Source organism: Electrophorus electricus, chromosome 2 (genome assembly GCF_041902795.1).
Source record: "Electrophorus electricus isolate QZ-2024a chromosome 2, ASM4190279v1, whole genome shotgun sequence".
Taxonomy (NCBI): Eukaryota; Metazoa; Chordata; class Actinopteri; order Gymnotiformes; family Gymnotidae; genus Electrophorus; species Electrophorus electricus.
The window spans coordinates 10,061,275-10,133,363 of record NC_137498.1 but is presented as its reverse complement, the minus strand read 5'-3'; the positions used below and the strand labels follow the sequence as shown (position 1 = coordinate 10,133,363).

The following is a 72,089-nucleotide window of genomic DNA, read 5'->3' as shown; positions in this document are numbered from 1 at the left end:
TAAAAAGCATAAATAGCAATAAATAAATGTATAAATATAAGAACTGAGAACAGCAATAGAGAGAGTGGGCTTCCTTGCCTAGTACCTCTATGCACATTTTGTGATGGTATTACATTAGTACTGACTGTGGCCTTAGGTGTGGTTTTAAAGATTTTATGCAATGTGAGGAGAAAAACTTCCAGTTTTCTTTATTGAAGGCCTTCTCTGCATAGCAGTTTCTAATATGTGGTGTGAGGTGTGACGTATTTGTCACGGCTGGCTGGACAGCCAGAGGGAGGGACACGCCCACTCCTGCTAGGGATCACACTAAACACCTGCCTCATTCCCAGTCTCCTGCCTACTAATCACCTTCACCTGTTCCTTGTTCGTTCTCTCTATTTAAACTCACAGGTCATGAGAGAGTGCAGCACATTAGTGGCCCGTCGGACTGCTCACTACCAACGTGTACATCGCTACAAGGACTACTGGAACAGAGTAGTGTCTGTCGTTAGTAGTGGTATCGTCAAACATTGACAATGGAAAATAAAGAGCACTTTGGTACAACCTTGCCTAGCGCTTCCTCTGAACTGCCACCGTCACAGTATTAGGTTAAGTAGTCTACCCTGTTAATGGCTGAGTGTCTCCTTTGATGAAACCAGTTTGATCAGGGTGTATCAGTGATGGAATAATATGTTCTAATCTAATGGCTAATGCTTTGCTAATTTTTTTTTTTCCATTTTTTATTTTAATGTTTCCAAGAGATGATATAGTTTTACTTAGAGATGGGGTTTGTACTTAGAGATGTAGATTTCATTAAAAGGACCAAATAATAACGGACTTTAGTAAAATGTTTTCAGAGTTGTAGACCAATACCACAGACCAAACATCTTTCATCTCCAAGGGAAGGTAGCTACTCACCTTCCCACCTCACCAAATACACCAAAAGTTATTTAGAGGGCGCATATCCTACATTTTTCCTTTATTTTATACTTTGCTTTGGTGTCCTCTTACAATGTTTTTGTGGCTTTATCTTCCAAAAACAGTCATCATTCACTTTGACACAACAATTTTCCATCCTCTCTTTATCCCTTGGAAATAAACAGGCGGTTTCTGTTGCTGTGCCTTTAAGATGTAAGATAAATGAGCTCTGTTCTGATTGGCTGCCCTGTATTGTGCTTCATTTAAAAAGCACTAAGAGCTGAAATATGTCTGAGAACTGCAATGTAGGTGTTAGGGGTTAAACTGCTGTAGGCCAAAGAGGCAGAGATAAGTAAATGAGCTGGTTCTCATGACATCAGAGAAACAGTGATTTCAAAACAGGCTATTTTTACAGATTATATTCCATATATAGACTGTAAGGAATGGGAGAGTAAACAGTGTGTTTTGAAAATGTAACAATATTTACATATTACTTAAAAATTATTTATTTCAATAAAGTGAGTGACATTCAGTTTTCCATGGTAGGGGCCCTTTAAGGACATGGGCCCAGATATGACTTTGGCAAAACCAATAAGCAGAGTCAGTCTGCACTGTTTGTATTTGGTACCTTTTGTGGTGCTGTGGTTGTTAAGGTGCAGTTCCATCTCTGAATCAGTGTCTCACCTACTTCCCCTTCAGTCTTGTTGCTACACTTGTATTCCACATTATATTTGAGTTACTGTTTCTTTTCAAGAACACAGAAGGTAAACACATGTGCTACAGTTTACAAACTTGATGCAAATTCCTGAACGCTATACAAATTCAGAAAACACTTTATTCAAAATGACATGTGTGCTATATTTTGGAAATGCGAGGCAACTTCAGAAAACAGTTCCATTGTGTTGTGACTGAGTTTGCAGCATTTCTGAAGTTGCACTGCATTTTGGAACTGTAGCACACGCGTTTCCATTCTAATGAATTTGCTTTTTTTAATTTTTGCATTTTCTGCACAGTGGGTCTTCACACCCACCGTAGAGCTGGACCTGGATACCTCACTTGTCTTGCCAAATGTATTTATCCAACACTAGTCCAACTTTTTATCCTGTAGGTAGTGAGTTCTGCCCCTCCTCAGGTCCCCATGGTAAGACAGAGTAGTATCGTCTTGGATATGATGAGTATGTCAGAATTCATGAGATCAGAACTCACTGTAGCCTCTCCCTGGAACCCACCCCCACGCCCCAGTTAGTGAAACACACAAAGGCACCAAACAAATACATCATACACCACATGTAAAGGACTGTACCACATATACAATCAATCACAATGAGGTGTGACCTCTGTCACAGACAGCTGGATACATAAGTGGGTAGTGAACATGAGCTGCATCATATACAGAATGAACAAGTGAGGAAAAAATACCACTAACAGAAACAGTGTGTGTGTGTGTGTGTGTATGTGTGTGTGTGTTTGTGTGTGTGTGTGTGTGTGTGTGTGTGTGTGTGTGTGTGTGTGTGTGTGTGTGTGTGTGTGTGTGTGTGTGTGTGTGTGTGTGTGTGTGTGTGTGTGTGCAGCAGCATGGGCTGTCCAAGCCTCCTGACCAATTGATGAACAAATGAGGAATAAATAACACAGAAATAAACAAGTGAGCATATTTCACACATAGCACCCAGTGCACCCAGATTAGCAATACATATGTGAGGAGGAAGCGGTGCATGCTGGGAATTCTCACATCTGTAAACTGGTAGCCATGACTATGGTGACATCAGAATAACTTAGGAATAAATAAGAAAACAGTCTGTAAACTGGAGTCATTGGAATTTATGCTGCCAGAGTCAGTTAATGATTGACTGATTAAACCATGAAGTTCAGAGCTGAATCTCTGTCACTGATGAGGATTTGGAGACTGTTTGACAGTCTTCATGGGTGAGTGAAAGAAGTAAACATGTCGTTCACACAACACTAAGAGGAACAGCACAGCAGAATTTTAAGCTCACGGACCCAAAAAGGAAGCAATCGCATATGCATGTCTGTGTGTGTGTGTGTGTGTTATTTATGTATTGCTAAACTGCACCAAGGAGGAAGAAGTGCATGCTAGGAAACTGTACTGTCTTTATGGTTTTTTTTTTTTCTTATTTGTTCATTTTTTATTTGTAAATTTTTCTAAGCCTCTATAAGATAAGAGGAACAACATAGGAGAACTTGAAGCCCAAACACCAAACAAGAAGAAGATAGAGAGAGAGAGTGTGTGTGTGTGTGTGTGTGTGTGTGTGTGTGTGTGTGTGTGTGTGTGTGTGTGTGTGTGTGTGTGTGTGTGTGTGTGTATGAGAGAGAGAGAGCAGGGTAGGGCGGGGAGGGGGGTGTTTTTGCATCTACAAGTATCACTTTGAATGTACATTTACTGTGTGTGTAAAATTGTCTTTCTCCAAGTCCTTCAGATGTGGGTCTGGCCATCCTGCAGCAGCTGTGCATGTTTTTGTATGTGTGTGAGCATGTGTGTGCATGTGTATGTGCGTGAGAGAGAGTGTTAGTTATTTAGTTATGTATTGGTAAATTGTTAAACAGTGCTACAAGTTTGCTAGGAGGAAGAGGTGCTTGCTGGGAAACTGTACTGTCATTGTGATATTACAGCTTTTTGCAAGACACAAAAACGGGGACATGTGACACAATAATTGAAACCACTAACTCATGTAGCCCATCTCCTGACCTGTTATACTAAACCAAAAGCACCTTCCCTGATTTACACTCATTTTGTATTTCTAAAACATTTTTTCAATACACTAAACACAATTCTCTATATTGGACACATCATTCAACAGAAATATGTGTGTTTCTTATAGAAAACCCTCAAATGCAAATGATACATCCATTGATCAATTAACCAAACCCAGTACTCATAGGTGAAGACAATTATGACTAATTTGTACATGGAGCACTATACTATTTGTAGAGCCTGAGCACTATAAAGAGGCCACAGGCTCGATGTCTTGGTTGGATATCAATGGAGGCCAATATTTGAAAGAGAAGATGAGAACGAGGAAGAGCAACCATCACAGATGAGCTTTGGGCCACTTTGGTTGACCATATGGTTAAGCATGTGCTGTGTTTCAGGAAAGCTGAGTTGGGGTCCAGCCTAATCTGAGTTACTACACTGTATGAAGTGTCAGGAAGTACTATAGTCAGTGTCCCTGAGCAACATGGGGGTAAACCATATAAATCCAGCTGTCTGGATGAAACCCTCTGGGAAGTCCTGATAGCTGAGACCTCCTGATTGAATTGGATTTATTCAGTACCAGTCCAGCTCTTGAACCCGCAGGTAGTGAGCTCTGCCCTTCCTCTGGTCTCCATGGTAATATAGAGTAGTACTGTCTTGTTTGACTGCTAGCTCAATAAGGGATATGATGGGCATGTCAAAATTCATGAGATCAGAATCCTCTGTAGTCTCTCCCCCAAACCCACCCACACTCAGGAAAACACACAGAAGCACCAAACACATACACCATACACCACATGTAAAGGACTGCACCACATATTCAATCAACTACAATGAGGTGTGACCTCTGTCACAGGCAGCTGGATACAGAAGTGGGTAGTGGACAAGAGCTGCATTGTACACAGAATGAACAAGTGAGGAAAAAATAACACAAAGAGAAATAAACAAGTGAGCACATTTCACATACCACACCATAATAAAAAAGTTATTTTTATAAATGTACAGATTTATAGAGCAAAATTATCCTTGTAAGGGTCACAACTCTCTAGTACTCTTCTTGTTTCTCAATTTTGTCAGTCCTACTAATGTCCCTACAATTCCTACCTTATGCTGGTCTTAAGTAACTAATTAGCAATTAGCAAGTAATTAGCACCGGTTCTTCTCTACCGGACCGAACCACAGCGCAGACTTCAGTGCCACTTAACGGGTCAGGTCGACGAAGAATCAAATTTACTTTATTTTCCCTTAACCCGGGTGGACAAGACATGTTTGGAGTCCATATTTCGCTCCTTTAGAACAAAAAGCTGCTAACATTGCTAACAAACACTGGAAGCCAACAGCAACGATAGCTAATAGGATTTGTAAATAAGTCAGATATCGAGCTACATGTCCTCAAACCTCATCCAGGTCACTTACCGGTGACGTGTTTCTTCACTTGTCTAGTTCACAGTGAGTTATACGACACACCGACTAGTCTGGGAGACATTTATTAACACTTGGATGCGGTTTGACCGACTTGAGAGATGTTTGTGGGCATGTATTTACGAAGGCTATATTTGAGCTGCTGTTGACCTCCAGTGTTTGCTAGCAACGTTAGCATTTAACAGCTTTTGTTCTAAACTAAAGAGGCAAAATTTGGACTTCAAACATTTTTTGGTAGATAGACAGAATCTGGGGTAAGTGGTGAGCTGCTGCTCTCTGCTGCTCCCAGATATAAATACCTTTGTGTAAATGAGTGTATGAGGATGACAACACCTGTAGAGAAAAGGTAACACTCACCATCAGCAGCGTGGAGCACAAGGAGCAGATAAACACACACCTGCATTCTTACTGAATTACACACACTGCACACAGCTACAGCAGGACTGCTGATACACACCGTACACACACTTCAATATAGTCTATTAAATGATTTCACAAGAACACTTATAGTGGAGAGGAAGTGTATTCAGATGAAACTCTGACAAACTAACCACAACACACACACACACCAAATATAGAGATGCGAGTAGGTTTTGTAACTTGTCATGTGGTACGTCCTCTTTCTTCCTTATCATTCAGTGATCTATCAGATATTCTCACATTGTCAGTGAGGACGGTCTCATTCTTAGTTAAGTGGCTCCATCCTTTGTCATAGAGACACGTTGTAGAAGCTCAGGGGGTGAGACCCCACATAACCTCCCTCACTGCTGTTTGGTCAGTTCATTTCACTATGACACCCAAAGTACTTCAGAGGCTTATTAATGAAAATAGTATAAGTAGATTGATGGTAGCCGTGTGATCTGGCTTGAAGTGGTCCAGGAGAGAATAAAAGTCTTTCAGATTGCCCACACCAGTGTGTGTCACTCCATGTTAACTCCACGCATTGCGGTTACCCCGTAGCACCTGTTCCTTGTTCTATAAATGTACAATTTAATGCAATTCAGCATTAAAAGAGAATTTCACACTCACCTTTAGTGAAGAGAAGACACAAACTCAGCAGCATTGTCACTATGGAAACCCCAGCACACACTGACAACTCTACACCCAGAACTTCACTACCACTGTGGACACACACTGACTCCAGAGATCAGTCCAGAACTCTCTCAGCAGTACTTCACTGAAGTCCACAAGGATGTCACTACAGTAATTTAGTGTCTTGTGAGTCCTGAGAACACCTGAGGTCTGTTTTTTCATTGTGTAGTTTCACAGAGCCCACAGGGCCCCTGGTGTCTGTTAACCAGACATGCATGTTGTGGTTTCAGTGTGGGGGTGTCTGTGGGGGAAGAAAGAGGAGGATTGAGAAACCACCTGAAGGCTGAAAAAGCCTCCTTGTTGACAACTTGCCGTTAAAGCAGCCATGTAACACAGCCAGTCTACTGGTGGACAAAATCTGCTTACACTTAATACTAAAAACTGCTGGTTAAAACTACAAGAACCAAAAAACCACAAGAACCAAAACCACAACTAATAACTCGCTCAGACCACGTGTTTTTCTTTTTAAAAATAGCTCAGCTAGGACAGAGGTTCTAAATCCAGTCATTGTGGCCCCCAGAAACATCATTATTTATCATGTTCCTGTGCCTCATACACCTTCACTTGGGCCCAATTACATTTCACCCCTTGACCCTACCACTTAGCCCTGGCCCTCCATATGCAGTGTTCATGAAGAGGGGTTGGGTGTCTGATAGAGGGCTAGGGTGAGGTTTTAGGGCTTAATGGCCTTACAGAGGGTTTTCAGAGTCACACTCCAAATTGAGTGTTAGGAGAAATTTCTCAGAATCCCTTCTGAATAATTGATAAAATGGATGCAGAAGCAAGGGGGAAGATTTCAACCACTAGCCTTTGTAACTCAATCCCAAGGGGCAAGATAACACCTTAAAACAAGGGGTAGGGGGGGGGGGGGGGGGGGGGGGAAATGAGAGGAGATTGGGCCTTGGTAAAAATCTAAGCACTAAATCTAAGAATAAAATGGTTTAAAACATATCACTTTTAATATGCATGGTTTTACCTAATCCTAGAGATATATAATAAAGTTAAGTGTAACGTGTGTCGGCCCGAGTGCCGCAGGGCGCAAGGCAGGATGCACAGATTTCCTCGACAGGGACAAACATTTAATAACATAAACGACAGTGGCACTCACGTATTACAAACGATAAACATGAACAAGAACCCACTGACGTTAAACGAACACAATACACAAGGATACATCTAACAAACACGTTACATTTAGACATTACATCTACAATGACCAACGACACTGCACACCCTGACGTGAGTTTAAATACACACAGACAAAACGAAGTACAGGTGTGTGCAGGCGTGGCCACAAATGAAAGTCCTCCTACTGCACGTCGCTACTTTCATCTACTATTCATCGAGCCCTCTGGCGGAGCTCACAAATATTTCACCTTGTACAACCGGCAATGTGTACAGCAACGTATACAGAGGTCACTGTGGCTTATAACATACATCTAAATAATTCTAGGCCTATTCACGCTGTTCAACCACACTAACCTGTAGGCCACCATCTCCACGTAAGTATATTTTTAAAAGCATGTTTATTAATCACATTTATACTAGAATAATTGGATCAGTTTTCTTTTCTAAGATGACTCGGATGACGGGGATCAGGAGTTGAGTCTCTTTGACTGGGAGGCTGATTTAAGAGCGCCTCCCTCATCATGTGAGTGGTCGGATAAAGAATTCTAACTAATTATTGAAAATATTCCATATTTTTCCTGCTCAATTCCTAAAGCTGTTATCAAATGTGTTTAGTCAGCAGTGACACGTCGTACCAGGATTAGACACTTCTACATATGAGATACACAAATGCAATGAGTAGATACTTTGGTTTAACCCTGACAACTTTCCAATTTTCCCATGTCATTCATCTTGTAGACTATACTTGATTCTAAAGTAATATTCCAGTGGGTTCTGCCATCATTAAAGAACACACGATCCCAAGACAAGTTTAGTCAATCATCTAGTTTGGGTCAAAGCAAATATATGGTTTAGTACAGTTTGGTGCAGGTGCAAAACTGCTGTCCTGCTATCTAAGTCATGCAGTATACTCTCATATTTATGAGTCCTAATACAACGTATAATGTGTGATAATGGACAAAAACCTTGTGTGATAAAACTTATAGAGTAAGCACATTGGTTAGAGATCAGAGAAAAAATAAATAAATGAAAACTTTGTGATGTTTTCTGAAAAGTTTGCTTATTGCTCTGTTTGAGTACATCTGGCAAATAAGATGTGAAGAGCTGTCGGGTAGAGGTGTCTGTGTGTGTGTGAGAGAGAGAGAGAGAGAGAGAGAGAGAGAGAGAGAGAGAGAGAGAGAGAGAGAGAGAGAGAGAGAGTGAGTGAGTGAGTGAGTGAGAGAGAGTTATTGACCTGGCAGCAGAGCAGAGCAGACATTAAAGAGTGGGTGGTACGTATTCATTTAAGATGATTAAAACGAGGGGGGGATGATTGACAGCTGTCAAATAAATCAATCAAATCTAGCAATAAATAATTTTGATGGGTAGTAAACACCATCTCTCTCTCCTGGATGTAAATGGATGTCTTGTCCCAAGTGTCTACTTCAATTTGAATCCTGAATGATCACTGGGCTATATATATACAATTTCAGATACCTAGTGTTAATTATCTGGAGTTTTCCTTTAGTCCACAAAAGGTTTAAAATAAAGGGATTTATTCCCTCTTTTTGAACATTGTTCATCGTGTAACATTGCCGTATGAATATGTAAATTCCTAAATTCTAGGAAAGTGGCATGATTGGCAAATGTTTCATTAAATAGAGGAGGCTTAGATGAAAACGTAGACCCCTCGGTTGCCTTATTTAGTCTTGCCTTTAATGTTTAAAGGTCTGCGTACTGTGTACTGTCAGAGCTTCAGTGTTGTTAGCAGATAGCATAGCACATGGGTTTGACGCTGTTTGGCGAAACGCGTACAACGATAAGAATGATTTGATCGCCAATACTTTTGAACATCATGGAAAGGAAGAGGCTTATTTTAGCCGTATGAATATGTAAATTCCTAAATTCTAGGAAAGCGGCATGATTGGCAGATGTTTCATCAAATAGAGGAGGCTGTAGAATCATAGCACGAATTTAAAATGTAACACATCCAGGTTCATTTAAGCACAACTATTACATTAGAAAATAGTCAATGCATGGATTTTCATAACAAAGAGAGGTGTATATGTCACATCTTGTATGGTTACTTCTTCTGGGTCTAGTCTTTAATTCAGTTTTTACATTTTTAAAGATGTAATAGATCACTGTTGAAGTGTTTGTCATTTAGTTCAAACAAAATCTGAGGAAAACAATTATTTTTATCTCCAGAATATCAGTCATATTACAGTGCATGTACTTACTATACCCATCCTGTCAGCAGTAGACTGTTGGGATTCAGTTCATTCATTTTATACCCTGTTTGGTGTAATCTGAGGTCAGTCCTTTAAACATTAACCACTGAGGGGCTGTTTCAAATAGAGCAGGAACATTGCAGGGCTTTTATCCTTTAATTAACATTGCTGATGCCAAAACACTGTACTGTGGCCTCGTTAGCTCTGGTATTGATTCCTGAGAGGTTATGTAAACTATGTGAGCTATGTAAACAATCTGAGTACATAAATGCTGTTCTATTGATCAGAGATATTCTATATAATATTTATGTCTTATTTTCATATTAGCTTTGAACTTGTACTTAGTACTTTCAGAGCTCTTTGTATTCTCAGTGCCACTGAACTCTCTGAGAACCTTCACATGGCTTGAACGATTCCTCGCCATTGCAGCATGTTTTGAAAGCTTTTTGAAAGCGCACATTTGGCCACACAGCACGTTTCAGTCTCAGGTGTATGCATTTTTATTTTAGTTATTTACCTCATATTTCAATTTAAGCCTGTATCATTAGCTCTCCTGTCATCATTTACCATCAGTATGAGCTGCAAACTCTGTTTCTGAGCCTTTATGTGGTTTAAATGCCCAGACCTACTGTAGTGTGAGCTGATGGTGTAACATTTATTTGCTTTTACAAAGAAAAAACGCATATAATTATATATTAAGACAAGATTTTCTGTTTTATTAACTCCAAGCATCTTTCACTGCTTAATGCTGGTTATTGTTTTTCTTCTTGAATAAAGTGCATAGATCTTGTTGCATTTCTAGAATCATGCAAGGCAGATGCATGACGCACCAAACCCTCCACTGAGTCACCAATGTAAAGAGAAAGATCGAGACTCTACGGATCCACCTCGTTTGACACGAGGAATTCCTGATATGCCCAACGTAACTTAGCGTGTCAATCACACATAAGATTGGAGTGACAATAGTAAGACATCTTAAATGACATCACATTAATATTAATTCAGATGGCGTGGAAAGGGAGATATCTTTTACAAAGGGTTGGTTGTCCACATGTATTTTTTTTACTGCATCTCCTCACATCCCTCCTCTAATCAAGCCCTTAATACAGTTCTGGATTTTAAAATATGACTAAACGTGCGTAACGCGAGGAAGGTGGAGGGCGAACACACGTGCGTAGTACCATCGTCTCTGACATGCGAGTGAGTGGAATCAAAAACAGGAGAAAAGAAACTATAGACAGAACAGTGAAAAGGAACAAGTTTAATAAACACCAAGAGAACACAATACAGGACAAAACCAAGGAACAAACAAAAGAAGAACAGGCTAATCAGGGTGAGGATGAACACTACGTAAATTAGGGAAATAAATATTTAAGGAAAGACAAACGGGAAAACAACGAAGCATAAAACTAAGACAAGCGAGGGAAGAAGAAACAAGGAAGGGGAGCACACAGAAGCAGCTACTTTAGCTAGACTAAAGATAAGAGACAAACACAGGTAACGGAACTAAAAGGAAAACCACACAATACTATCGTATATGAAAACGAGAAAAGAAACCTAAACAGAAACGAAGCAACGAGACAACACCTGACGCGAAAAGAGAACTAAGACTGGCGAATATGAATAGAGAAAGCAACTAGATGTGGAGCTGTTGAAATATGTTGTTAATTTTATTCTAAAAGGGAGAACAGCATTGTGCACGCAGTGAAGTTTGATTTTCAGTTCAGTTCCAGCTCACATGGAATTAAACCCCTTATATGTTTTATTTAGCACATGATTCTATTGGTAAGGTTATGAAGCTTGTCTCTTCAGTGCCTTACATGCCAGTATTACTGAGATTTCTTATGATCATGTTCTTAGCTAACCTACATACAAAGAGTCAAATGTTCAAATGTTGTGTCCAGTGTTCATTTGATCCCAAAGTTAGCTGAAGAGTATTTGTACTTTTTCTGCTATCTTAACAAGATCAGGCAAGCAGACCTAAGCTTGTGAGATTTTTTATTGACTTAGTAGATTTGGTTTGGCACAAGTTCAGTACATGAGGTGAATAAACTGTTTTGTGAACTCTGATAGAATAAGAGGTCTGAGAGTTGGTACCATCTTCTGTGGAAAGTCCTTCATGGTCAGCCAGCATACATGAAGAGCAAACAAACTGGAAGCTTGTGTCATTACATTTGTCTCCTTGCCATGTCTGTTTTGTACATTTTCCAGTTCCACAGGATTCAGTGAGACATGTATGAAATGATTGATTAAGAATTCGAGCAGGAATGCTAATGTTAGATGTGACTCTAATTTACATATTACAGACCTCCCAGTGGAGCTGATGAGTGCCTGAGGGAGCTGATGTCTACCTGGTGGAGTTAAATTCTACCTGGTGGAGTTATGGTGTACCTGGTGAAGATGAGGTCTGCCTGGTGGAGGTCCACCTGATGGAGATGAGCTGCACATGGTCAATTTGAGGTGTGCCTTAATACTACTTAACTGAAGCACACACAAATTGTCACAGCATGTTTATATTTCCCCCTAAGATAATGTAAGAGAAATTATAAACATTAACTTCCTGTCACACACTTAACCTTTTAGTTAACTGTTCGAAAATCTACTTACATTGTAAAACATTCCTTGATGACACTAAGCAGTAAGTAGGAATCATTTTTTGTTTTTTTTTCTTTCGCATCCTGAAGGTACTAAGGAGATTAATCACACTATTTGTCTTTTTTTCCCCTTAATTCACAGCCCCAATCCACAGGAACATTTCCCTAGGACAATTTTAGCTTCAACAGTTTTTTTTGGGAAGGATCAGTCTGGCATTCTCTTGATTTTTGTTTAAGGTAACATTAGCTAATTTTACTCCCAGAGTGTCCTTTTTAGCAAGAGGAACCATATGAATCAAAATAATGATAACTCAGGATATGACATCATACACATCATAACTGATAATGTAACATCAAACTAATGACATCATCACATAATGTAAAGGCAACCTGGTGAATTTTATGTAGAATGTAACATATAGAATAAGAACTCTGAGTTGTGTTAATTGTGTAACATTGATTTAAACTTTTTGAGATGTTGAGAGAGACACCTTGAGAGAAACGTTAGCACTGAATATATGTTTAGCACACAATCTTTAGTAAATCCTTCATACAAAACTGGAAACTGAACAGCAACCTCAACAAAAAAAGAACTAAGATTTACTAAATGGCTCCGTTTGTGTTTGTCTATGGTGCTGAAACTAACTCTGTAATTTCAGAACCATGGGCAGCAGGCAGGCTGTCTAGGACTTCAGAACTATCTCAGAAGGGCTTTGCTTTACTTAATAATACCTTTGTGCATAAGGGACTCAGTCTCTCTTACAGAGTAACTGTAAGGAGAGTGAGCCCTCTGAGTGAGCCCATGGTCACACACACTTTCTTTAGTTCCTCTACACTCTTGTGGTTTCCCTGACCCCCCTGCTGTTCCTCAAGTGCTCCTTTCCTGGACGACAGCCAACTCACTCTTTCCGTCACATTTGACAGCTGTAATCACGCACATGGTTCCTGTTATTCAGCTCTTGTGTTCTGTCCTCTCAGAGCAAGAGACACACCAAAGTTTAGCAATTATAAAACTCAGACAGATGGATAAAGGGTTCAGGAAAGTGAGAACAGGTTTGTGCTGTGTCAACACTGGGCACAGTGGACTTAAATAAAGCATTGAAATATTATCTTCTGCCCGAGCTGTGATTGATTTCCAGAGTTGTACCACAACCATAAATACAGATGCATGTGTTCTTTCACAGGTGAAGAATGTACGAAAAAGGGAGGAAGCGTCAGTTTCTGTCTGAAGAGTCAGACAAAGCAAACAAAGAGAAACTAAGAATGGGCACAGAAGACAATGAAAGAAACTCAACGTAACAATAACTGTTGCAGCACTTAAAAAAGGGGGTTTAAAAGGAAAGAAAGAAAGACATAACGACACAGGTGGCACAGTGACTGAGACGGAGCACACGCGACCTGTGCATGGCATGGCACAACAGCAAAACACAAAGATCCTTTAAACAAAAGACACAATATAAACAAAAGCCACATGGTAGCTGCCACCGTAGCCAGACAGAGGGCACCATTACAGTCCCCCCCACCAAAGACATGCCTCCCAGTGGTCATGGACACAGACTCGGGAGGTGGAGCAGGGAAACACGGCCACACCAGTACAGTTCACTGAACTGTGCAGCAGAGGGATGCAGCAGAGCCCAGGCACGGTAAACACAGCACCACCTAGAGCCTGGGGCATGTTAAACATCACATCACCCAAGGGCAGAGCATGCTAGACATCACTCCACCAGGGCGTAGGGCACAATAAACACAGTGCCATGTAGGCCCAGGGCACAGTGAGTCCTCAAGATGACACTGTCTCATGGTGAGGCCAACGTTTCTGTCAGATAGTGTAGTGGACAATGTACATTCTACATAGTGCAGCTTTCACTTTATTTGGAGAATGTAGTCCTTGATTATAGACATTTAGTTAATAGTCTATAGACATTTTAGGTCATTTTAGCTTTCTCTTTAATTGGACAGTCCTGTCTTTTGCTGTAGATGTTCAGACGACAGTCTATATAACATCAGTTTGTTTCAAGTGCTAATAAAATTTCACTAGTCAAGTTGAAACATGTACATATTTAAGAGTCAGGTAACATGTAAGACATGATCAGGTGTTGTACTGTTTACCAATTATGAGTTATGACATTAATTTTATTTCATAATTCCCTTTGGATTCATATATAAAACATTAAATCAGATGCATTTGTTTTTGTCTACAAACTCACAGACCCTGTGCCCCAGGTTATCTTTCTGTTTCTAATATATATATTAGATCAAATAATCAGAGTAAGTAATCATTATGTGGTGACAGAGTAAATGTTACTTTAACCAAATAAATCTTGGTGGTAACAGTACAGTGCAATATTTATTAGTGTAATGGATCATTATGCCTTTGTAGGGGGATTAATCACTGCATTTACTCACTCCTACTCATAATTAAGAGAATAGGGTCAGAATGTAGGAGAATCAACAGACTTCTTATGAGTTTACAAGTAGATAAAATTCAAACCAACAATTAAGTTACAATCCAGTAAAAACTGCAATTTAACGTTTTACCACTAGGTGGACCCATGCTACAAATTTTATATAAATCACATGGCAACACTAGGACTATATAAATGACAAATTTCTTATTAAGACTGATTTATAAAAAGAAAAATGTCAAATTTTCCTTCTACAAGATGAATGTATTTTTTTTTTATTTACATAATTCACACCTTTAACCTCAGCATTATTACATGGACCAAGAAAAGGCTTTTGATATGCAGAAGTTGAACGCAACAGTACATTTGTGGTGTGAGTAGAGTTCACATCTCTAGTGGTGGAGTGACATTCTTATAGAGTGAAGACCATCTTTTGACCAGCAAACACATCTCTCCTGCAAACTAATTACCCATCAAATTTGAAATGGAAACACACTACTCAAGCTAAAAATGTGCAATTAAAATTCACCCTGACTTATGTTTCATGCACTGCATTGTGGGTTACAATAATGCTCTGAAATTAAATGCTCCTTTAAACAACTGTTCACACTTTTTTTTATGTCTCAGGTAGCCAGTTCTGTGGCTGTTGTAATTCCACCTGCTATTTTCTTTAATAATCATTTGAAGTACTTTGGGTGTCATAGTGAAATGAACTGACCAAACAGCAGTGAGGGAGGTTATGTTGGGTCTCACCCCCTGAGCTTCTACATCGTGTCTCTATGACAAAGGACGGAGCCACTTAACTAAGAATGAGACCGTCCTCACTGACAATGTGAGAATATCTGATAGATCACTGACTGATAAGGAAGATAGAGGACATACCACACGACAACTTACAAAACCTCCCGCATCTCTATATTTGGTGTGTGTGTTGTGTTGAGGTTAGTTTGTCAGAACTTCATTTGAATACACTTCCTCTCCACTGTAAGTCTAGTTGTCAGATCATTCAGTAGACTGTATTGAAGAGTGTGTGTACGGTGTGTATCAGAAGTCCTGCTGTAGCTGTATGTAGTGTGTTTGGAACTCAGTAAGAATGCAGGTGTGTGTTTATCTGCTTCTTGTGCTCCATGCTGCTGATGCTGAGTGTGACTTTCTCTCTAATTCTGTAGATGATCAAATATCTACTCAGTAGCTACTTTATAAGTAACACATGGCCGTATTAAATATATTTATTTATTTCGTTCCATTGGGGGTGTCAGTGATGACCTCTCAACCCTGGCCTGGTAGCAGAGGCCTGACACATGTTGCCTTAGATTCTGTTCTGCTGACACTGTTTTCATATTTGTGTTACATACCGCTCTATCTCTGACTCTTCACTCTGTGTGTGTGTGTGTCAGAAGGTCCTGCGTTCAGTCTCCACCACTGCCAAGTTGCCATTGTTGGGCACTTCAGCAAGACCCTTAGCCCTCATTTGCTCAAGTTGTACTCAGTCATAAGTATAAGTTGCTTTAGATAAAAGTGTCACATAAATGTAAAACTCACTGTTTAGATTTTGCATGAATTCATAGTGCTTATTTGCTACTGTGAACTTGAATATTCAGCATGGAGACAAACTGCATGCTTGAACAAGTCAGAATACCACAGACCAAAGGAGGGAGGGAGGACAAATTTGAACAACTAAAAGTAGAAAGAGAGACGTGTGTGTGAGCTGAAGTGTTTGTCTTGGTTTCAGTTCTCATGTGTTCACTCACTCACTCATCCCACAGTCCTAAAAACAGTGTGTTTAGGTATGTTGGGCTTCGTTGAGGAGCAGTCAGATAGTTCTTCATGTAGTCAGTGATGTCTCACTCCTGCTGCAGAGAGATCACACGTACAGTAAGACAGTCACAGATCAGCACTAAAGAGGATAGAGGAGGACAGCACACCACATACACACACGTACAACAGATGAGTGTGTGTGGGGGTACTCAAGGCAAATTTACACATGCACTGCAGACCTGTGTGTGTGTGTGTGTGTGTGTGTGGACATGTGTGACTGGGTGCACAAAGTATAATTTAGGTTGTATATTAACCAGTAAAATGAAATAACAAAATAAAAGCACAGGACAGATGGAGAGTGTAAAGGTTTATGAGCCATGGAAAAGCACGTTGCTGTGGAGTATGTATGTTTACATGTGAATGTGAGGTGATTAATGGCGGCAGACGTGTGATCTCTCTTTAGCCACTTTGTATCTAGTATTATTTGTGTGTCTTTCAGATGTTTTCACGGTGCGGTCACATGGTTAGTGTGGGTGTTTGTACCACAAAACATCATGGAACAGAACAGGAAATGACAGCAAGAGTTCTCAGCAGTCAGAGGATGATGTAGCACCATGTGTGTTTGGGGAAGTCTAAAAAGAACCGCTAATCATAAAATGAAAAGAAGAAATAAGAGCTCTGGCCAAGTTCATTTGTTCCCAGTTCCTCTCTGCTGGGTGGACATTAGGGTCTGGAGTACTGAAGTGCTGCTGAGAGACTGCTGGAGTCAGTGTGTGTCCACAGTGGTAGTGGAGTTCTGGGTGTATAGTGGTCAGTGTGTGCTGTGAGGTCAGTGGTGTTTCCATAGTGACAATGCTGCTGAGTTTGTGTCTTTTCTTCACTGTGCTTCATCTCACTGTGCTTCAGCTGGGTACTGTTGACTCTCCAGGAGATCTGTGTACTCATATCACACCTGAATGAGAAGGATGAGGGAGACTACAGGTGTAATATTAATGGGGGTGAATACACATACATGAAACTCACTGTTACAGGTAAAATACACCAGATCAGACTTAAAAAAAAAACTCACCTGTATGTTGCTTTTTTAAGCATACATTTCAAATGTCTTTGCCATCTCCACGTAGGACATTCTAAAGATCATCATGGAGTTGTACTTCTTAATCACATGATTATTATGATTACATAACAGTTTATTTGAACTATGTGTCTATAATGATCTACTTTGGTACCTGGGTGTTCCACTGACTGCACATCCACAGCTGGACATATGAATCTACATGCTCGTGTGGGAGGGCCTGGTCTCTGTTTTGGTCATTATTCTCCAGTGACCAAAATCCAGACTAGACCAGTACCTTCAACAATGGCATCATATCAAAGACTTACTGGACCTCACTGCACAGAGACCCCAGATAAAGGTAAGAAGCCACAATTCTGATATGTTTTGATATTGTGTGAAGATATTACACGTAAATTAATTATCTACAGTTTTCAATTTTGTACACAAGCAGTTTTGAGCTTTACTGAGATTTTAATCAGATCTCTCTCTTTCCACTTATAGGTATAATACCCTTCAGCAGTTGTGTTTTAAACACTATGTCAGTATTATATTTCTGAGAGCTCCAGTCACAGTCTTCTCCCCAACATCCAGGGATCCAGGCAGCAGCTTGGGATGTCAGTGATAGGGAGCCCTCTGGAGTAGCCATGGCTAGAGGAATATCCCCTAGCGTTGGAGCAGCACACTTCACCTCGGGGCACACCTGTTCTGTGCTGTCCGAATAGCTAAACCTTGAGTCCGTTTGTTGGGGAGAGCGTCAGTGTACTGTGGTGGTCGGTCATTCTGTGACAGCCCGAGTGCCACAGGGCAAGGAGCAGGACACACAGACCTCCCACAGACATTTATGAGACACGAACGATATGCAAAATGGCACTCACACACAATAAGCTGTGTGAACATGAGAAACATCTAACCTGACCACAAATAACGCAAATAATGACCTACAAAGAACTACACACATACAGGAGTTTCAATACAAACATAAATGAAACACAGAATAAGGTGTAGGTGTGAAATAACAAGGGGTTGTGGTCACAAATAAGACACAAGTCACAATAAACAATCAATAGTGAACTCCCATTGCACGCAGCGGGCTGTACCATATGGTCAGTGGGAAGAAGCCTGTTTCCATGACATCACACAGACATCCACATTAGCACTAAGACTAGAACATAATAATAAGTAATCATAGTAATCAAACAATCAGAGAAAGTAATTAACACATGGGGACAGAGTCAGTGTTACTTTGAATAATCACTATTGGTGGTAACAGTACAGTGACATTTACAATAGTGTTATAGATAATTATGCCTTTGTAACATTATTAGTTATTGTATTTACTCACCCCTACCCATAATTAAGAGAACAGAGTCAAAATTTAGGAGCATCAACAGTTCTTATGAGTTCATGTGTAATTAAAATGTCAAAGCAAAACTTATTCAAATTAACATTCCAAATGTATTGCTGTGTGTATCTTGCGGACAGAAGTACGTCAGTTTCATCTGAATACACTTCCTCTCCACTATAAGTGTAGCTGTGAAGTCATTCAGTAGACTGTATTGAAGAGTGTGTACGGTGTGTATCAGCAGTCCTGCTGTAGCTGTGTGTAGTGTGTGTAACTCAGTAAGAATGCAGGTGTGTGTTTATCTGCTCCTTGTGCGCCACACTGCTGATGGTGAGTGTTACCTTCTCTCTACAGGTGTTGTCATCCTCATAAATTCATTTACACAAAGGTATTTATATCTGGGATCAGCAGAGAGCAATAGCCCATCACTTACCCCAGATTCGGACTATCGACCAAGAAATTTTGCCTCTTTAGTTTAGAACAAAAGCAGTTAAATGCGAACGTTGCTAACAAACACTGGAGGTCTACAGCAACTCAAATATAGCCTTCGTAAATACATGCTCACAAACTTCTCTCAAGCCGGTCAAACTGCATCCAAGTGTTAATAAATATCTCCCAGACTAGTCGGTGTGTCGTATAACTCACTGTGAACTAGACAAGTGAAGAAACACATCACCGGGAAGCGACCTGGATGAGGTTTGAGGACATGTAGCTCGATATCTGACTTATTTACAAATCCTATTAGCTATCGTTGCTGTTGGCTTCCAGTGTTTGTTAGCAATGTTAGCAGCTTTTGTTCTAAACTAAAGGAGCAAAATATGGACTCCAAATATGTCTTGTCCACCAAGGTTAAGGGAGAATAAAGTAAATTTGTTGACTTTATTTGTTAAGTGGCACTGAAATCTGCGCTGTGGTTCGGTCCAGTAGAGAGTAACCGGTGCTAATTACTTGCTAATTGCTAATTAGTTACTTCAGACCAGCATAAGGTAGGAATTGTAGGAACATTACTAAGACTGACAAAATTAAGAAACAGAGTATTGTGACTCTAACTAGGAAAATTTCGGTCTATAAGTTTGTACTTTTATAAAACTTATATATATATATATATTCTTGTCTACTACCCACTTCTGTATCCAGCTGCCTATGACAGAGGTCACACCTCATTGTGGTTGATTTGTATATGTGGTACAGTATTTTACATGTGGTGTATGATGTATGTGTTTGGTGCTTCTGTGTGTTTTCCAAAGTGGGGAGTGGGTGTGGGTTTGGGGGAGAGACTACAGAGGATTCTGATCTCATGAGTGTTGACATACAAAATGTCACATGCTTTATGAAAAGCAAACACTTCATCCAAAACTATTTCCAAAATGATATTTTTGCATCAAGCATCTATACAAATATAAAATGTATGGCTTTTTCTGCATGGCAACTACACACTGATATGATAAATGGAAAACACTACTAGCTTGTGTTTTTTAAGTTTCCACTTTGCAGAGCACAGCATTCTGCTGTAAAGGTCTGTCATAGTACTCACACGTACATGTATTTTCACAAATATACAGACTATGTATGTATATTCAGTACATACACACCATAAAGTAAAACACAATTACAAGGGGAAAGTAAAATTTTTTGCATGAACATTACTGCAACACACATGCTGTATATACTGTAATATATAGAAGATAACAAAATAGGCTTGTAATAATGAAACAGAAATTATGGTGCATCTTGTCTCCTGCAAGGGTTTGGCTACAAGATCTTATCAACATCACAGATGTCTGGTCAGGCAGTGAGGGAAGTACCACCTGGAGTGACGTATCCACCCCTGACATGCTCCATCATCAATGTCACCACAAGCTTCCTCCATCACCTGGAGAAGGTGTATGTGTAGGTGGGCTGTTGATCATGGACCTTCCACCTCCATGCTGAAAAGAACTCCTCAACAGGATTTAGGAAGTGGTGGAAGGTGAAGCACAACACATCATGGGTGTTCAGTGTGTACCAGAGCAGCATGGCAGAAACTTGTTATTGTAGACAACAACAAACCTGGACTGCTCTGGTCCAGTCCCCTGGTGATGGGGAATGAGTGTGTTGTGTAGTGTATGGAGGAAGGTGATGACGTGGGCAGTTGTAGGGACCAAGAGTGACATGATGATGAATGACATCATTCTGGCTAATGGCTGCACACATTGTGACATCACTCATGTGCTGCTCAGGGACACTGACTATAGTGTAGTGACTTAGATTAGGCTGGACCCCTGCTCAGCTTTTCTGAAAGACAACACATGCTTAACTATGTGATCAACCAAAGTAGCCCAGATCTCATCTGTGATGGTTGCTCTTCCTCATCCTCTCCCTCCAGTATTGGCCTCCATTTATATCCGACAAATATATCAAGCCACGTTGGTGGCCCGAGTGCTGATGGGTGCAGAGCAGGACGTGCAGACCCCCTCGTCTGTGAAAGACGTTTATTAACATAAAACATGGGACAACAACAGTGGCACTCTCATACAGCGGGTGAAATAAGTATTGAACACGTCACCAATTTTCTAAGTAAATATATTTCTAAAGGTGCTATTGACATGAAATTCTCACCAGATGTCGGTAACAACCCATCCAATCCACACATGCAACGAAATCAAACCATAGATGTCCATAAATTATGTGTAATAATGAGAAGTGACACAGGGAAAAAGTATGGAACACATGAAGAAAGAGAGGTGCAAAAAGCCATGGAAAGTCATGACACCAGCTGAAATCTATCAGTAATTAGAAAGCAATCCTGCCAATTAGTGCAAATTAAATTAGATAGTTCAATTGATGGCCTATAAAAAGGTGTCTCATTAGCAAGGTGCCACACAAGAAACATCTCCTGATGGGTAAAAGCAGGGAGCTCTCTCAAGACCTTTGCAACCTTCTTGTTACAAAACATACTGATGGCATTGGTTACAGAAGAATTTCTAAACTACTGAAGTTTCCAGTGAACACTGTTGGGGCCATAATCCGGAAGTGTAAAGAACATCATTTCACCATAAACCGGCCACGACCAGGTGCTCCCCGCAAGATTTTAGACAGAGGAGTGAAAAGAATTATTAGAAGAGTTGTTCAAGAGCCAAGGTCCACCTGTGGAGAGCTACAGAAAGACCTGGAATCAGCAGGTTCAATTGTTTCAAAGAAAAAAAGTAATGCACTCAATCCCCATGGCCTGTATGCATGCTCACCACCCAAGTCTCCATTGCTGAAGAAAAAGCATGTTGAAGCACATTTAAAGTTCGCTCAATAACATTTAGACAAGCCTGTGAAATACTGCGAGAATATAGTCTGGTCAGATGAGACCAAAATTGAACTCTTTGGATGCCGTAATACACACGATGTTTGGAGGCCAAAAGGCACCATACCAACAGTGAGGTTTGGAGGTGGGAACATCATGGTGTGGGGCTGTTTTTCAGCATATGGCACTGGCACGCTTCATATAATTGAAGGAAGAATGAATGGACAAATGTACCGAGACATTCTTGATAAAAAAATCTGCAGCCATTTAGATGAAAGGAGGGTGGACATTTCAGCAAGACAATGATCCCAAAGACACAGCCAAGGAAACTCTCAATTGGTTTCAGAGAAAGAAAATAAAGCTGGTAGAATGGCCCAGCCAATCACCTGACCTGAATCTAATTGAAAATCTATAGAAGGAACTAAAGCTCAGAGTTCATAGAAGAAGTTTGGATTTGAAGAGTGTTTGTGTGGAAGAATGGGCCAAAATGACACCTGAGCAATGCATGTGACTGGTTTCTCCATACAGGTGTCTTGAAGCTGTCATCACCAACAAAGGCTTTTGTACGAAGTATTAAATACATTTCAATAAGCATGTTCCATACTTTTTCCCTGTGTCATTTCTCATTATTACACAATTTATGGACATCTATGGTTTGATTTCTTTGCATGTGTGGATTGGATGGGTTGTTACCAACATCTGGTGAGAATTTCATGTCAATAGCACCTTTAGAAATATATTTACTTAGAAAATTGGTGACGTGTTCAATACTTATTTCACCAGCTGTATGTCATATAATGCCGTAGCAAGCCAACTGCCTCAGCTACAACAGCAAAATAAATTCACTTTGCAGAACCTTTTCAACACAGCTCTACTGCCCTAAGCAACCACCTCCTATGACCAGCCTATATATGAACCCTTTCACACCAAGAACTGGACCAGAGTCACCTGTTTGGGATAAAAGATGATTTTCACATTTGGTGTTTTTTCTTGAGTCTGAGTGAGACTGTTTCTATGTCACTGATCTGGTTTCACATTGTGTACAATTCTGCAGAACCATCTGCTCTACTTTGGTGTTCAACCCTCCTGATCAAGCTTGTCTGTCCAATGCATTGGTGAATTTGTACACCAATAATGTGTATATGTGAACCATACCACAGCTCAGTTAGAATGGTTTCCAGTTTAAGGTCCTAAAGACAAAGAAACAGACAGTGGCATCCAACTGCTGTCAGTGAACTGCACTCTACACACATTCTGCTGTCAAACTACACCACACACACACGATGTACTTAATGAACAGTAGGTGTAAACAGAAACCACAACTCTTTCCTGCTTTGGCTCTTTATTTATTAAACAACAATAGACTCTCACAGTGCAAGTGACGCATACAGAAAACGGTTGGCATTTGACTCTAAAATGACCTGCTTAATAACAGAAAAATGTGCTACTATTTAAAGATTAAATATACAAAAATGCTTCGAGATACAGAAAATGCAGAAAAGACAATCTGCTGACAAAAATCCATAATGTAACAATAAAACAAATAGTTTTTGCAAATGTACAGAACAAAAACGGTACTTGCTTGTAGGAGTCACAATTTTAGTTGTAGATTTAGCGGTTAGCCTCCTTTCCCAAGCAGAAGATGAACCCAAAAGGAATAAAACCCAAGTACTCTGGTTCTTGGAGTGGCTACACTGTAATGTTATCAGTCTTAGTCCTGCCCCTGTTACTGTTAGTCCTCCACCTACAATTCCTAACTTATGCCAGTCTGAAACCACACCTGAAGTAACTAATTAGCAGTTAATTAGTAAAATACAGCAAATTATACAAAGTCAGCACTGAAACCAAGACAGAAGAACATAACAGTTCATTGGCTAGATACCATACAATAAAAGTCCCTGTGTGTGTGTGTGTGTGTGTGTGTGTGTGTGTGTGCGCACGCACGTATACCCGTGTGTGTGAATTTAAGTTTGTTAATTTAGTTTGATCCTGGCATATTCTGTATTATCTCCATTATCCATTGCTCTGGGTGCTGGTCTGGTGGTGTTAATTTGGGCTACAGTAGAATACATCACATCATCCTGCAGAAAATATCACAATTACAAAATATTAACACACATACAGACTAATGCACACCCTGTTGAGTGGATTAATACAAGTGTTAATATAATAAATGTATTGTATTGCAGAGGTGTTAATGGGTGTTAATTGTAATATACATTTAATCCATAACTGCGCATGTAAATCTAATTTATGGCAGCACGTGTGTAATCTGTTTATACATTCACAAACATTTAAACACTCACCGGCCACTTTTATAAAGACACAGAAATCACCTGCAGTCTGTAATTTAATATGTGCACATATCTTGCAGGTGTGCACCACTGTTTACTGGGTGACCACTGGAGCACTGCTGAATGGATCCTACCTGAATGGTGGACCACTCTAAACAAAGAAGTGTCTCTGCAGTGGTGGTGTCTTTAGAGCATGTATGAGTGTGTAACAAGAAAAGCAGTGTGTCTGAAGTTTATACACAAGCCTGTGGAACTGTACACAGGTATATAACGCAGCTAGAAGATAACTGGATGTAGTGTGAAGGTGATCCTAATAAAGTAGCTGAGCAGAGTAACCATATACATACATCATCTGCCCTTTTTAATACAAATGATAAATGTTTGTTGATCAATTTTTCTTTAGTTAATGAGTGCTTACTGAAGAGAGCTTGAAAACTAGTCTGACCAAAATGAATTTTTCCAGTACACAAAAGATACCCAGATGACATACTGCTATGGCCAAATAATCCAGTACGTGACCAGGCCTGTCTCCATGGTGTACAGCATCTCATCATGCAACGGTGGCCGTAAATCACAAGTGGGTAGAACTTCATACGTTCACGTGACCCCTTAGTATGGTTTGCGTTTTAGTACACACTGGATATTATGCATCATACTACTACAGGGAACAGTAAACATTATACGGTATATAATGAGTCCAGTATGCAGCATAAGTATGTAGTAAGCTATTTTGTATATGGCCCAAATGTTTCTTGCCTCATGTCGATGTTACATGAAGGGATTGGCTGGCAATTACATTATTTCGATCTTAACGTTGTAGTCATGTACAGAATGTCAGAACAATCATGCAGAAACAGTCACATTCACTGATCCAAGCTTTGACACTGTAGAACAGATCTGTGCACTGAATCAGAGTTCACTGATATTATAACATGGATGTGTGACACTCACCTGTGTCTGCTGATCTCTCCTCTGTCCTGTTTGTCCCTCTCTGCTCACCGTCTGTTCACGTCTCTGAACTACAAAATTAACTCAGTGTGAGATGGATGTGGATATGTATGTATTTATGTGTGTGTGTGTGTGTGTGTGTGTTTGTGTGTGTGTGTGTGTGTGTATGTGTACCTCTGTATCTCCAGCAGATGACTCCTCCTAATCCCATCAACAGCAGTAAAACCCCCACACCAGCTAATATGACATGACGTGTGTACAGTGGAGAAGTGTGAGCACCTGCATGTGGGAATGTGGGAAGCATTTATATTAAATTTAAATGTATTAATTGTCATTTTAAATATTATATTGTATGAATGTTTAACAAGCATTCAAAGCATATTCTTATTGACACACAAGCAAATAGAAAAGAACATGAATGGGTCTGTAATACGTCTCTACAGGCTCAGTTTGAAGTTACAGAGTCAGGCATTATACTTCATTGAGAGTTTACATTAAATGACACATTAAATAACTTTTATTCTCAGAAACATCACAGATTTAAAGAAACCATTTAACCATTTGGAGACGTCATTGTAGTAGTAGGTTTAGTTGAAGCTGTTGGACTTGTTGTGTCAGTGTCCACTGGAGGAGGATTTACAGGTTTATATGGAGCCTCTGCAAGAATAGAAAAGTGTGATCAGTTATAAGTAATGAGGGTTCAGGACTGTTATGTATTTAACAAGTTTAGATTTTGTACTACAGAACTGATGTATGTACAGTTTGGCCAAACAGACGTGTTCAGTTCTCTGTGTGTCAGTGGTGGTGATACGTTGGCTACGTCTGAAGCTGCAGAGCTCTGTAGGTGCAGTGTGTCCTTCAGTCGTTTTCTGAGAGTGAATGAATTAGGGGCTCCTGGGTCGGGTCTCTCTCTCTCTCTCTCTCTCTCTCTCTCTCTCTCTCTCTCTCTCTCAGTTCATTTCAGTTCAGTAAGCTTTATTGGCATGACCATATACAACTATAGTATTGCCAAAGCGGTATTACAACATGAACATTGCACAACATTACAACCTTTGCAATTATGGAAATTAAGAATTCTGTTATAAAAGAACTTGAAGAGAAACTGTAATTGGTCTGAAATAATAATAATTAGAAGAAGTAAAAGTGAAAATAAAGGAAAATAAATAAATAATAAGGATGGAAAATAATAAATACTTAATAATAACAAATAGTTAATAATAATAAATAGTTAATAATGATAAATAGTTAGGTAACTTTTATAAACTGGGTAATATAGTCTGTGTGTGTGTGTGTGTGTGTATGTTTGGGTGGGTTAATCACTGTCCCTCATCTTATGGCAGGCAGATATGTATCACCCAGCTAAAGCGCTGCTTTCCTTCTTTTTGCCCAGTAGGATGGGCAGTTTGTCAGTGTTAGACAGACACTTAAAGTTGGGGTGGACCGTCTCAGATTTTTTTTGCTGACAGAGTCTCTGTTCTGTGGGCAGCCATAACATTTATATCGGCTGGTCTGGACGGCCAGGCTGTGTTCTCTGAGTCTGGACTTTGTCAACGTGGTTCTGTGTTTAATGTCAGTCACTGTGTACAGGTCGTCTGCTACCGTGTACTGACGTTTTAGGGCCAGATAACGTTGCATTTTGCTTTGTGCTTGTGTTTGTGTTCCAGTGGGTGATGTAGTTTAGTTTGTGAAGTGTAATAATTTGGTTTGGTCTGATTGTTTGTACTTCAGACTGGTCCTGATGTGTTAGTGTTAGTGTGTGTTAATGAACTCAGTGTCAGCACCAGCTGTGAGAGGAGACTCTTCTCTCTGCTCTTTTTTCTCTCTCTCTCTCTCTCTCTCTCTCTCTCTCTCTCTCTCTCTCTCTCACACACACACACACACACACATGCATACTTATTACAACTCAAGGAAATGCGTTGACGTTCACCGCCTTGTTGTATTGTGAAAAGGAAGCGCAACGCTATTTTGTTTCATAAAGTCAAACGTTGTTTTTATCCCCATTCTTTGTCTTTTTAAAATTTTCTTTCTATCTCTCCCTCTCTCTGTCCCTCCTTCCTTCTCTCTCTCCATCTCTCGCTCCCTCCCTCCCTCCCTCCCTCCCTCCCTCTATCTATCTATCTATATACACTATGTATATATAACAGGATAGCGGACGAGTCATTAACTACATGCATGAAATACAAATACAAACAGAAAATGTAACTAGAAACAGACAGAAGTAGAACTGCAGATCCTGCCACTGGATAGATTTTTTGTTTTATGTTGTACAGTAGTTATTGGTACAGACCAGTCGCTATATGCAGTCAACAACATTTCATACATTAAATATACAAGAGGTTGGTTTACCTGTTACTTGGAGTTGGACCTCTATAAGATGATGACTGCTGATGCTACACCTGTACTGTCCCCCGTCCTCTTTAGTCAGACCAGATATGATTAGAGAGAAATTTCCTTGAGCAGTAACCAGCTTAATTCTATCAGTGTAACGGTTTGTCTGGTCAGTTGGGTAGATGAAATTAGATTCTTCTATAAAACTCCATCTGACGGTTTTTGGCTCGGCCAGCAGTTCAGTGCAGTAACAGGGCAGCAGGACAGACCCTCCCACGTATCCACTCAGCACTGTAGGAGGATTCACAACATCCTTACAGACTAGAGAGAGCAGAAACACTGACATGTTACACTACTGTTATGAAGTAACCTGTACAACCAGTGACATTCTTCTGTGAACCATCATATGAAGACAAAACAAATCCATTTGTGAAATGTTTAACATCCTTTTGTTACAGAATTTATGCAAGTTTATGCTCTCTGTCACATGCATTAAAATATAAATGAATTAGAAACATCGTGTAGAGTCAGTGGTTTTAGCCCATCTGGTGTAACACACAGTTAGTGTTAACCATCCTCCAACTCCAGTCATGGTCATTGTCTGACCACTGAACCACTGCTGGCTGGATATCTTTCACTGTCAGAACACTCTCAACCTACCAGTAGCACTGAATCCAGTAACACTGCTGTACCTGAACCACTCATACCAGTACAACACCCACTACCAAGCCTCCAGCACTGTAGTGGGATTGACGTGTGGAGAATGGTTCAGTATCCACATATACTGGGACATCTGTGGTCAGAAACTGACCAGTGATATCCTGCGTGCAGGGTAACACACAAACTGTGTAAGACACCAGGTGGACACAGTCTGTAATTATACCTACACATTCACTTATTAGAGGTACTGAAAGTGTTCAGTGAGGGCAGGTGAAATGTATGTTAGTTGTGTTTAACTCTTCTAGACTGGTGACAGAGGGTGTCTGGTGACTAATATCTGAGGATAATGTGGTCCACATGATAGATACATAAATATGTAATGGTGTTTCTCTATTTTTAAATGTCCTGTTTTTGAATGTTAGTAAAATGTGATGTATGTGTGTCTAATAAAGTGTGTGGTGAATGTATTTATATTACATTTATATTTATGTTTGAAAAGCGAAGTTCATGATGGAGATCCACCAGGCGAAATCTACTTAGGAGATTTTAATTTGTCCATGTTTCTGAATAATATTTTACCTGAAACATAAAGTTTGATGTCTTTGTATTTATTCCCTTTAGTTAGACATCTGTAGTCTCCCTCATCCTCCTCAGTCAGGTGTGATATGAGTAGAGAGAGACTTCCTGGAGAGTGAGCAGTACCCAGCTGAATTCTGTTTCTGTACTGTTCACTCTCACTGGAGATCTCTCTATAACTGGAGTTTTGGTGTTTCTGCCAGGTGAAACTCTCAGGTCTGGTTTGTGGGTCAGTGCAGGAACAGGGCAGTAGTACTGAGTCTCCTGCGTATGTAGTGATGTCTGTGATCTTCTGATGTTCCAGTATACAGCCTGCAGAAACACACCAGTAGAAGACCTTCACTATCAATCCCCTCATGTGCATGTCCCAATATTTGAGTTTCATCTCTTTACTCTTTTTATCTCTTTTCTCTTTAACATGGCTTAACTATCTCAAGCACACAGTGATTTGTGATTGTTCAGAGTAACATTTACTATACAACCATGTACTGACTACTTACTTTACTCTGATTATTATGCTCTAGTCTGAGCACCGAATCCGATATGCATGGGTTATATGTAATTAGATATAACTGCACCACAATGACACATTGAGTTCAAGGTTTGGTTTACAACTGAAAGCAGCCTACTAACCAAATCTTAAATTCTACCTTACATTTTCAGGTAATATACAACACACACACGCACACACACAATTTTATTCTCACCACCTACTTTATTAGAAACAGTAACATCACCCATTGGCACTAGTGTCCACATGTGCCTTTAAAGTGCCTTTTATAGGTGGTCAGAGATGTCGTCTCTAACTGAACTCCTACTAGATGTTTTCAGTGTTTCTTATAAAGTAGCTACTGAGTAGATATTTGATGATCTACAGAAGTAGAGAGAAGGTTACACTCACCATCAGCAGCATGGAGCACAAGGAGCAGATAAACACACACCTGCATTCTTACTGAGTTACACACAAAATACACACAGCTACAGCAGGACTGCTGATACACACCATACACACACGCTTCAGAACTACACTCTACTGAATAATATGACAACTACAGTTATAGTGCAGAGGAAGTGCATTCAGATGAAGTTCTGACCAACGTCTATCCCCAACACAGACACACATAAGTAAGAATGACAACATTCTCACTCACATATATAGTGATCCTGTAGGGTTTAATACATTGTCATTTGGTATGTCCTCTTTCTTCTTTATCAGTCAGTGATCTAGCAGATAGTTTCACATCATCAGTGAGAACGTCGACATTGTAACTTGAACGTTTCAGTCCGTTGTCATAGAGACAAAATGTGGTTGCCAGTGGGAGTGACCTAAAATGACCTCCCTCAGTGCTGTTTGGTCAGTTCATTTCTCTATGACATAGTCCAAAGCTTCGAATCAGTACAATAAAGAAGAACCTCAAATGCTTCACAGGACTTCGTATGCACATCATTTCCAAAAAGGAAGTAAAAACACATCTGCAGTTAAAAACAAACCTGCATTCCACAACACACTACATACAGCTACAGCAGTAATGCTGCTACACATCTTATACACTCTACAAAACTACAATGTACTGAACACTGAAAACTGCAGCCCAGACTACAGTCTGTCTAGTGGAACCACCATACAACTATAACCTGGAACTCTACAACTCTCTCAGTAGAACTCCACTGAAATTCTCCACCCACTAATATCCACAGTAGAGGGGAAGTGTGTTCAAGTGCAAAATAAATTATTCCTCCACTTCTTTCTCACATACAGACTAAATCTAACAGTGAAACTGTCTTTCTAGTGTCATCACTTCCTCCTGAGCTTCCCAGTGTTCAGTCCCCATCCTCAGTAAAGTGATCCTGCAGTAAGAAGTAGTGCTACACAGTGATCCCCCTCAGCACTGTTTGGTCACATCATTTCACTCCTGCACTTAGTGATCAGAGGACCAAACTGAATGTGTAGCTTAGCAAATATTAGACAGATCAGACAGGAAGAGCTCTAGATTACATGCTGATCAAAATAAACATTGATCATTTAATCAGGTAAACATGAGCATTGTCTGATAACATTCATATTATTCATAAAGTACAGGTGGAATGCAGCAGTCTATGATCATGTTGTAGTTTTCATACTATTAAGAAAAAAACTACTTAAGAGAAGTTATGAAATCCACCCACTGACACAGAACCATTAAAGGAGTCACCAAAGTAAAGACGACTTTGGATGTAGACAGTACAATGTCATCACAACCCAATAGTTATCACAGGAAATAGAAACATTTTCTCATCTTTTCTCTGTTACTTTGTTCTTTTTGTTGTTAAAGCTGTCAAAAGCTGTTTAACAACTGTTTGCTAAATGCTGAATATCTGTAAAGTAACTAATTGAGGCTGTAGGCTAGTGTGCACTGCACTGTAACAACACAAATAAAATAAAATAAAAACTTAAAGACAAAAACCCCAAAAAACAAAAATAGTAAAAAAAAAATGTATAAATGCTAAATGGTGAATATCTGTAAAGTAACTAATTGAGGCTGTAGGCTAGTGTGCACTGCAGTGTCACAACAACAACAACAACAACAAATAAAAACTGTAAAAAGACAACCTCCCCACCCCCCAAAAAAAGTAAAAATACTAATAAATAAATGTATAAATATAAGAACTGAGAACAGCAATAGAGAGAGTGGGTTTCCTTGCCTAGTACCTCTATGCACATTTTGTGATGGTATTACATTAGTACTGACTGTGGCCTTAGGTGTGGTGTTAAAGATTTTACGCAATGTGAGGAGAAAAACTTCCAGTTTTCTTTATTGAAGGCCTTCTCTGCATAGCAGTTTCTAATATGTGGAGTGAGGTGTAACATATTTGTCACGGTTGGCCGGGCAACCAGAGGGAGGGACACACCCACTCCTGCTAGGGATCACACTAAACACCTGCCTCATTCCCAGTCTCCTGCCTACTAATCACCTTCACCTGTTCCTTGTTCATTCTCTTTATTTAAACTCACAGGTCAAGAGAGAGTGCAGCACATTAGTGGCCCGTCGGACTGCTCACTCCCAACGTGTACATCGCTACAAGGACTATTGGAACAGAGTAGTGTTTGTCATTAGTAGTGGTATCGTCACATATTGACAATGGAAAATAAAGAGCACTTTGGCGCAACCTTGCCTCTCGCTCCCTCTGAACTGCCACCGTCACAGTATTAGGTTAAGTAGTCTACCCTGTTAATGGCTGAGTGTCTCCTTTGATGAAACCAGTTTGATCAGAGTGTATCAGTGATGGACTAATATGTTCTAATCTAATGGCTAATGCTTTGCAAATTTTTTTTTTCCATTTTTTATTTCAATGTTTCCAAGAGTTGATATAGTTTTACTTAGAGATGGGGTTTGTACTTAGAGATGTAGATTTCATTAAAAGGACCAAATAAGGATGGACTTTAGTAAAACGTGTTCAGAGTTGTAGACCAGTACCACAGACCAAACATCTTTCACCTCCAAGGCAGCTTGACTGCTGTCCAAGGTGCTGAAACTGCACCCTTCAGGTTCAGAACCTGTGCTGTACACAGCTGCCCTGTATATGGCTGCCCAGTGGGACCCAGACAGGAGCCCCTGGTGCTTCCTCAGCTGTAGCTGTAGCCACTCACCTTCCCATCAAACCAAATACACCTAAAGGTCTTTAGAGGGCGCATATCCTACATTTTTCCTTTATTTTATAGTTTGCTTTGTTGTCCTCTTACAATGTTTTTGTGGCTTTATCTTCCAAAAAGAGTCATAATTCAGTTCTACACAACCATTTTCCAACCTCTCTTTATCCCTTGGAATTAAACAGGCAGTTTCTGTTGCTGTGCCTTTAAGATGTAAGATAAATGAGCTCTGTTCTGATTGGCTGCCCTGTATTGTGCTTCATTTAAAAAGCACTAAGAGCTGAAATATGTCTGAAAACTGCAATGTAGGTGTTAGGGGTTAAACTGCTGTAGGCCAAAGAGGCAGAGATAAGTAAATGAGCTGGTTCTCATGACATCAGAGAAACAGTGATTTCAAAACAGGCTATTTTTACAGATTATATTCTATATATAGACTGTAAGGAATTGGAGAGTAAATGATGTGTTTTGAAAATGTAACAATATTTACATATTACTTAAAAATTATTTATTTCAATAAAGTGAGTGACATTCAGTTTTCCATGGTAGGGGCCCTTTAAGGGCATGGGCCCAGATATGACTTTGGCAAAACCAATAAGCAGAGTCAGTCTGCACTGTTTGTATTTGGTATCTTTTGTGGTGCTGTGGTTGTTAAGGTGCAGTTCCATCTCTGAATCAGCGTCTCACCTATTTCCCCTTCAGTCTTGTTGTTACACTTGTATTCCACATTATGTTTGAGTTACTGTTTCTTTTCAAGAACACAGAAGGTAAACACATGTGCTACAGTTTACAAACTTGATGCAAATTCCTGAACGCTATACAAATTCAGAAAACACTTTATTCAAAATGACGTGTGCTATATTTTGGAAATGCGAGGCAACTTCAGAAAACAGTTCCGTTGCGTTGTGACTGAGTTTGCAGCATTTCTGAAGTTGCACTGCATTTTGGATCTGTAGCAAACGCGTTTCCATTCTAATGAATTTGCTTTTTTTTAATTTTTGCATTTTCTGCACAATGGGTCTTCACACCCACCGTAGAGCTGGACCTGGATACCTCACTTGTCTTGCCAAATGTATTTATCCAACACTAGTCCAACTCTATATCCTGTAGGTAGTGAGTTCTGCCCCTCCTCAGGTCTCCATGGTAAGACAGAGTAGTATCGTCTTGGATATGATGAGTATGTCAGAATTCATGAGATCAGAATTCACTGTAGCCTCTCCCTGGAACCCACCCCCACACCCCACTTAGTAAAACACACAAAGCCTCCAAACAAATACATCATACACCACATGTAAAGGACTGTACCACATATACAATCAACCACAATGAGGTGTGACCTCTGTCACAGGCAGCTGGATACATAAGTGGGTAGTGAACATGAGCTGCATCATATACAGAATGAGGAAAAAATGAGGAAAAAATACCACTAACAGAAACAGTGTGTGTGTGTGTGTGTGTGTGTGTGTGTGCAGCAGCATGTGCTCAATTGATTGACAAATGAGGAATAAATAACACAAACAGAAATAAACAATTGAGCACATTTCACACATAGCACCCAGTGCACCCAGATTAGCAATACATATGTGAGGAGGAAGCGGTGCATGCTGGGAATTCTCACATCTGTAAACTGGTAGCAATGACTATGGTGACATCAGAATAACTTAGGAATAAATAAGAAAACAGTCTTTAAACTGGAGTCACTGGAATTTATGCTGCCAGAGTCAGTTAATGATTGACTGATTAAACCATGAAGTTCAGAGCTGAATCTCTGTCACTGATGAGGATTTGGAGACTGTTTGACAGTCTTCATGGGTGAGTGAAAGAAGTAAACATGTCATTCACACACCACTAAGAGGAACAGCACAGCAGAATTTTAAGCACACGGACCCAAAAAGGAAGCATTCGCATATGCATGTCTGTGTGTGTGTGTGTGTGTGTGTGTGTGTGTGTGTGTTATTTATCTATTGCTAAAGTGCACCAAGTTTAGCAATACATATGTGAGGAGGAAGAAGTGCATGTTAGGAAACTGCACTGTCTCTATGTTTTTTTTTTTTTTCTTATTTTTTCATTTTTTATTTGTAAATTTTTCTAAGCCTCTATAAGATAAGAGGAACAACATAGGAGAACTTGAAGCCCAAACACCAAACAAGAAGAGAGAGAGAGTGTGAGTGAGTGTGTGTGTGTGTGTGTGTGTGTGTGTGTGTGTGTGTGTGTTTGTGTGTGAGAGAGAGAGAGCAGGGCAGGGGGTGTTTTTGCATCTACAAGTATCACTTTGAATGTACATTTACTGTGTGTGTAAAATTGTCTTTCTCCAAGTCCTTCAGATGTTGGTCTGGCCATCCTGCAGCAGCTGTGCATGTTTTTGTGTGTGTGTGCGCGTGTGTATGTGCGTGAGAGAGAGAGTTAGTTATGTATTGTTAAATTGTTAAACAGTGCTACAAGTTTGCTAGGAGGAAGAGGTGCTTGCTGGGAAACTGTACTGTTTTTGTGATATTACAGTTTTTTGCAAGACAGAAAAACGGGGACATGTGACAATAATTGAAACCACTAACTCATGTAGCCCATCTCCTGACCTGTTATACTAAACCAAAAGCACCTTCTCTGATTTACACTCATTCTGTATTTCTAAAACACATTTTTTTCAATACGCTAAACACAATTCTCTATATTGGACACATCATTCAACAGAAATCTGTGTGTTTCTTATAGAAAACCCTCAAATGCAAATGATACATCCATTTATCAATTAACCAAACCCAGTACTCATAGGTGAAGACAATTATGACTAATTTGTACATGGAGCACTATACTTTTTGTAAAGCCTGAGCACTATAAAGAGGCCACAGGCTCGATGTCTTGGTTGGATATCAATGGAGGTCAATATTGGAAAGAGAGGATGAGGACGAGGAAGAGCAACTATCACAGATGAGCTTTGGGCCACTTTGGTTGACCATATGGTTAAGCATGTGCTGTGTTTCAGGAAAGCTGAGTTGGGGTCCAGCCTAATCTGAGTCACTACACTGTACGAAGTGTCAGGAAGTACTATAGTCAGTGTCGCTGAGCAACATGGGGGTAAACCATATAAATAGGCTAAAACAAACAAACAAACAAACAAACACTGTCTAAAAGTGGGAGACAGCTGTCTGGATGAAACCCTCTGGGAAGTCCTGATAGCTGAGACCTCCTGATTGAAATGGATTTATTCAGTACCAGTCCAGCTCTTGAACCCACAGGTAGTGAGCTCTGCCCCTCCTCTCGTTTCCATGGTAATATAGAGTAGTACTGTCTTGTTTGACTGCTAGCTCAATAAAGGATATGATGGGCATGTCAAAATTCATGAGATCAGAATCCTCTGTAGTCTCTCCCCCAAACCCACCCACACTCGGGAAAACACACAGAAGCACCAAACACATACATCACACACCACATGTAAAGGACTGTACCACATATATACAAGTGAGCACATTTCACATACCACACCATAATAAAAAACAAGTTGTTTTTATAAATGTACAGCTTTATAGAGCAAAATTATCCTTGTAAGAGTCACAATACTCTTGTACTCTTCTTGTTTCTCAATTTTGTCAGTCCTACTAATGTCCCTACAATTCCTACCTTATGCTGGTCTTAAGTAACTAATTAGCAATTAGCAAGTAATTAGTTCCTCTCTACCGGACCGAACCACAGCGCAGATTTCAGTGCCACTTAACGGGTCAGGTCGATGAAGAATCAAATTTACTTTATTTTTGCTTAACCCAGGTGGACAAGACATGTTTGGAGTCCATAATTTGCTCCTTTAGAAAAAAAAGGTGCTAACATTGCTAACAAACACTGGAAGCCAACAGCAACGATAGCTAATAGGATTTGTAAATAAGTCAGATATCGAGCTACATGTCCTCAAACCTCATCCGGGTCGCTTCCCGGTGATGTGTTTCTTCACTTGTCTGGGAGACATTTATTAACACTTGGATGCGGTTTGACTGGCTTGAGAGAAGTTTGTGAGCATGCATTTACGAAGGCTATATTTGAGCTGCTGTTCACTTCCAGTGTTTGCTAGCAACGTTCGCATTTAACAGCTTTTGTTCTAAACTAAAGAGGCAAAATTTGGACTTCAAACATTTCTTGGTCGATAGACAGAATCTGGGGTAAGTGGTGAGCTGCTGCTCTCTGCTGATCTCAGATATAAATACCTTTGTGTAAATGAATGTATGAGGATGAGAACACCTGTAACGAAAAGGTAACACTCACCATCAGCAGCGTGGAGCACAAGGAGCAGATAAACACACACCTGCATTCTTACTGAGTTACACACACACTACACACAGCTACAGCAGGACTGCTGATACACACCGTACACACTCTTCAATACAGTCTACTGAATGACTTCACAGCTATACTTATAGTGGAGAGGAAGTGTATTCAGATGAAACTCTGACAAACTAACCACAACACACACACACCAAATATAGAGATGCGGTAGGTTTTGTAAGTTGTCATGTGGTATGTCCTCTTTCTTCCTTCCTGAGTGATCTATCAGATATTCTCACATTGTCAGTGAGGACGGTCTCATTCTTAGTTAAGTGGCTCCGTCCTTTGTCATAGAGACACGATGTAGAAGCTCAGGGGGTGAGACTCAACATAACCTCCCTCACTGCTGTTGGGTCAGTTCATTTCACTACGACACCCAAAGTACTTCAGAGGCTTATTAATGAAAATAGTGTAACACTTCCTACCTGGAGTCAGGAACAGGTGCTACGGGGTAACCGCGATGCGTGGAGTTAACATGGAGTGACACACACTGGTGTGGGCAATCCGAAAGACTTTTATTCTCTCCTGGACCACATCAAGCCAGGTCACACGGCTACCATCACTGTATTTATATGTAAAAGAAACAGTAAAAAGCACCGTACAGCGTTACCAAAGAAAAAGGAGTGTTGAGAGGGCGAGCAGAAAGGTGACGGTTCTTCTCTCTCTCTCTCTCTCTCTCTCTCTCTCTCTCTCTCTCTCTCTCTCTCTCTCTCTCTCTCTCTCTGTCTTTTACTCAATCTACATAACCATAAAGCTCCCTCTTAAAGGTGCAGTACAACTGTGTCTGTTACAACAGCATGTGGAATTACAGCAGCCACAGAACTGGCTACCTGAGACTTTCAAAAAGTTTGAACAGATATTTAAAGGAGCATTTAATTTCAGAGCATTATTTTTACCCACAATGCAGTGCATGAAACATAAGTCAGGGTGAATTTTAATTGCACATTTTCATCTTGAGTAGTGTGGTTCAGTTTCAAATTTGATGTGGAATTTGTTTGCAGAAGTAACATGTTTGTTGGCCAAAAAACTGTTCCTCACTCTGTAAGAATGTCACTCCATCACTAGAGATGTGAACTCTACACACACCACAAATGTACTGTTGCTTTCAGTTTCTGCGTGTGGGTTATATAAATCCACCTGATAAAAAGAACTGCCAAATCTTTATCGAATTTATCAACTTTTACAATACGTTTTCAGATCATATCTAAAGCTGCACTATGTAGAATGTATGTTGTCCACTACACTATCTGACAGAAACCTTGGCCTCACCATTAAGAAACAATGTCATCGTGAGGACTTACTGTGCCCTGGGCCTACATGGCACTGTGTTTACCGTCCCCTCTGCCCTGGTGGCACAATGTTTACCATGCCCTGGGCCCTGGGTGGTGCTGTGTTTACTGTGCACAAACTCAGGCATCTGAATAGAAATAAAGGTTTTGAGTGAGACCTGAATGGGTCTTCATTTGTTTTGACAAAACAATCATAGCAGTCTCTAACACACCAATCAGGGGCGAGGGAGTTATAATATCAGCGGTGTTGGTGATATTTGTCATTGTTTCATACACATATTACTTAAGTCATGGAAAATATGTAATTCTAAAACAGACGTGGCAATGTGACAAATATACATTAACCTCCAAACTCTCTGACTGACCTGTGACTCATTTCTAAATCAGTTTGGAGTTCTTTCAAATCAAAGTTTATTTATATAACGCTTTTTTACAACAGATGTTGTCACAAAACAGCTTTACAAATGTCCAAGTCCAAGCTACCAGTGAGCAAGCGAAGGGCAACAGTTGCTAGACAAATCTCCCAAGAGGAAGAAGTAAGAGGAAGAAACTTTGAGAGGAACCAAGACTCAAAAGGGGGGCCCATCCTCCTTTGGCTGACAATGGTCACCACAATAATAACAATTTAAAAAGAAAAATGAATTTAATAAGTGAAAAAATAAGCAATTAATGTCTAGTCCAACTTTCTAGAGGTCCTGTTCTTGTCCCAAGGTGTTGTCTTGTATGTTGATTCACTATGATGATCTGATCACAGCAGTTGGTGCAACATCCAGGCCCCTCCGAGTCTGTCAGGGTTCAAAATCAGATTTATCACCTCTGGTTTGGTGTCAGATAAAGTAATAAGAATCACAGTAACACTGCTTCTAAGCCAGTAACTAGAGGAGCCATAATTGTAAAAATACGTATACAGTTCTGGTTTGACCGTTTGAGCAGTGACTGAGTCAGAAATCAGACTTCAGAATGCTATAGTGATATTTGTCATTGTTTCATTCACATATTACTTAAGTCATGAGAACTATGTAATTCTAAAACAGACATGGCAATGTGACAAATGAACATTAACCTCCAAACTCTCTGACTGTGCTGTGACTCCATTTAAAGAATGTACAATGTATGGTAGCTAGGTCTGACATTGAGGATTTTAGAGAGGATCTAATGTTTTTTAATGTTTGTGCATTTGAGAGTAAGAATTTTAGTTCTTTTTTCAAATGTATTTGATCTTATATGACTTAATGTCTGTACTGGATCTGAAAATCCCCTTGTCCTGTAACAGATAACTTTATTATATATCTCTAGGATTAGGTAAAACCATGCATATTAAAAGTAATATGTTTTAATCCATTTTATTCTTAGATTTAGTGCTTAGATTTTTACCAAGGCCCAATCCCCTCTCATTTTTCCTCCTACCCCTTGTTTTCAAGTGTCATCTTGCCCCTTGGGACTGAGTTACAAAGGCTAGTGGTTGAAATCTTCCCCCTTGCTTCTGCATCCATTTTTCAATGATTCACAAAGAATTCTGAGAAATTTCTCATAACACTCAATTTTGAGTGAGACTCTGAATCCCTCAGTTTGGAGGGCCATTTAACCCTAAGACCTCACCCTAGCCCTCTATCAGACACCCAACCCCTACTCATGAACACCACATATGGAGGGCCAGGGCTAAGTGGTAGGGTCAAGGGGTGAAATGTGATTGGGCCCAAGTGAAGGTGTATGAGGCTGTAAAGGAAATGCTACATGCTTCGGTGATTCACATACAGTCAGTAGTATCATGTTCTCCAGGAAAAAATGCTAGAGGCACAGGAACATGGGAAATAATGATGTTACTGGGGGCCGCAATGACTGGATTTAGAACCTCTGTGCTAGCTGAGCTGTTTTTTAAAAAGAAACACGTGATTTGAGCGAGCTGTTAGTTGTGGTTTTGGTCCTTGTGCTTTTAACCAGCAATTTTTAGTATTAAGTGTAACGGCTCATAGCAAAGGCACAGTCTAATTATAACTGATCATCCAGGCTCTGTTCAACTGGCTTGTCAAATATCTTTCAAATACATAAATAAATAGAATAATACAAATATTTACACTTTATTACACTTTATATTTACACTTTATATTTACACTCTGTTGCTGATTTTATGTATTTATGCTGTGTGATGTTTGCTGTATTTATGTATTTTATGTTTATAAAGTGTCATGGCTACACTATAAGTAGCGTATGCAGATTTTGTCCATCAGTAGACTGGTTGTGTTACATAGCTGCTTTAACGGTAAGTTGTCAACAAGGAGGCTTTTTTAGCTTTCTGGTGGTTTCTCAAGCCTCCTCTTTCTTCCCCCACAGACACCCCCACACTGAAACCACAACATGCATGTCCAGTTCACAGAGGCACCAGGGGCCCTGTGGGCTCTGTGAAACTACACAATGAAAAAACAGACCTCAGGTGTACTCAGGACTCACAAGACCCCACATTACTGTAGTGACATCCTTGTGGACTTCAGTGAAGTACTGCAGAGAGAGTTCTGGACTGATCTCTGGAGTCAGTGTGTGTCCACAGTGGTAGTGGGGTTCTGGGTGTAGAGTTGTCAGTGTGTGCTGGGAACTCAGTGCTGTTTCCATAGTGAAAATGCTGCTGAGTTTGTGTCTTCTCTTCACTGAAGGTAAGTGTCAAATTCTCTTTTAATGCTGAATTGCATTAAATTGTACATTTATTTGTTAATATAAAAATGCTATTTAAGCAAGCTGACTTTTTTTGGGTAGAACTGGAAAAATGTTTTGCTTAACAAATAATTCTTAAATATTTCTGCATATCTTATGATTCCATCTTATGAAGTCTGTGTACTTTTTAATATAGTTAAAATATAATTGTCCTATATTTTCTGGTATACGTTTCTATAGGCTACACTGTAGTAAAGAGTAGAAGACAATTACATGTTATTGCTTTAGTACGTCTTTGTCTCCATGTGCTTTTGTATGTTTTAGTTTGTAGCTCCTCCCCTGCTCTGCCCCTTGACATGTGTCTCATGTGAGTTTTGCCTCTTACCCCTCCCAGTAATTGTTCCCAGATATTCCCTGTTTGTCTCCTGCTGTATAAATACCCTAATGCTAATGTCTGCAGTCATGGCCAGTGTATGACCCTACTTTCATGTAAATACTTGTGTCATGAAATAACTCAGCTCAGTGAATACATCAGATATAACATACAGTTTTACAGTTTAGTATGAGTAGGACTGGTATGGTTACTGATCATTTGGGTAATATTGTGTACTGTGAGGAGAGATGTCAGTACTTCACTGAGAAAAGGGACTGCTCATGTACTACTCAAACCATGTCCATGTTCAAAGGCTGATTAATAGAGTTTATCAAAGTTCAAATAGGTTCTTATTGTGAGTAATGCAGGTTTTTGTTGTTTGTTTTTGACTCATTCAGTAAATTCAGAACTTCATATTACTCACAAAAAATCTTAAAGAACTTTTTTGCATAAGCAATGGTGTACAACAAATTATTGTGATGTGGAAACTGAAAAAGCAAACAAAAAGCAGGTCCTCTCACTATCTAGAAATTCTTGAATGTGGGTGTGTGTGTGTGTGTGTGTGTGTGTGTGTGTGTGTGTGTGTGTGTGTGTGTGTGTTTGCATGCTTATAGTCTCTGGAGACATAAAGCAGACAGCATTCTGTAGTGACAGTGCATAATAGTTCAAAGTATATTTACCAATAAAACAAATTTGATACAATGAATAAAATATTAAGTACACAGGACATCATAAGACAGTGCAAACATAAAATATATCAAGCCATGAAAAAGTAATGCAAACATTTGTATGTGCGCAAGCTTTGAGGTGATTAACTCTATAAACTGAATTTTAAAACTATAAACTTAGAAAGAGGAGTTTGAGAATAAGAGTGAGGGGATAATATGTCTGTTTGTTTCTCTCCTCTACATCAGACTCTACCCCCTTTGCTTTATAATGAGCATGTGTGTCTCCTATATGGTTTCACAGATGCAGCATCCTGGTCAGTGTGGGGTTGTGGGATACATCACAAAGGAAGAAACAACCAGAGTCCTCACAGGTCAAAGGACATGATGGCACTGTGTGTGGTTTTGTATGTCTTCGTAAAGCTGGTGATGTGAACTTGAAAAGAAACATAAGAGCTCTGGTCAAGTTCATTTGTTCCCAGTTCCTCTCTGCTGGGTGGACATTAGGGTCTGGAGTACTGAAGTAATGCTGTGAGAGTTCTGGAGTCAGTGTGTGTCCACAGTGGTAGTGGAGATCTGTTTGTAGAGTTGTCAGTGTGTGCTGGGAGTTCAGTGGTGTTTCCATAGAGACAAGGATGCTAAGTTTGTGTTTTCTCTTTACTGTACTTCCTCTCACTAAAGGTGAGTGTGAAATTTTCTCTTAATGCTGAGTGACATGAAACTGTACATATATGTGATAATCTAAAAATGTTATTAAAGTGAGCTGAATCATTCAAGATTTATTTGGCCAAATTAGAATCATAATCTGGCTGGTCTTAGAATGAAAAAAATATGATTAAATGGTCCAGAATGCAAACAGACTATATCTTTGCATGAAGTAAAGTTTATTAACCAAAAATAAATCAAAAAGTCAAAAGATGTTATTTCAGAAAATGAAAAGACAGGTTGGGGAAAATGAAGGGAAAAAAGAAATACAAAATAAATTGGTAAAAAGAGCTGGGAAAAGTTAAAGAGTAGGGCTAATTTTGTTGGAGCGCCTGGCACATGACAAGGTGCTTTTTATAGCCTGCCATGCTCGTCTGAAGAAGATGCGTACTCTCTTCAACTTCTTGCATTCTGAGCCTTTATATTTGAAATAAAAGTATAATTTTTAAACTGGTGTCCATGGAGTGGATGTATGTAAACTCTGATTATTGATGTGGTGCTTTGATGCTACTCACCAGCTGGGGTGTTCTCCACTTTGACTGCCTCTGTAATAGATTCCCCTACTCCACCCAGATCCTCTCTTACATCTACAGATGTTTATTTTTCCCAAAAATCAATACAAATGCAATTACATAATAAAGTACAGGCACATATTTAAAGTGAACAAAGATCATATCCTACTGTGTGTTCTTAATGGAAAGCTAGATTTATGCAAGAAAGTGCATCTGCACCTTCTACATGGGCGCTGTGGTCCAAATAGCTAATCTCTTCCGTTGACTCTGTGATCATAAAGTGTTCAGCAGTTCTGCTCCGGATGGTACGAACCTCCTTACAGTCCTCCTGTTTCTTGGGGGAGAAATGAGAAATAATCAGTGATGGAAGGAAATGAATCATCCATTGACCACGCCTGGGCAGTGGAAACTCCACTAATGGACAGCATATTTTGGACTACTCTCTGTACAAGTCAGGAAAGTGTGAAGGCTCAATAAATAAAACTGTGGATACAGTCTATATAAATCATTAAAATTATAGTATAAAATGATGTAGACACTTACACTTTCTCCCAGATTGGCCGAGTAATGCTGCTTAAACCCAGCAATGGTAGCAGGGTCTCTGTGACTCTTGTGTCTTCTGGTAATGATATTAGTATTGAACTTGTACCTTGGCATCTAGAAAGGGCAGAAGAAAGCTCTATTGTATTGAACAATAATAAAACTGTTTCATTTCTTTTAAAAAGTGATAACAGTTTGCATGTGTTTTTGGACAACAAAAAAACCCTTTAATTTTTAAGAATTAAAGCTTTATTCCTAAGAAGTAATTGAATTTGAAATGAAAATTAGGCTTTGATTACAACACAATTTTCTACAAAACAAGACTTATTTTACATGCTGCATTTGTGCGCAAGATTACTTTTGTACCCCAGTTTCATATCTCTATATGGAAAGGAGCAATCAACGCCTGTAGACTTTATTGTTTTATATACAGTTATTATGTAACAGAACAAATGGCCACCCGTAGCTCAATTTCTTCTACAAATGTTAATAAATGTGAAACAAAGGTTGTCTGTTGTCCGACAGTGCATAATGGCCACACTCGTGGTCTTACAGAGGTTTTTCTAAAACAAGCCCATAAGTCACTTTCCCTTGTCTCAGTCAACGTATTTCATCTAATGGAGTTCGGTTACCCGAATATTTTCAGCTACTTCCCCTTTTATCCATCAACGTTTCCTTTTAGCTAGTTCATTCTCTATTCACTTATTCCGCATTTTAAAATATTTGTGCGGTCAGTGAAGTTAAACAGCTGTGACGGCCCGAGTGCCGCAGGTCCCACAAACTCCCACAAACTCGCTTGACGTAGACAGACGTTTATTAGACGAACACGAATAACGAACACAGTGGCGCTCACACGAAACAGGCAAGATGAACATGAGCAACATTGAACACAGCTTACAAACATAAAGTGCACCACGTACGTGAACATTAGCGAGAACACAGACCGACAGGGATACACACAGACATTAGGAGAATAACCCGGTGCAGGTGTGTGTGGCTACATAGTCGTGGTTTCACACAAGACCATGAACTCCCACTGCAGGCGGCGGGCCGTACCACGTGACTAGTGGGGCGGGGAGCTCACTATCAGCCCACTAATTAGTTCTTCGTTCAGTCAAAAGTTCTCCATCATTAAAATGTGTGTTCTCATTTTAAATTCGCATATTGGCTACTTGTTTATAATACGATTCCCTTATCAAATATTTAGCTTCTAATTTGGGAAAAAAACTGCCTTTTTAGATAAAACAAAATTCTACTTACGTTTTGTTTTCGTTTCTCAGTACCTCTTATGCGTGAAGAATTGTTTGTAGTCTCTGTTGATGTTTTGTCTAAAATGATCGTCATCGGCAAATCCACTCAATAAACTGATCTGGGGTCAGAAATAGAATGACAAATTATGACGTAATCGAGCGCTAAATTTTGTTCAGTGGCTGTTTAGAACAATGACAGAAGTGCAGCTGAAATGACATTATAGTCTCATATTATAAATCACATTTTAAAATCATTTCCCCCTCTTTACGCTATCATTTTGTTATCTGGCTCAGATTTAAAAATCTAAATAAATAAAGTAAATATAACCTATACATGTAAACTATATATTAATTAATTAGTAATCATTCCACATAGGTACAATTCACTCACTCTGTATTCGTTATAATCCAAAGTCATTTGAACACTCATTAAGGATCAAAATGCAACCTAAACAACAACAATAATAATAAAATCTTAAGAAATTATACCATTTTAACTGAAAATTAGGCTTATTGGTCACAATACAATGTTCAACAAAACAAGGCTTATCTTTATTCTGGTGTTTCAGTACCAAGGCTACGCAGTTATGCAAACACTTTCTTGCATAATATATGCTTATATTATGAAACTGAACAACTAGACAAACAGAATTAAATGCTCCGTTCATTACTGCTTCAAATGGTTTATTATTTTTTTAAATATATTTTTTTAAAGTGCAGGATTGTAGCCCCAAAATAACCTGCATGTGGTTTTACAGGGGCTATTCCAATATGTGTTTTATAACACAACATTTCGATCTCATCTTCACAAAGGTTAATTACTGCTGAAAAGAAAAAAAGGTTAGCATACATTTTAAAAATGTTTCTTATATCTTATAAAGAACACCCAACCAAACAACCTAGCTACAAAGAGACAAGGATAAAAAACACTACATGTATTATATAGGCATACAGATTTGAAATTAATGTGGTGAGTGCAGTGGACAGGATGGAGTCTAGAATTCATCATCTGTTGAGGCATCCGTGGCAACATCCTCATATGGGTCTTCAATGTCTTCATCAGTCTAACCATAACCTGCCACCATTAGGTGGTGTGTTTCTTTCACAGCTACCAGGTCTGTCTTCAGCTCCTCAGGCTTTGGGAATACAACACTGTGCAGGCCACGGTAAGCTTGAGCAGAAATTCCTGAAGCGTAGTTTAACAAATCAAACTGGGTAATAAAAAAAATCTACAATCTAACAACCAAACATCACACATCATTAAAAATAAACACAAACAATCTTACATTCTGAATGCAAGATTATATATAATCAGGCCATAAACACAACATGAATGAACATGAAATGATCATATTAATAGGGGTTTGAAAAGTAGGAGCCAGTGAAGAGTCAGGTATGAAAGCTGGGAAACATTCCTAAAGTATCTATAAATATGGCCCTTTGTAGGAAAGATCATCTGTAAAGCAGTTCAAGAACATATCTGTAAGGCAGGCTTGAACCCAGGTCACCTAAGTAACGAGACCAATAGCCTACTGGGTAAGCAACAATGCTTTTAACAATGGTGGGTCCCTGTGCAGAACAGTTAGATCTTGGATCAGGTAAAACAAAAGGTAAATAACTAAACACCATGCCGAGCGTGGAAAAAGGGAGAACAAAGGACATGACAGGAAAAAATGGAAACGCAGACGCACTGAGGAAAACCAAACTAAAACTTCCCAAACAAAACCAGAAAACAGGGAGGAACTTGAATGGCTAAGGGAAGCCTTGGGAGAGAGACAGACTCCAGATGGAAAACTGGAGAGGGGAGGGAACACATAAAAACACAAACACCCTCACAGACAAGAAGTGAGGTGTAACACGAGGGCTCACAGACTTCAATACCCAAAGCTAGTGGCTAGGAGCTTGGATCAAAACTTTAGCAAAGACCCAGCACTGAATGACGGGGTCACGGGGCTTTTATAAGGTCTAACCCAGCTGTGGGGTGTTAAACCTGATTAGTGTCGTGGTTGACTCGAGGCCTCCCTCTGGTGGCCGGAGGGGCCTTGGCCTGGTGCCAACCCTTACAGTATCCTATATGAAGTGAACTACATTAAGAAATTAATTGTTGATGTCACTTACTATTATTATTGTTAGTAGTAGTAGTATTTAGTGGGGAATCATTTTATGGTGCTGATTGGAGAATACTATTAAACAAATGAATCTTACCATCAGTAGTAGTTGATGAAATTAATAACTTATAACCATTTGGAGATGTCATTGTTGTAATAGGTTTAGTTGAAGCTGTTGGACTTGATGTGTCAGAGTCCACTGGAGTAAGATTTACAGGTTAATATGGAGCCTCTGCAAGAATAGAAAAGTGTGGTCAGTTCTAAGTATGAACTCTGTTTCTGTACTGTTCACTCTTACTGGAGATCACTTCCCATGTTTTTCTGTTTGTGTTGTATTTATACCAGGTGAAGTTCTCAGGTCTGGTGTGTATATCAGTGCAGGAACAGGGCAGCAGTACTGAATCTCCTGCGTATACAGTGATCTCTGTGATCCTGTGATGTTCCAGTGTACAGCCTTCAGCTACACCAGTTGAAGTCCTTCACTATTAATGTCTTCAGCACATGTGTGTTTCAAATTAAAAATTCAGCATTGATTTTCTTTTTGACATGGCTTAACTATCTCAAGCACACAGTGAATTGCTTTAAGCACATTATTATATGCAGAAAGCCTAATTATCTTTTACATACTTGTAAGTTACACTATACTGCTACTTCCTTTAACTAGTAGAGGGATTGTTGAGAGTAAGATTTACTCCATCACAGTATAACGATTGCTTACTTTGCTCTATTATGCTCTAGCGCTGCAGCTGATATGCATGAGATTTAACTGCACCACAATAATACATTGATTTCAAGATTTACGACCGATGGCAGTCTAAAAAGCAAATCGTAATTGTTCAAATTCTACCTTATATGTTCAGATAACAAGGAGTGCCTCTTATACGTTATCAGAAATATATGACATGTCGCCTCTAACTGGACTCATATTAGATGTTTCCAGTGTTTCTTATAAAGTAGCTACTGAGTAGATATTTGATGTTCTACAGAAGTAGAGAGAAGATAACACTCACCATCAGCAGTGTGGAGCACAAGGAGCAGATAAACACACACCTGCATTCTTACTGGGTTACACACACACTACACACAGCTACAGCAGGACTGATGATACACACTGTACACACACTCAAAAATACAGTATACTGAATGTTCTGACAACTACAGTTACAGTGGAGATGAAGTGTATTCAAATGAAGTTTTGACAAACTTCTATCCCCAACACACACAACAAATATAGGGAGGCAGTAGCGTTTTATAAGTTTTTAAAAGTCATTTGGTGTGTCCTCTTTCTTCCTTAACAGCCTCACATCATAAGTGAGAATGTCCTCATTCTTACTTAAATTGGCTCGGTCCGTTGTCACAGAGATGTGGCGGCCCAGTGGGATGGACCCAAAATGACTCGCTAAGTGCTATTAGTTCAGTCCAGCACATCTGCCCCTTGTCATCTACTACCTCAGTGCTGACTGCTTGCAACCCTAACGGCATTCATTACAACAAATGGTGCATTTGAGTAACATCTGGTTAAAGTACTGCTCTAAACACAGTTTAACACAGAAGGTCTGGAACAGTCAAAAGTTGTGGGTTCAGTCTAATGATGACAGTATCACTGTGCTTGATAGAGATTTAATGGTGAGTACGGTGTCTTTATATTCTCTCCATTTAAGATAACATCTTTACACTCCCCCATCCCCTTCAGTCAGGTGTGATATGAGGAGAGAGAGATTTCCTGGTGAGTGAGCAGTACCCATCTGAACTCTGTTTCTGTACTGTTCACTCTCACTGGAGATCATTTCCACACCAGCGACTGGGACGTACATTTATTTACAGATACACACGGAACGATAACGGCACTCACAAGCATTACAAATGTCAATACGAACATGAAACAGTTGACAGTAAACAAACACGAACAGTTAACAATATCGAAAACATGTAACATTGCCACGAAACATCAACACGTTACATCCACACGCTACGTCAGCAATAACCAACACCTTGCACTCTGCCACAGGTTTATATACATTTAGACAGACGAGGTGCAGGTGTGAGCAGGTGTGGTTACAAATAGAACAGCCCTCCCACTGTACATTGCAGGCCCAACCACATGACTCGGGGAAGGCGAGCGTTCCGTGACAGCAGTTGGTTAACTGAACCAAATAATTCTAATGTATTCTCATAAACCAGATTGCATCATGTATTTTTAAAGCTTAGCTCATTTTGGATGGCTTAACACACTACTTAAAGTGATGCATCACAGTCACATACTATTGCCAAAGTCTGTCTATCTATCTATCTATCTATCTATCTATCTATCTATCTATCTATCTATCTATCTATCTATCTATCTATCTATCTATCTATCTATCTATCTATCTATCTATCTATCTATCTATCTATCTATCATTTCACTGACAGTGTTGCTGTCCTGTACCTTGTGTACACGGTGTCCTTTTTATTGGCATCTTTCATATTATTTTACTGTTTTTTTTTTCTTTCTTGCTACTATACATTTGTGCAAAGCACTTTGAATTGCCATTGTGTATGAAAGGTGCTGTACCAAATTACATTGTCTTGCTTGTTATAAGTGACATGTGTTTGACCAAAGGCGAAGTGTTATTTAGATACTTCTAATATACATTTATTCTGGAAACTTGTAACCTGCAGATTCCTGGGAAGCAGCTGCAAGGTAGTGTAATTAAAGGTAGTGTAATTAAAGATGTCGAGTGGATATCTATAGAAAAATATACAAGTTCTTAAGCACTTTGCTTGCACAGCTTATGAAGGGTCGCTGTCTGAAATTTCTCTGTATATATATATATATATATATATATATATATATATATATATATACACACACACACACACACACACACACACACACACACACATTACAGTTGGTAAACTAACAAACAGTAAACGGATATAAATATCAAAGGCATGCCCTTAAAGACTGAGGTAAATGACCCGTTGAATAATAATAATAATAATAATAATAACTGGTACTGTAGCCTGCTCTATATGTGCTTCATAAAACCTTATTAGCAAAGACAATAAAATAACTAGAACAAAAGGATCCATTTTTATCACCTCTTCCTCCTCATGCATTACTACAGGAGTGGACTATTTTATCTTTTGCAAGAGATGTATTCATCTGTATATTGGAGGAACCAAGAGAATGTTTGCTGATTGTTTTGTTGAACACCTTTGGACCATCAGAATTAAGGATTTGTCATTTCCAGTGGCAAGGCATTTTAATGCTGATGGATATTGCACTAATTTCGGTAACTTGATGAAAAACATCCCATCTACACTTTCAGAAATTTTGAAACCCATGAAACAGTGTTATGTCTTATAGCCTAAACTAATTCTACAGTCATAGCTATGGAGCAGGTGTACCTATAGACTGGTAATTCAGTACACAGTCTAAACTCATTTTAATTCTTCACCTCTATAAATGTGTAATGTGTCATTTTAAGCAGGTAAAAATAGAAACCACACTCATGTGGCTTTTCCTCTCTATTTTTAAAACAGAAATAAATTCTCACAGTGAAGTAATGGCTAAAGTCAACAATAAAGCACTTGACATAAAATGATATACACATTTATGTAACGACAGAGGCTAGGCAGGATGCACGAACGAGCCGACAAAAGTTCCGTTTATTAACATCAGACAACAGACAATGTAGCACATAGGCCAATACATGGTCAATCACCGACAACATCCACTACTAAACAGGAGAGTTATATACACGCACAGTAATGACACAAAATGAGGAGCAGGTGTGAAACACAGGGAGGGCGTGGCCATATGAATGAATATACACACACACACACACACACACACACACACACACACACACACAGACCCACACAGAGAAAGACGTCTGGGAGGAGGGGCCGTACCGTGACCATTTACACATATTTTTTTTTTCAAGCCAAAAGCACTACTACTAATAAATTACATGCAAAAAAGCTAATAATTCACAGAAGTATTCAAATCATCTTTCAGCAAATTAACCCCTAATGAGGCATTTACAGTGAAGAAACAAATAAAATACATGCTATTTACTGGCGGTACATGTTTTTGTATGTTTATTTTTTGTCCATTTGCTTGATTGCATTTGTTTGTGTGTGTGTGTGTGTGTGTGTGTGTGTGTGTGTGTGTGTGTGTGTGTGTGTGTGTGTGAGTGAGAGCGTGTGCTTAATTTGAATTTAATTTGATGCTGGCATATTCTGTATAATCTGCATTATCCATTGGAGTGGATGCTGGTTTGGTTGTCTGACTGTGTACTACAGTGGAGTAAGTGACATCATCCTGCAGGAATAACACATTAACAATTGTTATAACACACACACACACACACACACACACACACGTTTACAAAAGACACATTCAGTATGATGCACACCTGTTCTTGTGCTGTTTTGCATTTCGCTTTTCGATTTACAGCTGCATATAGGACACTCGAATCTTCCTGTAGAAACACAGAAATGAAAAATTAGCAAACTTGTGTAAACACTAAAGCACACTTTCGAAAAAATACTGTATATAAGAGTCTATACATGCACACAAATGCACAATTCAAATGCACCAATAACCTTTATGCACCTGTGACCATCATGCAAAAGGCAACAACAATATGCTATATGTGGTGTGAAATCACTGGTACATGTCCAGAAGACCCGTTTTCATATGAATGCAGTGATAAGAGCTGTGCTCCATAAGGACACAGGTGAAGTGAAACACAGGTAGAATTTAATGGTAAATAATCCTTGTCCAAAGAAGGACAATATAACCAGCCTTAATACCTACAGGTCAGAAGCTTTAACATCAGTAGTCATGAAATGCTTCGAGAAGTTGGTTCTGTTTTACGTCAAGTCCATCACTCCCACCTCCTTGGACTGATATAGTTTTACAGAGCAATCTGCACTATGCACAGTCACAATCAACACTATGTCTGTACTCATCTGGACCTTCTAGGATCCTATGACAGAGTCATGTTTGTAGACTTCAGCTCGGTTTTCAACACAACTGAGAGTGGAACCCTGCGTCTGTCAGGGTATTTTCAACTACCTGTCAGATAGAAAGTAACTTGTGTGCCTGGAACCTTATCTGTCAGAGCCCCTATCCATCAGCACTGGGGTTCCTCAAGGCTGGACACTCTCAGCCCTCCTCTTCTCCTGCTACACCAACAAGTGCATCTCCAGCTATCATCAAGCAAATGACCCTAACAGGACTCGTTAGCAACACTGATGAGACTGCTAGTGGAGTCAAGTGGCTCGTCTGGCTTTGTGGTGCACTGAACACAACTTGGAGGTCAACATGCAAAAAACAGTAGAGATGGATGATACATTTCTGAAATAAGACAACTGTCCATCTCCCTTTGTAACTCAGTACAGTAAGTGATGTGGAGTCTGAGCTTTCTACACACCACCATCTCCACTGATTTCAAACTGGAAATCACAACAGCCATCATAAAAAACATTCATCAGTGTATCAGGAGCTCTTTATATTAGAAACTCAACATGGACCCCACACAACTAGGGAACCCCACACACTATCTGTATAAAACCCTCTGCTCAGGTATTTGGTACTGCTTCAACAAAACCTGAACTTCACAACCTGTGTTTTCCCAAAGATGGTTTAACTTAAAAAAAAATAAAAAATGAAAAAAGTGATGTATGTGCTGTATGTGATGTGTGTAATGTATGTAATGTATGTGATATGTGATCCCTTATTTGAACTGTATTGTACTAATTGCATTGTATCATCTGAACCCCCCCCCCCCCCTCAGTATTCAGATACAAAGTAGCACTCACTTGAACAGGTGAACAAAGCACAGCAGAACAATCCTGTAAACACACACACACACACACCATGGAAGATTTGACCTTGAAGGACATGTGCCAGTAATGATGTGGAGGTTGTTTTTCTTATGTTACAGTGGATGGTATGTGAGCATTCACCTGTGTCTCCTGCGCTCTCTTCTCTTCTGTTTGTCCCTTTCTTAGCCTCGTTTGTCCATGTCTCTGGACTACATTAGAAAACCAGACTATGTGACCCACAACTTGCATGCATGCATGTGCATGTGCATGTGCGTGTGTGCATGTGCGTGCGTGCGTGCGTGTGTGTGTGTACCTTTGTATCTCCAGTACAAGACCCCCACGAGACCCAGCAGCAGGAGGAGGACAGCTCCCACAGCAGTAGTCATGAGGATATATAATAGATCACCAGCAGGGTTTTGGACATCTGAAGGCAAACGTTATACAAATGTTATGTGTATTTGTGTGCGTGTTAGTGTTTATGTTTTTACACAGCATGCATTTTAATTGCTTTTTAAGATATTAGGAGACCATGTTGATATGCAGTAAATGCATGTTACCGTCAGTCAGAGTCTTTGCACTGTCAGTAGTGGAAGCGTCAGCTGGAGCCTTTGCACTTGTTTTGCCATCAAATCTTGATGTAAATTCTGTTGTTGAGATTCCTGGAGAGGGAGATGTGTTTGTTAGCATAAGATGGTGTACTGCTTTAGTACTACTTGTGTTTGCAAGTATGGCTACAGTACTGACCCATTATAAATGTGTATAGGAACATTCAGGATGGTTTACATTCGTGACACTAGTAGACATGTGACTGCACCTGAGTGGGGGGCAGGTGAACAAGCTCATCAGTGCATGTTTAAAAGTTTATTTAAAAACTAATTTTATAATGAATTTTATAATGAAGACTTTCCAAGTAATGATGTTTTATTAGAGTCAGCACTAATGCAATGAAATTATCCCTCTTGAGCATCGTGATACGGCCACAAAACAAATCAAATTATGTCAAAATAAAATCCCCAATGCAGTATTAAAAGTATTTAAAATATATATTTTAAATTTGTTGTGTATGTTGACCAAAAAGCTGTCAATTTGGGTGTATAGCCTGTAATTAAACTTCTGTGGTTGGGAAATACAGTTTATTATTTTATTGACAGTGTCATAGTCAGGACACATGAAGAAAAATGCCATTTTCAGGTAAAATGTGTCTTTGGACAATTGGGAAAACATCTAGTACTACGGAAGGAGTCAAAAACAGATCACTTCTATCATTTTGGGTAAAGCCTTTGTCAAACTAGTGTGACTGAGAAACAGTTTTATGCTGGTATTTTCTTAGGAGACATGATTTTGGACTCATGAAAGTTTATAAAAAAATATAACATTTTTAGGTAAAACATTTGGACAACTGGGAGCACATCTTGTACAAGGTGATAAGTCAAAAACAGTGGATTTCTGTCATTTTGTGAAGTATTGTGAAGTAAAACATTTTACATCAAAATTGTATGTCCTGACTATGACAATATCAAAGTGCCAGTGCAAAACAGTATTTCCCCAACCTCAGTAGTTTGAGGTTTCAGTTCACACAGTTCCTACTTACTGTTTGTGGATGGTCATAGTTAGGATGCATGACTCTTTAAGAAAAATGTCATTATGAGGTAAAATAGATAAAATAGTTCTTTGGACAACTGAACACATCTAGTACTAAGCAATGAATCAAAAACATGACATTTCTGTCACTTTGGGTGTATAAGATGTAGTGTGGCTGGGAAATAATTTTACACTGGCAGTTTATTGATACTGTCATAGTCCACCTATGCACTTTAGAAATAACATGAAAGACAAAATGAGGGTCAGTGACATTATGGATTGTTTCCAGAAGATTAAGTCATGATTTAAATCCCAGTCAAGTATTTTTAAAGTACAAGAGCACTTTAACCACAAATACACCCCTATAAAAATGGATGAAATGTATATTTACCCTGGACTTGTTTTAGCTGTCCTTTTGCAAACAAACACATACCAAGTGTCACATCGACCGAACTCCAAGCACACTACAACACCCAACATGCCATTCCTCGCAAGGTCAAGGACTCATCCAATCATACACATTCATTCAGATCCTCATCACCAGAATATTGACAGCACCTGTTTTCTACTTCCCACCTGTATATAAACCTGTTTAGACCTCACCAGCATTGCGAGGTATTGCCACTAGTTTTGACTGTGCATACCGAGCGTTATTTCCTTGATTGCTTTCCTGTGTTTCGATTGTGTTTTTTGTTCTCCAGACTACTGATTTTTTTCCTACCCCTTTTGTATAGTTTGCTTGGTTTGTTATTGGTCTTTGGTTGTTGGACTCGGACTGGTTACCTGTATGATTTGGATTACCCCTGCCTTGGCTTTCCTTGTTTTGACCCTGGTCTGTTCACCCATCAAAAGTCGAAACAAAATAAATTTTTCTCTACATCCGCGAGCATCTGGCCTTACCTGTCCCATCACACCAAGCCACATCAGTGAGAAAACACTACCCAAGTGACCTGTAGCATTCATACTATGTCCAGTATATCAGCCTTTGATGGTCTAAGAGTGCTCTTTAGGTGTAACAGGTGCTACAGGTATAATGTAACACTAGTTTGCTAAAGTTCAGTTTATTTATGAGACTATCAATGCACTAAGAATATGGATCTAAGTTACTTACCTGTAAAAGTGAGTTTGATGTATAGTTGTTCATATTCCTTATGCATACAATCGTAATCTCCCTCATCTTCATCCGTCAGGTGTGATATGAGTAGAGAGAGATTTCCTGGAGCGTGAGCAGTACCTAGCTGAACTCTGTTTCTGTACTGTTCATTCTCACTGGAGATCACATCCCATGTTTTTCTTTTTGGGCTGTATTTCTTCCAGGTGAAATTTGCAGCTTTGGCGTGTAGGTCTGTGCAGCTGCAGGGTAGCAGTACTGAGTCTCCTGTGTGTGCATTGATGCGTTTTGTCTCCCTGTTGTGTTCCAATACGCAACCTATAGAAACACACCCCACTGTCAGACTCCACCACATTTGCTTGTTAGATTAATAAATATTTACTTTAATATTATATGATTTTTAGCATTGTTCTAATGACATTCACTCTCCTTATAACAATGATAGTTATAACTGAGCAATTTGGTTGCTCCATTTAGGTAACAATTTGAGCTTTGTTTGTTAAGTACCAGTGTAACAATTTTTTAATATTTGATCAAAATCTTCATTTCAAATTTACTAACACATTTCTTAAGAGTGTTCTTCATAAATCCTTCATAACAGCTAACACAAACCTAAATACACTTTTATAAAGGCTGATTCTGACAGACAGCTGTCATACAGTCTTCTCTTCACAACACAAACAACACAATACTGTCAGTTGATTAGGTGACATACTTCTTTCAAGGGCTATAGGTTTTTTGTTGTTGTTGGGTTGTTTTTGTTTTTGTTTTTTTTACAAGTTTTAAATATGTTTGCAGTTAAAATAACATAACTGGACCCCCCAGGAGACAGAGCTGGCTGGGAATGAGGACAGCCACTATAACCACCCCAATACCCCCAGAAGAAAATCGGGGCTGATGATCAATACCGCCACAGCGTCAGACCGCAGAGACAGAACGGGTTGGCATGTCCAGCATATAACATTAATGATTAGATGTTGCTTACCAAGTGAGGTGTGTCATCTTAGAACAGGCCAGATGCTTGCGAACAGCCGAGTTTTATTTGTAGCGGAATAAGCAACAATTGTAAAGCGAAACAGGCGTGGGTAATGGCCAGATATACACACGCCAGGGAATTGCTCAGTACACGCAATAGAACAGCAATAATACTTGGCAGGGAAAGAACGGAACCAGAGAGAATAAATAGCGTAGCAAAGATGAGACACAGGTGGCACTAGTAAACTGGTGATGAGGATCTGGTGAGGTTGTGCCGGGGAAGACGGGAGTTGCAATCACGGACTGAAGGCGGTTGTGGGACATGAGGTTACTAGGAAAACTGAGCAGATGTGAACACCTCAAACCACGTAGTACCTTCCTGTTCTTGACACTGGCTGGAGAGGCTGAAATGAAAACTCCCATATGGCTCTGTTATAAATGAACGCTTTGACAATGATTGTCCTGACACTGTATTGAAAGTGTTCTGGCCTGGTCTATAAATAAGGTGTTTTATTTTGTTACTAATAAAATGTTGATTGATCTCTAATGCCACGCCATTCTACCAGTCACAGAAAGATCAGACAATATATATATATATATATATATATATATATATATATATATATATATATTGTGCCACATACAACACATGCTACTGATCACATTCTTGCAGTGCTCGTCTTTGTTCAGTTTTCCACCTCATCTCATTGAGTGTCTGTGTTTAGTGAGGGGTTTGGTGTTGTCTATACAGGCAAAGGTCTGAGTAGGATCCATTCTAACAGAAATGGGACCTTACAGAGATGATCCAATTAGATTCGCATTCTAATTACATTCCCATCACATTCCTATTAAGACTTCGGTCACATCTAACTGCCACCTCGCTAATGTTTTCACATGGGTGGAGCAAAATCAGTCTGGTTAGTCTGGTTTTTCAGACATTGTGTTATAAACGAGTATAAAGATAGCAGCTTTTTTTTTTTCTTTCAGAAAGATGCAAGTAAAGCCCAGTCCTCTAGTTTTCCTCTAGTGAATTTCAACTGCATGAATTTGACACAAACATTGATCTAAATGACAGATCTATATAATATAGATTAGTGGGTGCAACATGAAATTACTCACTACCGTAAGCAGATTTCCCGCATTTTTCCCTTTTTGTATCAAAGTTACTATTACCACTAAAGTTACTATTACCAGTAAAGTTACTAATAACACGTGACTACTGATGGTGGAAGCTTCAGACGTCATTGAAGCACAGGATGAGGGTGAGACTGTTTCATAAGTTTGGCACTGTCCTATAACGTGGAAGTCAAAAGGGAGAATAAACGTTTCATAACGCCAACCTGTTGTTTTTACATAAAAAGGGAAACAATGATTTTAAACAAATTATTGCAGAGTGTAATTACTAAACATTAATGATTATCAATTTTTTTTTAATGAAATATGAAGGCGGTGGAGTGTTGTATTGTTTATAATGCTGCGCCGTTTTGAATCTATGGCTGCTATAAATTCTGAAAACCACCAGGTGTCGCTGTTTTGTCACCAGCTTTCAATGCTCCAAAGCTTCGAATCCTTTAGCAGTACAATAAGGAAGAACCTCAAACGCTTCACAGGACTTCGTCTGCACATCATTACCAAGAAGGAAGTTAAACAGTAAACACTAGAATAACGAGCAGGCGAATAACGTTACCAAACAACAATAATCTCACGGGAGGACGAGAGAGCGCACATTCAAAGACCCACAGCCAAGACGATAAAACAAGGGATATTTATACAAAGATTAACGAATGCAAACTAGACAAAGATGAAAACAGTGACAGGAAAACCAAACGAGGGGTCGGAACAGAAAAACCAAAACAAAGAAGCACCGGACACGCACGAACAGAACTAGGAACACTTAAACAAAGCACGCGGGAAAGCATCTCCATGGGAACCGCGATGTCAGGGAGGAGGTGATGGTGAAAGATGAGCTGAAACCTGCCTAGGTGACGATTTACAGGCCATGTGTGTTAAAACCTGAGACATTCTTACTTGAACTGCACAAGATATTTGTTACAATTAAAGGAGTATTTGACCATCACTGAACTAAACATTACTGGTTATGTGCACAGATGACAGCACAACAACAAATATGACAGCAGAAAGTCTACAAGTAACTCAGACAACCAAGACTTTGCTAGTGTGGATACATAAGAAAACCTTAAAGCTGGATTTATCATTTGCAGTTGGATTTGGATCAAAAACAGTGTTTTACCTTTAATAGTGAGTCTGATGTCTTTATAGTTCCACTGGTTAAGATAACACCTGTAGTCTCCCTTATCCTCTTCAGTCAGGTGTGATATGAGTAGAGAGAGATTTCCTGGAGAGTGAGCAGTACCCATCTGAACTCTGTTTCTGTACTGTTCACTCTCACTGGTGATCACGTCCCATGAGTTTCTGTTTGTGTTGTGTTTCCTCCAGGTAATATTCTCAGGTTTGGCGTGTGGGTCAATACAGGAGCAGGGCAGCAGTACTGAGTCTCCTGTGTATGCAGTGATGTAGTCTGTCCTCCGATTCCCTACTAGCATGCAGCCTGCAGAAACACACCAGATAAAGGCCTTCAGTATTAAACATGGCCGCACATGTACATGTAAAATGGTTATTATTATTATATATGACATACTCTGTTATTATTATTATATATGACATACTTAATTATTATTATATATCACATACTCCATTATTATTATATATGACATACTTAACTATTATATATGACATACTTAATTGCTCCAGGTCCAGTCACCTGATGGTACTGATGGTACCAGCCAACTGATGATGGTACTGGAAATCACTAAGAGATTTCCCAATAGATGTTGGTATGATGGATGCATGACCATCAAGATATAAGATGTAAATGTCTGATTATAATGATTATTGATTGTCTTTGCCTCCCTCCTTCCTTCTCTCCCTCTCCCCTCCCACTAAAGTTATTACCACTAAAGTTACTATAACCACTAAAGTAAATATAACCACTAACATTACCACTAAAGTTACTAATAACATGTGACTAATCTTGTTTGAATCTTCAAACATCACAGATACACAGGATGAGGTTGAGACTGTTTCATAGGTTTGGCACTCTCCTATAACTTAGAAGCTTTATCTTTTTACTAAAAAATTGGAAATGTGCAAATTATAGAAGCCAAAGGGGAGAGTAAATGTTTCATAACGTCAACCTGTTGTCTCCCAGTATAGTTTTGTATTATGTTTTCACATAAAAAGGGAAACAATGATTCTAAACTAATTATTGCAGAATTTAATTACTAAACATCATTACTGATCATTATTTTTTTAATGAAATATGAAGGCGGTGGAGTGTTGTATTGCGCAGTTTTGAATCCATGGCTGCTATAATTTCTGAGAACCACCAGGTGTCGCTGTTTTGTCACCAGCTTTCAATGCTCCAAAGCTTCGAATCCTTCAGCAGTACAATAAGGAAGAACCTCAAACGCTTCACAGGACTTCGTCTGCACATCATTACCAAAAAGGAAGTAAAAACACATCTGCAGATAAAAACACACCTGCATTCCACAACACACTACACACAGCTACAGCAGTAACGCTGCTATACATCTTATACACTCTACAAAACTACAGGAACACTCTGAAAACTGCAGCCCAGACTACAATCTGTTTGTGGGAATCACCACACAACTATGACCTGGAACTCTACAACTCTCAGTAGAACTCCACTGAAATTCTCCACCCACTAATATCCACAGTAGAGGGGAAGTGTGTTCAAGTGCAAAATAAATTATTCCTCCACTTCTTTCTCTCTCACATACAGACTAAATCTAACAGTGAAACAGTGTATTTCTAGTGTCATCACTTCCTCCTGAGCTGCCCAGTGTTCAGTCCCCATCCTCAGTAAAGTGATCCTGCAGTAAGAAGTAGTGCTACACAGTGATCCCCCTCAGCACTGTTTGGTCACATCATTTCATTCCTGCACTTAGTGATCAGAGGGCCAAACTGAATGTGTAGCTTAGCAAATATTAGACAGATCAGACAGGAAGAGCTCTAGACTACATGCTGATCAAAATAAACATTGATCATTTAATCAGGTAAACATGAGGATGGTCTGATATTCATATTATTCATAAAGTACAGGTGAAATGCAGCAGTCTATGATCATGTTGTAGTTTTCATACTATTAAGAAAAAACTACTTAAGTGAAGCTGTGAAATCCACCCACTAACACAGAACCACTAAAGGAGTCACGAAAGTAAAGACCACTTTGGATGTAGACAGTACAATGTCATCACAACCCAACAGTTATCACAGGAAGTAGAAACATTTTCTCACCTTTTCTCTTAGTTACTTTGTTATTTTTGTTGTTAAAGCTGCCAAAAGCTGTTTAACAACTGTTTGATGATGGTGGATATCTGTAAAGTAACTAATTGAGGCTATAGGCTAGTGTGCACTGCACTGTTACAACAACAACAACAAAATAAAATTAAAACTGTAAAAAGACAAAACCCCCAGCATGGGCTGTCTAAGCCTCCTGGCCAATTGATGAACAAATGAGGAATAAATAACACAAACAGAAATAAACAAGTGAGCACATTTCCCACGTAGCACCCAGTGCAACCAGATTAGCAATAAATATGTCAGGAGGAAGAGGTGCATACTGGGAATTATCACATCTGTAAACTGGTAGCTATGACTATGGTGGCATCAGAATAACTTGGGACTAAATAAGAAAAGTCTTTAAACTGGAGTCACTGGAGTGAATTTATGCTGCCAGAGTCAGTTAGTGAGTGACTGATTAAACCATGAAGTCCAGAGCTAGATCACTGACACTGATGAGGATTTGGAGACTGTTTGACAATCTTCGTGGGTGAGTGAAAGAAGTAAACATTTCGCTCACACACCACTCTGAGAAACAGCACAGCAGAATTTTAAGATCACCAACCCAAAAAGGAAGCATGCGCATATGCATGTCTGTGTGTGTGTGTGTGTGTGTGTGTGTGTGTGTGTGTGTGTGTGTGTGTTATTTATGTATTGCTAAAGTGCATCAAGTTTAGCAATACATATGTGAGAAGGAAGAGGTGCATACTGGGAAACTGTACTGTCTTTATGGTTTTAATTTTTTTTTATTTGTTCATTTTTTATTTGTAAATTTTTCTAAGCCTCTAGGATAAGAAGAACAACATAGGAGAACTTGAAGCCCAAACACCCAACAAGAAGAGAGAGAGAAAGAGAGAGAGAGAGAGAGAGTGAGTGTGAGTGTGAGTGTGAGAGAGAGCAGGGCAGGGTGGGGGAGGGGGTGTTTTTGCATCTAGTATCACTTTGAATGTACATTTACTGTGTGTGTAAAAGTGTCTTTCTCCAAGTCCTTCAGATGTGGATCTGGCCATCCTGCAACAGATGTGCATGTTATGTGTGTGTGTGTGTGTGTGTGTGTGTGTGTGAGCCAGAGAGAGAGAGAGAGAGAGAGAGAGAGAGAGAGAGAGAGAGAAAGAAAGAAAGAGAGAGACAGTATTAGTTATGTATTGTTAAACTGATAAACAGTGCTCCAAGTTTGCTAGGAGGAAGAGGTGCTTGCTGGGAAACTGTACTGTTTTTGTGATATTACAGTTTTTTGCAAGACACAAAAACAAGGACATGTGACAATAATTGAAACCACTAACTCATGTAGCCCAGCTCCTGACCTGTTATACTAAACCAAAAGCACCTTCTCTGATTTACACTCATTTTGTATTTCTAAAACACATTTTTTTTCAATACGCTAAACACAATTCTCTATATTGGACACATCATTTCTTATAGAAAACCCTCAAATGCAAATGATGCATCCATTTATCAATTAACCAAACCCAGTACTCATAGGTGAAGACAATTATGACTAATTTGTACATGGAGCGATACACTATTTGTAGAGCCAGAGCACTATAAAGAGGCCACAGGGTCAATGTCTTGGTTGGATATCAATGGAGGCCAATATTGGAAAGAGAGGATGAGGACGAGGAAGAGCAACCATCACAGATGAGCTTTGGGCCACTTTGGTTGACCATATGGTTAAGCATGTGCTGTGTTTCAGGAAAGCTGAGCAGGGGTCCAGCCTAATCTGAGTCACTACACTGTACGAAGTGTCAGGAAGTACTATAGTAAGTGTCCCTGAGCAACATGGGGGTAAACCATATAAACAGGCTAAAACAAACAAACAAACACTGTCTTCACATTGGGAGACAGCTGTCTGGCTAGCAGTCAAACAAGTCAGTACTACTCTATATTACCATGGAGACCAGAGGAGGGGCAGACCTCCTGATTGAAATGGATTTATTCAGTACCAGTCCAGCTCTTTAACCCGCAGGGAGTGAGCTCTGCCCCTCCTCTGGTCTCCATGGTAATATAGAGTAGTACTGTCTTGTTTGACTGCTAGCTCAATAAGGGATATGATGGGCATGTCAAAATTCATGAGATCAGAATCCTCTGTAGTCTCTCCCCCAAACCCACCCACACTCGGGAAAACACACAGAAGCACCAAACACATACATCATACACCACATGTAAAGGACAGTACCACATATACAATCAACTACAATGAGGTGTGACCTCTGTCACAGGCAGCTGGATACAGAAGTGGGTAGTGGACAAGAGCTGCATCATACACAGAATGAACAAGTGAGGAATAAATAACACAAACAGAAATAAACAAGTGAGCACATTTCACATACCACACCATAATAAAAAACGTTTTTTATAAATGTACAGATTTATAGAGCAAAATTATCCTTGTAAGAGTCACAATACTCTTGTACTTTTCTTATTTCTCAATTTTGTCAGTCTTACTAAAGTCCCTACAATTCCTACCTTATGCTGATCTTAAGTAACTAATCAGCAATTAGCATGTAATTAGCAGCGGTTCCTCTCTACTGGACCGAACCACAGCGCAGATTTCAGTGCCACTTAACGGAACAAGTCGGCGAAGAATCAAATTTACTTTATTCTCCCTTAACTCGGGTGGACAAGACATGTTTGGAGTCCATATTTCGCTCCTTTAAAACAAAACGCTGCTAATATTGCTAACAAACACCGGAAGCCAACAGCAACGATAGCTAATAGGATTTGTAAATAAGTCAGATAGCGAGCTACATGTCCTCAAACCTCATCCAGGTCGCTTCCCGGTGACGTGTTTCTTCACTTGTCTAGTTCACAGTGAGTTATACGACACACCGACTAGTCTGGGAGGCATTTATTAACACTTGGATGCGGTTTGACCGGCTTGAGAGAAGTTTGTGGGTATCTATTTACGAAGACTATATTTGAGTTTCTGTTAACCTCCAGTGTTTGTTAGCAACGTTAGCATTTAACAGCTTTTGTTCTAAAATAAAGAGGCAAAATTTGGACTTCAAACATTTCTTGGTCGATAGATAGAATCTGGGATAAGTGGTGAGTTGCTGCTCTCTGCTGCTCCCAGATATAAATACCTTTGTGCAAATGAATGTATGAGGATGACAACACCTGTAGAGAGAAGGTAACACTCACCATCAGCAGCGTGGAGCACAAGGAGCAGATAAACACACACCTGCATTCTTACTGAGTTACACACACACTACACACACAGCTACAGCAGGACTGCTGATACACACCGTACACACTCTTCAATACGGTCTACTGAATGACTTCACAATAACACTTCTAGTGGAGAGGAAGTGTATTCAGATGAAACTCTGACAAACTAACCACAACACACACACCAAATATAGAGATGCGGTAGGTTTTGTAAGATGTCATGTGGTACGTCCTCTTTCTTCCTTATCAGTCAGTGATCTATCAGATATTCTCACATTGTCAGTGAGGACGGTCTCATTCTTAGTTAAGTGGCTCCGTCCTTTGTCATAGAGACACGATGTAGAAGCTCAGGGGGTGAGACCCAACATAACCTCCCTCAGTGCTGTTTGGTCAGTTCATTTCACTACGACACCCAAAGTACTTCAAAGGCTTATTAATGAAAACAGTGTAACGCTTCTTACCTGGAGTGAGAAACAGGTGCTACGGGGTAACCGCGATGCGTGGAGTTAACATGGAGTGACACACACACTGGTGTGGGCAATCTGAAAGACTTTTATTCTCTCCTGGACCACTTCAAGCCATCATTGTACTTATACGTAAAGGAAACAGTACAAAGCACCGTACAGCGTTACCAAAGAAAAAGGAGTGTTGAGAAGACGAACAGAAAGGTGACGGTTCTCCCCTCACACACACACACACACTCTCTCAGTTACTCAATCTACATAACCATAAAGCTCCCTCTTAAAGGCGCAGTACAACTGTATCTGTTACAACAGCATGTGGAATTACAGCAGCCACAGTACTGGCTACCTGAGACTTTCAAATTGTTTGAACAGATATTTAAAGGAGCATTTAATTTCAGAGCATTAATTTTTTACTCACAGTGCATAAAACATAAAACAGGGTGTATTTTAATTGCACATGTTCAGCTTGTGTGATTCATTTTCAAATTTGATGTGGAATTTGTTTGCAGGAATAACGTGTTTGTTGGTCAAAAACTGGTCTTCACTTTGTAAGAATGTCACTCCACCACTAGAGATGTGAACTCTACTCACACCACAAATGTACTGTTGCTTTCAGCTTCTGCATATCAAAAGCCTTTTCTTCGTCCATGCAATAATGCACAGGCTAAAGGTATGGATTATGTATGTCAATAAAAAACATCAATTTTATAGAAGGAAAATTGGACTTTTAAAAAATCATTTATCAGTCTTAATAAGACATTTGTAATTTTATAATCCCAGTGTTGCCATATGATTTACGTAAAATTGTAGCATGGGTCCACCTAGTGGTAAAACGTTAATTGCAGTTTTTACTGGATTGTAACTTAATTGGTGGTTTGAATTTTTTTTTTTACATGTAAACTCATAAGAACTCAGTTGATTATCCCACATTTTGACTCTATTCTCTTAATTATGAGTGAATACAGTGCCTATTCCTACAAAGGCATAATGATCTATTGCACTAATGTAAATTGCACTGTACTGTTACCGCCGCCAAGATTTATATATGTTCAGGGAAACCACAAAGGTGTAGCGGAACTAAAGAAATTATGTGTGACCATGGGCTCACTCAGAGGCCTCAATCTCCTTACAGTTACTCTGTAACAAAAAGTCCCTTGTGCACAAAGGTATTATTAAGTAAAGCAAAGCACTTCTGAGAGAGTTCTGAAGTCCTAGACAGCCTGCATGCTGCCCATGGTGCTTAAATTATAGTTAGTTTCAGCACCAAAGACAGCCTTTTTTTGTTGTTGAGGTTGCTGTTCAGTTTCCAGTTTTGTATGAAGGATTTACTAAAGATGCGTGCTAAACATATATTCAGTGCTAACATTTATCTCCAGTTGTCTCTCTCAACATCTCAACAAGCTAAATTCAGTGTTACACAATCAACACAACTCAGAGTTCTTATTCTATATGTTACATTCTACATAAAATTCATATCCTGAGTTATCATTATTTTGATTCATATTGCTAAAAAGGACACTCTGGGAGTAACATTAGCTAATGTTACCTTAAACAAAAATCAAGAGAATGCCAGATTGATCCTTCCCTAGAAAACTGTTGAAGCTAAAATTGTCCTGGGGAAATGTTCCTGTGGGTTGTGGCTGTGAATTATAAAAAACGACAAACAGTTCACAGTGTGAACCTTCATGATGGAAAAAAAAATTCCTACTTAGTGTCATCAAGGAATGTTTTACAATGTAAGTAGATTTTCCAACAGTTAACTAAATGGTGAAGTGTGTGACAGGAAGTTAATGTTTATAATCTCTCTTACATTATCCTAGGGGGAAATATAAACATGCTGTGACACTGTGTGTGTGCTTCAATTAAGTAGTATTAAGATACACCTCAAATCCACCATATGTACCTCATCTCCATCAGGTGGACCTCCAACAGGCAGACCTCATCTTCACCAGGTACACCATAACTCCACCAGGCAGAATTTAACTCCAACAGGTAGGCATCAGCTCCACCAGGCAGTCCTCAGCTCCACTGGGAGGTCCTCGATATTGATGAGCAAGACACTGCAGCAGCTGTTTTCACCACAGTTAATACTGTGTTCCACTGAATAAATGATTATTTGATAATTATTACAGTCTGTAATATTTAAATTAGAGTCACATGTAACATTAGCATTCCTGCTCAAATTCTTAATCAATCATTTCATACATGTATCACTGAGTCCTGTGGAACTGGAAAATGTACAAAACAGACATGGCAAGGAGACAAATGTAATGGCACAAGCTTCCAGTTTGTTTGCTCTTCATGCATGCTGGCTGACCATGAAGGACAGTCCACAATAGTCGGTGCCAACTCTCAGACCAAATCAGGTTTCACAAAACAGGTTATTGAACTTGTCCTGAACTTGTGCCAAACCAAAGTCAAAAAAAAAAAAATCTCACAAGCTTAGGTCTGCTTGCCTGATCTTTTTAAGATAGCAGAAAAAGTACAAATACTCTTTAGCTAATTTTGGGATCAACTGAACAGTGGACACAACATTTGAACATTTGACTCTTTGTATGTAGGTTAGCTAAGAACATGATCATAAGAAATCTCAGTAATACTGGCATGTCAGGCACTGAAGAGACAAGCCTCATATCCTTATCAATATAATTATGTACTAAATAAAACATATAAGGGGTTTAATTACATGTGAGTTGGAACTGAAATGAAAATGAAACTTCACTGCGTGTACAATGCTGTTCTCAATTTTAAAATTAAATCCACAATAGTTCAAGTTCAAGTTCGGTTTATTCGTCACATACATAGTCATACACAGTATAACGTGCAGTGAAATGGTGGAGAGTGCTCTGTCCAAACTGAGGAAAAGAACAGGGGTGCATAGAGAGAAATATATATATGCAGATAAAAATATATATTCTATGTATGTACAAAAATATATTAACAATGTATGTACAATATATGTATATTATGATTATATACACAATGTACAATGTATATGGTTGGGTATATATGTACACAATCTACAGAATGTACAGATCCATTTTATATAGTAACATATCTACAGTTGTGTAACAGGGTAATTGAGTATAAATCTATATATACAGATGTACAGATATACAGTCATGTTACATGGTGGTGGTGGTCCCCACAGTTTATCAGTTTCCCTCATTCAGGGCCCGAATGGCCTGTGGGAAGAAGCTCCTCTTCAGCCTCTCTGTCTTGGACTTCAGGGAGCGGAAGCGCCTCCCTGACCTCAACAGAGTGAAGAGTCTATTGTTGGGATGGGTGGGGTCCTTCACAATTTTCCTGGCCTTGGTCTGGCACCGCTTGTAGTAGATGGTCTGCAGGTCAGGAAGTTCCGTGTGAGTGATGCGCTCTGCTGAACGCACTACCCTTTGGAGTGCTTGTCTGTCCTGCTTGGTGCTATATATTTTAACATCCCTGGATCTAGACTGCTCTGGTTGAGGAGGCAGTAAAGCATAATGGGTTGGCATGTGTTTAGTCATATTTTGAAAGCCAGAGCTATATTCTGGGCTTGATTTGAAGAGGGATGTGAGGAGATGCAAATCTCCCAGTGAAAAAAAATAAATACATGCGGACAACCAATCCCTTGTAAAACATATCTCCCTTTACACCCCATCTGGATTAATATTAATGTGATGTCATTTAAGATGTCTTACTATTTTCACTCTAACCTTCTGTATGTTTTACACGCTAAGTTACGTTGGGCGTATCAGGAATTCCTCGTGTCAAACGAGGTGGATCCGTAGAGTTGCGATCTTTCTCTTTACATTGGTGACTCAGTGGAGGGCTTGGTGCGTCATGCATCTGCCTTGGATGATTCTAGAAATGCAGCAAGATCTATGCTCTTTATTCAAGAAGAAAAACAATAACCAGCATTAACCAGTGAAAGATGTTTGGAGTTAATAAAACAGAAAATCTGATCGTATAATCAGGGGAATGTCCTAATATAGATTCAAATAAGTTTTTTTCCCCACTTTTAAAGGCAAATATAAAATGTTTCACAATCTGCTCAACCGTCATGATGAGAAATGCTAAGCTAATTTAGTTAGATATTATTGCTAGCAGTGTGGCTAACTCTGTGCATTTAAACCACATAAAGGCTCAGAGATGGAGCTTGCAGCTGACCCTGATGGTAAATGATGACAGCAGAGCTAATGATACAAGCTTAAATTGAAATAGGAGGTAAATAAATAAAATAAAAATGCATACACCTGAGACTGAAACATGCTGTGTGGCTAAATGTGCACTTTCAAAAGCTTCCAAAACTGGCTGCGATGGCGAGGAATCGTTCAAGTTGTGTGAAGGTTCTCAGAGAGGTCAGTGGTACCAAGAATACAAAGAGCTCTGAAAGTACTAAGTACATGTTAGCTAATATGAAAAAAAGACTGCCATCCTGTATAGCTGATAAAAAGAATTGCACTTATGTACACAGATCAGTTAGTGTATTCGAAGACCGCAGCAGCTGAGTTTGGAATGAGACTACACAGCCTAACAGGAATCAATACCAGAGCTAACAATGCCAGCATACAGGGTTTTGGCATCAGTAATGTTAACTAAAGGATAAATGCTGTGCAATGTTCCTGCTCTATTTGAAACAGCCCCTCAGTGGTTAATGTTTAAAGGACTGACCTCAGATTACACCAAACAGACTATAAAATGTATGAACTCAATCCCAATAGTTTACTGCTGACAGGACGTGGATGGTAAGTAAATGTACTGTAAGATGACTGATATTCTGGAGATACAAATAATTTTTTCCTCAGATCTTGTTTCAACTAAATGGCAAACACTTCAACAGTGATCTATTACATCTTTAAAAATGTAAAAACTGAATTAAAGACTAGACTCAGAAGTAGTCTCCATGCAGGCTATCACGTATATACCTCTCTTATGAAAATCCATGTGTTGACTATTTTCTAATGTAATAGTTGTGTTTAAATGAACCTGCATGTGATACATTTCAAATCTGTGCAGTGCTTCTGCAGGTGTTAAAATGTGGGGAAAGGTCCAGTGCTGTTTGATTGTTGTCCTCATACTGTCAGTGGACTGGACTGTAGGCATCAAGGAGCAGGATCATGATCAAGACCATTCAGCAGATCACCACCAACATCTCCATCATGGCAAGGATGCAGCCCACCCCCACCAGAATGGAGAAGACAAACCCTGCCACAAACTCTCACCCCACAACGCAGACTTTGCCTTCTCCCTCTACAAGAAGCTGGCCAGCCATCCTGACACCCAGGGCAAGAATATCTTCTTCTCTCCTCTGAGTATCTCCATGGTTCTATCCATGCTGGCCCTGGGGGCCAAGAGCAATACCCACTCACAAATCTTCAGCACTCTGGACTACAGTGCTCTCACAGCTGATCAGGTCAATGAAGGCTATGAGCACCTTCTCCACATGCTGGACCACAGCCAGGATGCCCTACTGTTGGAAATAGGAGGAGCTGCAGCTGTACAAAAAGGCTTCAAGCCTGAAGACAAGTTTCTGAAAGATATCCAGCACTTCTACAAAGGTGAAGCCATCAGTGTGGACTTTTCCACACCTGAAGTCGCTGTGCAGGAGATCAACAAGTTAATTGCCAAAAAGACCAAGGACATGATCACTGATCTGGTCAAGAGTCTGGATGCTGCCACTGTGATGATGCTCATCAACTATGTGTATTTCAAAGGTAAAAGGAGACAAGTAGAACCCACTAGAGATTAAATAATTTTTCATGTATTTCACCTGAACTGCAGTAACCAGTTTTGTATTTCATTCTCTCAGGTAAATGGCAAGAGGCTTTTAAAGTGGAGCACACCAGCAAAGGTGACTTTCATGTGGATGAGAACACCACAGTGCCTGTGGATATGATGAACAGAAATGGTGAATATGACTTCTACTATGACCAGGGCAACTTTACGTCCGTTATCATGCTGCCATATAATGGAAACGCCTCCATGATGATCGTCCTGCCTGACCATGGAAAAATGGAGGAGTTGGAGAAACACATCAGCTAGGATCACCTCAAGTACTGGAAGGACAAAGTCCACAAAATGTAATGTATCATGAAATGCTTTTTAAAATATACTTTCATTTATACATATTAAGTAGTACCACAAAGTAAAACCTTTACTCTCTGACAAGGTTACCAATGACAAAAATGTATTAAATAAATATTTTGCCCATGCTATTCCATGTAAGAGTGCGTTTGCCTGACTGACCATGTCTGTTCTCCAGCACTTTGGACTTGTATATGCCCAAGTTCTCAGTGTCTGCTTCCTCCTGTCTTGGGGACACTCTGAAGGACATGGGAATGGTTGATGCATTCTCAGACAGTGCAGACTTCTCTGGAATCAGTAAGGGGGCCAAGGTGGCAGTTTCCAAGGTATGTGGAGAAATGCTGTCATGTCTAGAGTGTCACATTATGAGTGTGGGAGATATTGTTAATAGACTGCCCATCTTAAATATCCAGTAGAATTTTGACTGCACTCTGAGCCTCAAATAAAAAAAAAAAAAAAAGTGAATTTCTAGGTTTGTCTCTCTTGATATGACACAATATGAAGTTACATTTGTATAGTGCCTTTCAAGTACCCAAGGACACTTTACAATCAACACACTGCACAATGCTTTTACATCCAGTCAACACACTGGTGAGATGCAGCAGGCAAATTCCATCTGTTGTCCACCAAGGACTGTTCAGAAGTTAATGCATCTACTGCTTACATACATTAAAGTGTCATTCAATGACTGCCCAGATTGGTCCTTCCCCACAGGTCCTGCACAAGGCCGTCCTCAGCGTGGATGAGCAGGGCACTCAGGCTACAGCTGCAACTACTCTTGAATTCATGCCCTTGTCATTTATTTTTAAAACAGAAGTCAACAGACCGTTCCTAGTCTTCATTGTGGAGAAGAACACCAGGAGTATCCTGTTCATGGGAAAGATAACCGACCCCACTGTGTAGTGGTAGACGTCTCCCACACAGTCTAGTCAGCAGTACGATGGGAGTGCTACTGATATCTCTCATATCAATTAGCAACAAATATAGTCACGTCTCTGTATTATCTCGGAGCAATGAAAGGCTAAATGTTGTGCTAGTTTAGTGAGCTACATATAGAAGGGACTTCATTTAGCTATAATTAAACTTAAAATTAAATGCTCCTTTCAGACTTAGTCCAGTTCCCTTACACCAGATATGAGAAAAAGTAACAGACTGTTGGATTATTTCTGATGGCACAGTGAATACAGATGTACACAAACCCAGGCATCTGAATGGAAATAAAGTTGTTGAGTGATATTTGAATGAGTCTTCATTTGTTTTGACAAACCAATCATGGCAGTCTGTAGCACACAAATCAGGGGCAGTTATAACATTAGGGATGTTGGTCATATATATCAGTGTTTCATACAAATATTACTTAAGTCATATGGAACTATGTAATTCTAAAACAGACATAGCGATGTGACAGACGTACATTAAGCTCCAAACTCTCTAACAGTCCTGTGACTCATTTATAAATCAGTTTTGAGTTATTTCCCAGTGCGTTGTCTTGTATGTTGATTCACTATGATGATCTGATCACAGCAGTTGGTGCAACATCCAGGCCCCTCTGAGTCTGTCAGGGTTCAAAATCAGATTTATCACCTTTGATTTGGTGTCAGATAAAGTAATAAGAATTACACTAACGCTGTGTCTAAGCCAGTAACTGGATGGGCCATATTTGATGTAATTTGTGTTAATTTGTCCATTTGAACAGTAACTGAGTCAGAAATCAGACTTCAAAATGCTGTTCTCAATTTAAAGAATGTACAGTGTATGGTAGCTAGGTCTGACATTGAGGATTTTAGAGGGGATCTCAT

The 72,089-nt window shown here is 39.5% G+C and overlaps 3 long non-coding RNA genes and 1 pseudogene across 3 annotated transcripts; 1 reads left to right on the top strand and 3 right to left on the bottom strand.

Moving 5' to 3' along the window:
- Positions 1-24,983: 24,983 nt before the first annotated feature.
- On the bottom strand, positions 24,984-25,823 carry LOC145660187 (uncharacterized). The gene is made up of 3 exons (XR_014126368.1): positions 25,690-25,823; positions 25,306-25,410; positions 24,984-25,202 (listed from the first exon to the last, which is right to left on the bottom strand). It is a non-coding gene; the product is annotated as an uncharacterized LOC145660187 (long non-coding RNA).
- A 24,528-nt stretch (positions 25,824-50,351) lies between these two features.
- On the bottom strand, positions 50,352-51,191 carry LOC145660186 (uncharacterized). The gene is made up of 2 exons (XR_014126367.1): positions 51,123-51,191; positions 50,352-51,028 (listed from the first exon to the last, which is right to left on the bottom strand). It is a non-coding gene; the product is annotated as an uncharacterized LOC145660186 (long non-coding RNA).
- A 3,990-nt stretch (positions 51,192-55,181) lies between these two features.
- Positions 55,182-65,152, bottom strand: LOC145660185 (uncharacterized). Its single transcript, XR_014126365.1, has 3 exons — positions 64,222-65,152; positions 58,458-58,775; positions 55,182-55,549 (listed from the first exon to the last, which is right to left on the bottom strand). It is a non-coding gene; the product is annotated as an uncharacterized LOC145660185 (long non-coding RNA).
- A 3,838-nt stretch (positions 65,153-68,990) lies between these two features.
- Positions 68,991-71,826, top strand: LOC145660184 (alpha-1-antitrypsin homolog; annotated as a pseudogene).
- The last annotated feature ends 263 nt before the right edge of the window (positions 71,827-72,089 follow it).